At 45.0% G+C, this 71141-nt stretch overlaps 3 protein-coding genes and 1 long non-coding RNA gene across 4 annotated transcripts in view; all 4 read right to left on the reverse strand.

The window, feature by feature from the left end:
- Nucleotides 1–1666, reverse strand: part of LOC136649664 (cytochrome P450 4B1-like) — a 28347-nt gene extending 26681 nt beyond the window's left edge. The window contains exon 1 of the mRNA XM_066626450.1: nt 1480–1666. Coding sequence (XP_066482547.1) covers nt 1480–1627 — 148 coding nt within the window. The 5' untranslated portion in view covers nt 1628–1666. The remainder of the gene's footprint in view (nt 1–1479) is intronic.
- A 3710-nt stretch (nt 1667–5376) lies between these two features.
- LOC136647448 (cytochrome P450 4B1-like) lies at nt 5377–32327 on the reverse strand. The gene is made up of 12 exons (XM_066622981.1): nt 32095–32327; nt 30478–30619; nt 29177–29225; nt 27571–27694; nt 22369–22499; nt 19819–19970; nt 16703–16809; nt 14391–14581; nt 11912–12045; nt 11030–11094; nt 8319–8401; nt 5377–8037 (listed from the first exon to the last, which is right to left on the reverse strand). The coding sequence occupies exons 1-12, from the start codon at nt 32302–32304 to the stop codon at nt 7869–7871; spliced, it is 1557 nt and encodes a 518-aa protein (XP_066479078.1). The 5' UTR covers nt 32305–32327; the 3' UTR covers nt 5377–7868.
- A 4674-nt stretch (nt 32328–37001) lies between these two features.
- Nucleotides 37002–44695, reverse strand: LOC136648789 (cytochrome P450 4B1-like). The gene is made up of 4 exons (XM_066625025.1): nt 44567–44695; nt 41099–41163; nt 38789–38871; nt 37002–38515 (listed from the first exon to the last, which is right to left on the reverse strand). The coding sequence occupies exons 1-4, from the start codon at nt 44682–44684 to the stop codon at nt 38347–38349; spliced, it is 435 nt and encodes a 144-aa protein (XP_066481122.1). The 5' UTR covers nt 44685–44695; the 3' UTR covers nt 37002–38346.
- A 7971-nt stretch (nt 44696–52666) lies between these two features.
- LOC136648790 (uncharacterized) lies at nt 52667–68202 on the reverse strand. The gene is made up of 5 exons (XR_010794349.1): nt 67827–68202; nt 63440–63581; nt 62453–62497; nt 54112–54242; nt 52667–52810 (listed from the first exon to the last, which is right to left on the reverse strand). It is a non-coding gene; the product is annotated as an uncharacterized lncRNA (long non-coding RNA).
- Between the last annotated feature and the right edge of the window lie 2939 nt (nt 68203–71141).

Raw genomic sequence — 71141 nt, forward strand, 5'->3', positions numbered from 1 at the left:
TGTCTAGACGAGAAGTGATGTCTGCAAACTTCGCACCAGGCAGGCATGTTGTCATGCGGTCCTCACATCCGTTGCAAACCCCCCTCTCTATGTTTCTATTAATCCAATCCCCCACTACAAGAAGCTCCTGACCCCCCTCCCGGTGAGGAGTATCCTGTGTGTGTTCGGATACGGGCCTGTCCCCTGGAGAAGGGGTCCACCCTAGGGGATTGTTTCCCTCCTCTCCAGGATGACGTCCTCCAGCCCCAAGACTTCCCACCCGGGCAGCTGAGGAACTGCACGCCTGAGGTTGGGACAAAGCCTGATCGTCCCCGGAATTCTCCCCATTGTCCTTCTCTGCCTGCCTCTGCTTCTCCAGGTCGGCCACCAAGGCTTCAAGGGAGCGGACGCGTTCCTTGAGTCCCCAGAGCTCCTTGCACCGAGGACACACCCATGACTTATGCCCCAGAGGCAAATAGTCATACATGTGGCACTTGATGTATGGAGTATTGTGTCCAGTTCTGGTCGCCGCATCTCAAAAAAGACATAGTGGAAATGGAAAAGGTGCAAAAGAGAGCGACTAAGATGATTACGGGGCTGGGGCACCTTCCTTATGAGGAAAGGCTACGGCGTTTGGGCCTCTTCAGCCTAGAAAAGCGACGCTTGAGGGGGGACATGATTGAGACATACAAAATTATGCAGGGGATGGACAGAGTGGATAGGGAGATGCTCTTTACACTCTCACATAATACCAGAACCAGGGGACATCCACTAAAATTGAGTGTTGGGCGGGTTAGGACAGACAAAAGAAAATATTTCTTTACTCAGCGTGTGGTTGGTCTGTGGAACTCCTTGCCACAGGATGTGGTGCTGGCGTCTAGCCTAGATGCCTTTAAAAGGGGATTGGACGAGTTTCTGGAGGAAAAATCCATTATGGGGTACAAGCGATGATGTGTATGCGCAACCTCCTGATTTTAGGAATGGGTTAAGTCAGAATGCCAGATGTAGGGGAGAGCACCAGGATGAGGTCTCTACCTGGTGTGCTCCCTGGGGCATTTGGTGGGCCGCTGTGAGATACAGGAAGCTGGACTAGATGGGCCTATGGCCTGATCCAGTGGGGCTGTTCTTATGTTCTTATGTTCTTATGATGCAAAGCACTGGATAGCCCCCACCCTGCTGCTGGCTGTCTGACTGCATAGTATTTTTGTTGGTTTGTTTGTTTAGGGGTACTTAAAAGCCCTTCACTGGTTTGCTGCCCTCCTCTCAAGGGAAGAGAAGGACAATGTCTGGGGCCCTGGCCTCCTGGCCCTGCTGCTGAACTCGCACTACTATCATATTGTAACATGTATCTGAAATTTGAATAAACGTACCTGAATTTAAAATCACAGTAAAATCAAACAGTGATACACTTACTGCCACACACTCAGAGATAAATGTGCACACACACACTCATGTCATGTCACATTTTGGTCAGAGGGACATAAAATATACTTTCCTTACCACCTCTGCTGAGTACTGTCTTTGCATGTTCAGGGTAGTTGACACTCAGGCCACCTAAGAAGCCTCCGTACCACAGCTGATGAGAGTGTGGGTATTTTTCTGTCCATGCTGCAATGTTCAAGAACTCTTCCTCTGGTTTCATCTGCATTATATGTGTTTAAAGGTTAGTTCAGATCACCATCTTTGTGTGTTAAATCAGTCAGCACGGTATCATGAGGCAATGTGTCATGTTCTGCAGTCAGGATCGGAGGGGTGGTGGATCGGCCAGCAATATCGGATCCCCCTCCATAGTTGGGCAGGCGATACGAGTGATCTGCAAAGCACAGGAATGTGGACTTTTAATGTCTCTTAATAAGCTTTAAGGGCTTTCATAGATTTGTTTAAAACTTAGGAGAGCTTTGGTAGCTCAGAGAGTATGTTGTTGATTTACAGAGCAAGCACAGAGATAAGCAAAATGGACGAGATAAGAGGCGGAGTGGTTCTGTTGCTGCTGTGGGAGTGAAACTGCCACCCCTGAAGGAGTGCCGCCCAGTATCACAGGATGCCCCTGACCCTATGGGAGCTATGCCAGTGCATGTATTCCTTTGCAAAAGTGCCAGCATGATGAGAAAGGAAGTAGCTCTCTGCATCTACCTTCTTTCTCTCACTCAATCTATATCCTTCCCTTCCTCTTTTTAAACCATGGGGAGATCTTTCAAACTGCAATCTTGAATGTTCCTTTTTCACATGGAAAGAATCTTAGTAATGCAGGAAACATTACAGTTTCCTCTCTTTCTTAGGAAACAGAGACAACAGTACTGACTTCAGAAAACATCAGCAAATCCTCAGATATGAAATATCTTCTTTTAAATAGCAGTTCAACCAAAACAGCTTTGCCCTTGTTCTGTTTCCTTTGGTTTGGAAAAGTCTGTGAAAGGATCTTTGGATTGGAGGCAAGCAGCTGGAGAACTAACTGCTTGTGCAATTGGGGGAAGAGACCTAGAATAAACTTAGAATAAATCCAGCCGATTTGCAGAAGGGTCACAAAGCCACACATTTATCTGAGAAAAAAAAAGACCAGCCAGCACTTACCTTTAATCCTCAGTATCAGGCATACACAAACCCCCGTACAATACCCAGCCCCCATCCGTCAGCTTACCATTTTGACATGGCCATACAGCCAGTGGTTGGGAGGTCCTGGAAAACAGCTAAGGGCTTTGACCGTCTTCTGCCTCCTCCAATATAATTGGATGGCTTTCAAGATCACACAGAAGAGACCCAAAATAACCAGCAAATAGAAAACATGAGAGACATTCTTAGGTAGCCAAAGCCAAGAAAAGTTTATCCGAGTCACTGCTACAGCTTCCATTCTTCCTCCTGTATGTACAGAAGTTGCTGTGCAGGTTTCTACAAAATGCCTACTGCTCACGGTGCCTGATGTAATCAGATTCAGGTGTTATCAGACCAGTATCAGATTTCACCCTCTGTGGCAGTTTCAAAAGTGAAGGACCCTGCAGCTGTAATCTCACATCAGAAAAGAAATGCTTGAGAAATCTTTTCATTGTAACTGGGTCAAGGGGGAAAGAAGACCTACCAATTAAAACTGGTCATTTTCTATGTGGTCAGGCATAATTACTCTCATTAGAAAGCCAGATGAAATTTATTTGAACATGTGGTAATCCTCAAGTCCCTGATCAAGACCCCAAGATGCTGACTCACCATTCTCTACCTGGCCAGCACCTCACTCTCTGCAAGGTCTTGAGGGAGAGGGGATGCTCCGTTCTGATATGCTGGCACCCTACCAGGGTTTAGGGCAGTATTGAAGTAGGGACAATGTGAGCAAAATTCTTCAAACTGTCCTGGTTCCCTTGTCCTGGTAAGCCTTGCTGCCCCACTGGGTCTACACAGACCTGTGCCAGCGATATACTGTAGCCAGGGAAGACAGATGGAGGCCAGGAAGGGGGATAATATAACCCAGAGCTTGCACATACCTTCTGCAGTATACTACTCTGGTAGGAGAGAGTTGGTCATAGAGATTTTTCTTAGAGTTTTGTTTTTGTTTTTAACTGGTTTAACTGCATTTCCCAAACTCAGTCAAAACACACAGTTTGAAAAACATGGTGCAACATGCAGTGGCGTCACTAGGGTTTGCGTCACCCGGTGCGGGATGCCAGTGCGTCACACCCCATGCAGTGGACGGGGCAACACCCTAGGTGGTGGGTGTGGTGATGTACCATCACTCCGCCCCCACTGGTTTTTGGGCTGTACCTTTTGATAGAACAAAGACAGAGCACATTCCGCATGAAATTATGCATTGATTGATATATAACATGCTGGTATTATTCCTCCAAACTGTGATTTTAGTGGTTTAGGTCACTAGTGGTGCCACCCCCCCCCCAGGGTGTCAATGTACTAACACCTTATTGCAGCAGTTCTCAAACTTTTAGCACTGGGACTCACTTTTTAGAATGACAATCTGTCCAAGACCCACCAGAAGTGATGTCATGGTGGAAGCGACATCATCAGGCAAATTAAAATAAATAAGTATAAATAATTAAAGTAAAACAATTAAATAAGCAGAAGGCAGCCCTATTCCACCAAGTGAATTTCCTCTGTAGCCTGCCTGCAATAACACTCCCCCTCCAAAATCAGTAGTTTTCAGCCCTACCCAGTGCCCAGTTCAATTTAAGAACTTCTGTTTAAACCAGATCACTGTCAGGATCCACCTAACTTCGCAGGTCTCAAAGATTCACCTTATCAGCTCTCTGTTTTGATCCTTTTTAGTGGGGGGGGGGGGAGGCTGCCTTCTGGAACACTTGTTTAGCTGCAGGTGCATAGGATCAGGACCATTCTGATAGCCTTGCACTCTCCTTCACCTGATCTTCCACACCAGCCAAGGCACATTTGCTTACTCATGAGTATTCACGACCATGAAGTTTTGTTTCGCTTTCCATAGGGATCAGTACATTCGTCTACTTGGAGGGAAGGACTTCCTTCCCAGGTGTTTTTGGGGCTGCATTCATTGGATCAGGACCATTCTGGTGTCAGGACCATTCTGGTGTCTGTCTCTCAGCCTGCCCTTTCGTATGGACTAAGGTATGTTCACCTAGTCATGCGTAAACGCACTATACGGCTCACTTTCACTTTCCATAGGGATCCATGCATTTTTTGTTCTCCAGTTTTTTGGCCATAACTTTCGATAGAAAGGGGATATTTCACTTGGGTTTTTTGCATTGCACTCCGCTCGAAATTCCACATCCAATGGTATATAATATGATGGGGTTACTCCTAACCACCACGATTTTCGCATGTCACTCCCCCAGTGCGCGTCACACACACCCCCTGCGCATGTCACCCGGTACCGTCTGCACCCCCCCAGCGACGCCACTGGCAACATGGCCAATGATGTGGGGAGTGATTTCTGAGTTGTGCAGCATTTTGTTGTGCAGCTTTCTGGTCTTGGGAACCCCAGATCTTCCAGTGGGTCGTCATGATAAGGATTTAGGGAACCTTTGCACTAGTACATCTCTATGTATATTATCCTGTGCAGTGGCCTTATTTAAAGCATGCAGGCGAATTACTGGATTTCTGTTGAAACAATATTCAAAGTACTTACAAGAACAATAACATTAACAAAAGGAGAATATAAACACTGAAGAAACTGACAAATAAAATAAGTAAGATCTTGAACAATTAAAACAGAGAATTAATAAAACTATAGAATCAAAATTGAGCCAGTACAAATTATAGCAGGATACGTAGTTCCAAGAAAAATCCTCAAAAATCCATTACCTTGTTTTTTCCTTTTTTCACTTTTTATTATTATTATAATAAAGAATAAGAGAGAAAAAATACACAATAAAATAAAAAGAAAAACAACATTTAAAGTAGAAAATACAAATAAGGAAAACCTCTAATAGTAAAGCATAAGCAAAGTCAAATATTCTAATTACTTACAATTTTATGTCTTAATCATCTAAATTTCCCCCTTATATATGTTATATCTCCAACAGCCCTTTTCAAATTATTATTCTGAAATAATATTCTCTATCTCTTACAATCTAATCTTCAAATCGACAGCTCATTAACTCATTGTTCTCTCTTTCTTGCAGAAAGTCAATATTTGGTTTCCAGTTCTTCATAAAATTTTCCGTTGATTTCTCTTTAAGTAAAGTCATCAGTTTGTCCATCTCTGTAAAGTCCATAACTTTCATGTGCCATTTTTCTATCGATGGAGTGTCTGTAGTTTTCCAATATTGTGCATAAACTATTCTAGCTGCACTTACTATATATAAAAATAAAATTCTGAATCTTTTTTCTACATATTCATCTACCATACCAGCAAAAAGACTGAAGCAGCAATCCAAATATAGTAGATCCCGCCACCACACAGGACAAACGCTAAAGAAGAAGAAGAAGAAGATCTGTGCTCATCTGCACAGCTTCTGGGGAAGGACATTTCACACCATCACTCATGTAGACCTTCAACTTCAGGACAGTTCATATCAGAAAAGAAGGTCTTATAATTTTGTATTTACTTCCTATAAGAGCATAGAGATGCGCAGGACTGTAGTGATTTCTTGGAGGCAAAGCAGTAAAGGTAGTGCCAGTTCAGGTGATTCTTTTGTGCAGCACTTTCATCAATTTCTAGGTGCTGTTTCTGATGAAGGTGTGTGAGGGAAAGCTTAAAACAGCCCTCCTCCTGTATTGATAAATGTGATGTCAGTTTTCAAGGGGGATTGGGGCATTTACGCTTGATGTTCTTTTTGCACTTTGGGTTTGAAAATGGAGTTCGACAGCAGCAAAGTGGGGCTTTCACCACTGCCACTATCAGAAATGGCAGTTTTTCAAGCGACTAAGTTGCACTGTCCTGCCTGGCCCAACCCTGCTGGAAGTAGAGATGACTGGGGTGGTAGTGCAGCCCCGGACAAGATATGACTATGCATCTGGCTGGTCCTTCAAAAGGACACAGTTTGGGGAAGGTGGGTGAAGTGCAAAGGAGAGATGAGGAGGCAACAGCATCTGAACAAACCTCTCCCTTGTTGCAGGTACAACTGCACCCATCCCCCTGCACAGTTGCTGTCTCTGATAGTATTTTGGGAGGTCTCTGGAAGACATATGTTTAAAAGCTTCTTTACTTTTAAACATATGTTTAAAAGATCATTACTAATGATCTGTCACCCTGAAAGTAGGGAGAACGCAAGTGTCGTTAATTAAGGAGCTGGCCATGCTCCCAAGACCAACTTTGTCTAACCACTGCACCATCCGATCTTTCAAGCTGAAGATGTCCTCTTAGTACAATGTCATGTTTAGCCCCTTAGAACTGTTGGAGTTGGTGCAACTCCATCTGTTGTCCAGAGGGGGCAGGATGCTGTCTAAAAAGGGGTCAAACTATGGTACAGTGACCCTGACCTTTCTATCTGTTCTCTCTGTGATCCTTGTGGGGTGTGGCCCTAACCCTTTATCCTTCCCTTCTCTGAGCACCTCCTCTTTGTCCTCTGATCACCGACTTGTTAAGACTTGCACACCAGGACTCTGATGCCCACACCATCTTGAGCACAAGGCATGCAGGGCAAGGCCTTGCTATCTCTAAGTATTAGCAGAACCTCGGATCCTAATCAGATGCTGTAAATATGTACATTCAGTGAAACTGTAAGTAAACAACTTCTTTTGCAACTTTATCAAGCCATTGCCTCTTTGTCTTTTTATTGATTAGCAGTCAGCCGGGTGAGGGAGATTCCCTGAGTTGATACCCAAAAGGGGGGGGGGGTCTGCTGCTTAAGAAACTCTGCTTCCCCCCAAAGAGGAAACTATTTTTAATTTCCTCCAACAAGAACAATGCTGAAAATTTGCTGCAATATGCCTGGGCTGGCCAATGGAGATATCCATTACATAGCTTCTTAATTAGCATATAAACATTTAGTAGCAAGAATGTTGGCATAAGCATTCTAAAACATTTTGTGTACTAAAAACAGCTGTAAAAATAGCAGATAACAGACTGAAAATGCTGACTGTACATTTGGAAGTGCAATATCCTCAATATCTTTAACCACTTTAATGAAAATGGTTCTGTTCCATCATTAACAGATTGTGAAACATTCCATAAAAAGGACAAACTGGAAATATTTATAATGCCTGACAACTTGTACTTCCAAGAAATGGGAAAAATGAAGTATTACCACTATGCAATATCAAGCATTTTTCTTATTATACCTCCATTCATGTCCATGTACAAAGAATCAGATGAAAAGTCTCTGCCCTGAGGAACTTACAGGGGTGGATAGCAACACAAGAGTGACAACAAACAAGGTAGAAGTAAATGAGGGAAGCAGGGAATAATCTGCTGTTGTTTCTGTTACACGTACTTAAGTTTAACTGCAGTAGGAAAGGCGTGCTAAGCCATTGTGCTATCAGGGAAGAGCCTTCAGATTCAGATATATCCCATTAATGGAGCGGATGACCATCTGTGGACTGGGAATGGGGGGCTTGGAAGGGTCAGGAAATAGCTCAAACCGCAAAAGTGTCAAGGCCAGAGCAACTTTCAACTCATTCATGGCAAACTGTTGCCCAATGCAGTTCCTGCATAGAAAAGAAGAAAGGACAATATTACATTTTGAATAGGGGGGAAAAAAGCCCTTCATGGATTTAAGCAGAGAAATCATTAATCTTGGAATGTGGGTCAGGGTTGAGGGGTCATATCTGAAAGTGTTTGGATATATAATTTTCTTTCAGATCCATCTATAAGTTTATATACCTTGAATCAGTTTTGTCTTTCCAAGGAAATAATGGCAGAGACTCCTTCATTGAAGAAATGTAATTTTTAAAAGAAGCATGAAGTATAACATTTTAAACACCTTTACCTTGGTCCAGCTGCAAAAGGAAGGAAAGCGTATGGGTGGCGACTGCTTGAATTTTCTGGCGAGAACCTGAGAGGATTAAAAACCTGAAGCAGAAAATAAAAGGGCTGAACCAGTATGGTCAATAATCTTGGACTGTATTTCTTGAGGAAAACTAGTTTTCCTCTGACATAGTGATGCCTGCTTACCTGTCTCAGAACCCTCCCAAGAAAAGAACCTGTAGCAACCATCAATACAGTGTAACGGAGAAGGAGACAGGGAAAGCATGAACTTAAGGGAAAGCATGAACTTAGGGGAAAGCTTAAAAAATTAACTGCTCTGCTAGAATGTCAAGGTAGTCCTATCAGTTGGCAATGTTTCTTGGCAAACTAACAAAGCGTCTAGCTAGCTAACCACAGACACCTGCAAGGAATGAACTTTAGAAGACAACACACATTTTAATTAGAAAAGCACCTTGAACAAGTCAAAGTGAGACAAGGCTACTCCCTCTTTGAGAGTAAGGAGAGGGTGAAAAGATGAAACGGAGAAAAGATGAAAGTGGGAAAGTACCAGCAAAACTTCTGCTTTTAGAGAGACTCTTTGTTTAAATTGCAACTGAAATAGAAAAAGGGCACATATAGACAAAGCTAGGACAAGATAGTCTTGCCCCAAATTGTAATTCACATATGGGGGCATAGTAGCCATTAGAAGTAGTTCTTAAGGAACCAAAAGGTTGCTTGATTTTAGAAAAGTCTTAAGAGACGCTTAACAAAAGAAGTTTAGAAGTTTAGAAGCCTTTGCTTTGCAGAAGTTGGCAGAGGGCCCCACAGTGATTACTAACACATTGAAAAGGAGAAGATAAGATAGCCTGCTCGTACCAAGCCATCCTAATGAGGGATGAGTAAGTTCTGCCAAGAAAATATCTTATGAAGTCGGCCTTCACATCTGTCTTTGTGTTATACTGCTCTCTTTTAATGAGGCTGGTAAGAGGACATATCAAAAATACTCTTAATTGGAATGATGGATGTGAATAAGGTTCAACACTGGGTCAACACTGGGTAAATGGAATTGTAGCAGCCCCTACTGGTTTTTGAAAACTTTGTAATTCAATATGTTTAAATGCCTAATTTTACCTTTTATGGAAACCTGTAACCTGAAACACACCTATCAGGTGTCTCTAAGGTTATCCACAGCCTATTAAGAGTTTGCCCCATCTGTGATGCGGATTTTCAGCGAATAGGAAGTCTAGATTTCAGACAAAGAGCCAAGAATTGTATAAAAAGTTTCCCACTCCTCTGAAGAGTGCCTTCTGGATTTGAACTGAGTCTCCCAGAGGCCACAGGCATGCCTTGCTGAAACAAGAAACGGCCTTCATCGCCTTCCACCTTTCAGTGTCTTGCTTATTTGGTCTCAGCGGCACTGGACAGACCCACCCCTGTCTACCAACTGGAGCTGCCCTTCTGGGCAGGGTACGACAATAGTATGCAAGCAAGTCATAACGTACTAGAAAACAAGGTGGAAGATGGCCAATGTAACCAGGAGAAAAGCTATTTTAAAGCCACAAAAATGGTGATCAGTTAAACCTTACAGAGCCAACAAAAAGAAGGAATGCAACCCCCAGCAACTCAAAGGACAGGAAAGAGTTAAATTGACTGTGACCAACGTTCTAAGATCAGCTATTGTCCTGACCTTCCCTCCACACTTTTTCTGCTCTATTCCCCTCATCCATTTTAAATCCTGGAAATGCAATAGAGGGAATGACAGTGACAGCCATGGAGGAGGGTGCAGATACGGAGTGTGGCTGTAGCTCTTTGTACCTGTTGGCACGCAACTGGGTATGTCATGGGTCTGGAGGCAGGATGGCATTTGATACCCTGGATCAGGCATTGTCAGATCATGAGGAAGTCCTCCTACCACTGCTCCCCTAGGATTATGAGACTTGCTTCCATTCCTGAAGTGTGAAGCCAGCCTGCTTTCCAGTGAAGTCCTCCAATGCATGACTATGAGTGTGGAGGAGGGGAGGGCAGGGGGCATAGGAGGGGGTAAATGGCTACCTCAACTGTTTAGGGAGTTGGGCTAGCCATAATCATTATTGACGGCCTGCATTAATGTAACCTCAAGCAATGCAACATCTACCCAAATAAAGCAACTATAATTTGGAATAAATGAGGTTTTCTTTATTGGATCAATTTAACATTTGGTTCTGTGATCAAGTCCCAATGACTACACCAGGGGAAAGGTTTTTAGTATGCGGTGGCAGTGAGTGGTTTATAAAGGAGTTCATAGTGGGATGGAAAAGGGGGGAAATTCTTGTAAGAAACTCTAATCCATTCTCATTTAAAGGAATTTCCTGATGTGTAACTAGAGTGGGAGGAATTTTCAGATCCTCTCATTGTGTTTAATGAAACTTGTGAGGGAAGTAACTGCTGGCAGGGTAGATTCTGCTTGAATCTGCTTGACCTGTCTCTTTATAACTCATACCCATCCTTGGGTGTTAAGAGTTGCTTCACCAATCTTTGGTTGGAGACTTTCTCCTAATATTTTTCTTTATTTTTTTATTTTTGTAAACCTCTTCTATACAGCTTCCGTGTGATCCACCAGCCTCTTTTCCTTTGATAACCTCTCAGAACTGCTCCCATATTCTTCCCCATCCTGTTCTCATTCCATCACTAAACACATTCAGTTATTGCAGCCCCGCTGAAAAGAGCCTTGTGTCCTTTGCACTCTGTTATTACCTCAGGATTGTCCCAAATCTCAGGATTTCTGTGAAGACCGTAAATATTCAGTGAAGCAATAAATCCTGTGGTGAAAAAGAGAAAAGGTAATCAGTGGACAGCATGTTTTCCTCATGTTTTTTCCCTACTGTGTGGAGCATTTAACAACCCACTCAGTATATGGCCCACTGTAATCTTAAAACGGCCAATGGTCAGTCTGATCACTAGGCAGTGAGTGAGATACTGCTTACGAATCTCAACTTAGGTGGCATGTGTACATGTTTGTCAGGCATGACAAAAGGACTATGGAACCAGGTTGGCTTATTTTACAGCTCAATCCCAAAGGCTTCAATGTCTGGAGAAACACTTGTTCTGCTGGTGGCAACTACTGTAAACCAGTCTGGCTGCAAAGCCACCATTGTCAGTGCCACCTCCTTTGAGAGAACCCAGAAGTGACAATGTGACATCACTTCCAGGTTTTCTTGGAAGAGGAGGAAGCACTGGTGGTGATGGCTTCACAGTCTGGTTGCCACTTCCATTTCTGGTTTCCATTTGAAGGCACAAAGGCTTGCGCTGTCCCAGCAACCCTGGATACCATGCTGGCGCTAGCCAGCACAGGTAAGGCTGCACTGGGCAGAGTGGGGTGGGGGAGGCTACACCTTGGGGCATTCTTGGGCAGGGGAAGATGGAACAATGGAGGATCAGGCCCAGGACAGGGCAGGATCAGCAGATATATATATCTATTACTTGCATTTAAATTTTTCATAGAATTGCCATACATGACATATAGTATTTCATGATCATTTTGCTCCACTTCTGACATTTTTTAATATACACCTGTGTGAGTGAGGGAGTGATACAACATTAGTTACATAAAGGTCTAGAGAAGGAAGAGTTAAAGACCTTTAGGTAAACTTCGACCATCTGCAAACTTCAAAGGTGTATTCAGTTCTCGAGCTACTTGAGGTACCGGAGGGTAAAGGCGAAGACTTTCTTTAATACACATAGTGCAGTAAGTCATCTTCCCCAGGTCATCCCTGGAAGACATCAGAAAACACATTGGACCTGAATCTCATAAACTATTATAAAAAATAAATCCTACTCAGGGTGGTTTAATGGTTCTGGTGTTGTACTTTGACCTGGAACATCCAGGTTCAAATCCCTTCTCAGCTACCAAGCTTCCTGGATGTCCTTGACAAGTCACTATTTCTCAGTCTCACCTACCTCACAGAATTGTTGTGTTGTGATTGTTGTGGACCACAGGAAGGAAGGAACCATATACACTACCCTGAGCTCCTTGGAGAAAGGGTGTATAAAAATACAATAAATCAATAAATCCAAATGGAATAGTAGAGGAAGACTTTTATTAAGGCCATTTAATAAACTCCAGAAGAAGAGGGCAAGCCTCATCAATAAGCAAGATTCTTCAAACTCTTTAGTGAATACAGGGATGTCCCTCGTATTCACGAATCCTGAATCCGTAGTTTCACTTAACTGTGGATCGGATATGTGGGGCCTCCTGTGTGCCTTCCCCACACCTGCTCTGGAGGCGAGAGGGCTTCCTCAGAATGACCAAAAAGGGGAAAAAAAGTTACTGGAAGTGACATTTCTAATGCCTTATAAGGCTTCCCCAGGCCTCCAATTGCCTTATAAGGCATTAAAAATGTCTCTTCTAATTTCTCTCCAGAAGTAGCTTTTTTTTTTTTTTTTTTTTTTTGGCCTTTTTGGCCATTCTGAAGTCCACAGAAGTCCATGGGCTCTCTTCAGAAAGCCCTCCATAGATGACCAGAGTACAGCTCCTGTCACTTTTGAAGCATTCAGGTGGGGCTATGTCTGGCTCAACATGGATCTGGGGAACCCATGTTGAGCCAGATCTGTGGATATAAAATCTGCTGATAAACTGGCTCCAACTGTATACCAAAAAGTATACCAGAGTCATATGTGATAAGGGCTCTACTGGACACTAACTTAGGTCTCAACAAATTCATAGACCTTGTCTGTGTATCAGCCTTTGGCTCTCTCTCTCTCTCTCTCTCTCTCTCTCTCCCCCCCCTTCCCTGTTCGGAAACTTTTGATCCAAACTACTGAATTTCTTTAAAAAGCAATTTTCCCAGTCTATATATTCATTTTTAAGTCTCCATATTTGACCCCACAACATTCCCCCTGAAAGGTAGGTTATGATGACCCAAGTGGGGGAGGGGCTTCTGCACCCACAAACTGGGCAAATTCTGCACATGTAAATGATGAAAATGCACTGCATTGTGTGTGTGTGTGTTTTGTTCTGCTTCAAAGACCCACAGTTTTCAAAGTGTTCGCATTTTTGTTAGGCAAATGTATGGTCAGAATAGGTATGAATTAAGAGTGGATGAAATAGAATAACTGGTTCAAGTGGGACAGTGTCAGGAGTGTCCTTTCCTGTGGTGTAATTTTTTTTATTGTTCAATTGTTTGCTGGCATTATTCTATGAAGTTATCACACAAACACAAACACATGTTCAGTAAAATAAAAGTTCACAGTCTGCATTTATTTTCTGGCCATTATTTTCTAACAATTACTATTATTTCATGTCATAACTATAACTGAAAATAGTTTTATTCATATAGATCAGGGGTGCTCACACTTTTTTGGCTACTTTGAAACCCAGCAAGGCCCGGAGATCTACCAGAGTTTTTTTTACAGTGTTTGCGCCATCATAACATATAACATTTATGTGTACAATGTATGTTGGTGTACCTTGAGCCCCACTGAGTATAACAGGACTTACTCCTGAGTAGACATGCCTAGGATTAGGCTGTGAGGCTGCAATCCTAGCCACACTTACCTGGGAGTAAGCCCCATTGAGTACAATGGGCCTTACTCCCGGCGTTTCCTCCCAGAGGAACCTGAAGGGGGGGGTCGGCACTCCGCGATCTACTCATTTTGCCTCACGATCTACCGGTAGATCACGATCCACCTATTGAACACCCCTGATATAGATGGTGGGTGTGAAAAATTTATGGGCCTCAAGTGTCCAAAGACCTAGGCACGCCACTGACTTGAAGGGAGAGCTTTTCAAACCTTTTGCCTGATGTGATCCCCTGCCAGATTCCCATGCAGCGGCTATTCCTGAGGAGGGAAGCTTTCTGACACCCGTTTTCTGCCTCACATGGCTGCAATCTCATGCAGTTGGACTGAATTTCATAGAGTTTATGCAGCCTGCACCTTTTGGTCGAAGACTTAGGAAGTCTTCCTAAGCAAATCTGCAGTTTTGCCTTTGTCAGTAAGTAGGAGAGCCATGATGTTTTCTACCTTGTTCTTAGAAATTGTGGAAAAAATCTTGGAAAACATCAAGAATACAACCTGGAAGGGATATGCATAAAGGTGAAGAATAAGAATTTCTGACCATTGAATATTCTCTTTTTCTTCAAGAAGCTCCTTTATCTCCTCTCTGCATCTCTGTTGGTGTTCAGGGTTCTGGGCCATACAATACAGGAGCCAAGAAATTCCACTAGCAGTGGTATCATGACCCTCAAACATGAAAGTGTCCACCTCGGCACGCAGATCTTCATCTGATAATGAAGTTCCATGTTCATCCTAAGAACACAAAGAACACAGGGCTTTTGTAAGACCAATGTACTGCATGAATCACTTTAACAGGATCTGATTCATCCTTCCTTTAAAGCAGGTCTGTACAATCACCCAATCAACCACCAATGATCCATGGGTCCATGATCCTCACCCAGGGTCCATGATCCCCACCCAGCAAATAAGGTTTTTTCCTTGCCACTAACACTTTTGCAGAGAGCCATCTGTGTGATTTAGAGTCTGGTACATCTGACCCCTCTGGGAATGGACTGGAGCATACAGTCGTCTTCTGTGATGGTGTTGCACTTTGCAGGTAAAATGGCTCACGTCTGCCATGACTGTACTCTGCATTAAAAGTATCTGTTGATGTCCCCAAGGCATCTGATGGTCATATTGTTTGGAATTTGATTCAGTTTATACAGTTTGAGGATAGGATAGAAGCCCTTGGAATATGATACCAACTACCTGCCTGCGTGACCCTTGCCCACCTTGTTGAGCCCAGAGAGGACTGGCTGAATGGGTAGGGAGAGTGATGAATGCATCATTAAGAGAGGGGCATTGCCTGGTATGTAAAAAATGGTAATAGTGTGCCTCCTTCTGCTGCTCCTTTGATAGTCAGGAAGAGAACGAAACGTGTGGGAGAAGGGAAGAAGGAACTTATGTAAAGGAACACACCTCTTACAAATTCCACAGAGGACAACATAAAGAGTCTTGACTCTCTTTTCTATGTCTTAGTGCTAGACACACATACTACATCTTCAGACCCACAGGTGAGAGTGGCTAACAGAACCTCCACCATTGCCAGTGAATCAGTGGTGGGGGAGGATTGGAGGAGGGTTGAAGTGAATTGGGGGTGGGAAGGGAGGATACGGGAAGCAGCCACACATAGTGCATCCTAGCCCTCCTTCCCAACCTGGAACCTTCCTTCTTGGACTACAGAAAGGTAAACAAACATGTTCTTTACTTATCTCTCCTGGCTGTCTGGTCTCTGTAATGGAAGATTACTGGGCAGATGATGTGGTACTGACAGAGATTCCCATGTTTTGAAAGCTGGTTAACAGCTCTGGGAAGGGCATGCTTAGTGTCCACAGCTGTAATCAGTTAAGGACAATGGACACTTTGATGGACACCTGAGATTCATTTGGGTTGATGGGACTGCATGGACCGAAGAAGTGGCTCATACCTGAGCCTAATTAGGATAACAAACTCTACAGGAATAAAAAGCAACCCCAGAAGGAGCATAGAACACAGAGGAGGGGAATGCTGCTATCCTGCTGGAGAAACGCAGAAAATGGAGGAGGATATCAAGGCTCTGTCTGACAGATCTGTGCTGGACCCTTCCAAAGACAGATGTGGGGACACTGCTGGATTGTCGCTGGACTGGGAAGATTCTGTTGGACTGTGCTTTGAAGCTGCTTTGGACTTGCACTATGCTAAGTGAAGTTTTGGGGGAAGGGAAAGCCTTTGAACAAGAGGAATTGCTAGGGAGTGTTTGTATAGCAATCAATTTTATTAATTGTTCTCAAACTGATAAGGGTGTTCTGTAGTTCCTTTGCACACTGTAGCTGCTGTTTCTGGAGAAGGGGAGGTGTTAATTAACCAGAAAGTGGGTATTGGAAGAGAGATGGAATATTTTGGATGGGAAAGTCTCCTGCCAGCCTATAGCATGCTTCACACATTCTGTCAGTGGCACTTCATGATCTGGGCTGGCAGGGGATAGGATTTGGCTGTGAGAGACATGAAGATACAGCACTGTTGGGGCAGCTGTGCAGGTTCCCAATTCAAGATGCCTTTTCCAGCCATACACAGAAAGGGGCCTGTGAGACATGAGCCCCCCACTCCACACCACCAATGCTTACTTTTATTGGGGGGGGGGGCTGATCCAAGACTCTTCTATCTGAGAGTTGATAGATCACTGATCACTGACTCAGTGAGATCAGTGATGAGTAATAGCCTGGTCTTCTGTGTGATGTTTGAATGAGCTCCTTGAGGAAGTGCATGCCATACAAGTGGTGTGGTGATGGCTCTACAGACTGCATGAGAAAAGGGTTGTGCTTGGAAAAAAAAAACCCTAATGTCTTCCAGCCCAACTGGAGCTGAAACTACCAATAAGTTTGCTACAGCATTCACCTTTGCACAAAGAAGAATATCCAGAAAGTCCAAACGTCTCTTCTTTAGGATCTTTTCAAGTTCCTGCTCATTCTTGAGGGACTCCCTTCTCTCTCTTATTACCTTAACTGCATTAGGTGTAAACAATGAGTAAAGCTGTAAGCAAACATGTATTTATTTATTCTAAATATTTATAACTCCCCTTTCCCAGCAAATGCCCAAAAGCAGCTTACATTTTCATAAAAACATAAAATAGTAAAAACATGCGATCATTAAAAACAGTCAGGGTCAGCAATTTAGTCTCACAAACAATAAAACTGGGAGAAAAAACAGCATCCAGGGAAAGGCAAAAATCCAGTTACAGGCACAGGAGGCCAACCACCAAAACCCCAACACTTGAGAAAATGAAAATGTTTTGAGCCCTTGCTGAAAAGCTGCAAGGTAAGGCATAGTCCTTAGATTCCACTGGGAGTTCCATCATTGTGGCACCACGACAGAGAAGGCTTGCCTTTGTGCCACAATCCCCCTAACCTGAGTCAGAGGACAGCCCCCTCAGAGGACCTAAGAGAGCTGGTCAGAATGTATGGGAGAATGTGGTCTCTTTGGATAACCTCCAGAGGCTTGAAGCTGCTCCGCATTGCTCGGGAACTGGGGCTAGAATCTGGCATATCTGCTGGGTCCCAGTCCCTCCTCCCGCTCACCCGTCCCCAGGCCCTCCCCCTGCCCCGGAATGCCTACCTCCCACCTCCTCCCCATCTCCTCCCCACCCTCCCCAGACCCTTATGTTGGCTGAGCTTGGCCGACACAAGCCTCTCTGTTGAGGTCGGTGTGGAGGCTGGATTCAGAGTGTGTCCTTGCACACGTGCCGTCCCTTACAGCACATGTGCAACCCTCCTGGGCCGGCACAAGGGATTTGCGCTGGCCCAAGGGCACCTTAGATTGTGCCCTAAAGCATAGGCCACCATGGTCAGGTCTAATTGACTCAAGTGTGGCCACAGTTGGCGCACCAGTCAAAGCTGAACAAAGTCCTCACTGGCTGCAGTTGCCACCTGGCTCTCCAGGAAGAGTGGTGAAACCTCTGTTTTCTCTGGATTCAATTTCAGCTTTATGGTCCTGATCCAGACAGTGCTCCAGGATGTCAACAGTTTCCCTAGAATATTTCCAAGTTTCTCTCTTTCTCTCACAAGTGAGATTGCAGCTGAAGACTTGAGGATAAACTATCCTCAGAAGCATCTGCCATTCCTGGGATACCAGGATACTGGGGCACATCTATATTTCAGAGGCAATTCCAGTGACGTCTAACATTTTCTTTGTTTGAATGGTTATTGGATTAGCAAATAGGGGCAATACAGAAGGCATCATTTTAATGAAGCATTTCATGCAGGTATCCAGGCATCCTGATTTAGCATTCTCAGGAGGAAATTAATGACATAACACATGCAATCAACTGCTAAGCACTGTTCTTAGAGATCACCTACAGTTTGAAAATGTTATTTAAGCATGTGACTGTTGTTCAATATTATTGCCCACAGACTGCAGGAAGGTTTGTTGTCTGTTGCTTTCTTTTATACATATATTCCTGGATCTTCCCTGAGTTGAGTATTTAAAAATTGAAGTCAGCAAGTAGCATCTAACTGCATTTGGATAGACAACACCTATGGCCTAATTCTAACTGTGTTCTCAGCTGCCAGAACTAGTATTCCAGTAGCAGAATGCGCTTTGTGGCATCATAAACACCAATCAGGAAGCATGTGGAACTGTGCATTTTTGGGACAGTGAAACAGACAACAGGGAAGATCCTGTGTGTGGCAACAGCAAAGACGAGCCTCACTGACCTTGGTAAGTTGGACTGAATGGGGCAGATCATAGGGAGGACCCTGGGGCATGTCAGAGGAGGGAGGAGGTGGTGCTTGACATGAGCATCTTGTACTGGATGCTATCCCTTCTAGAATCAATTGACATGTTCCCTTCCTCATCTCACACTTGTGTCATCTGAAAGGTCCAAGGAGACCCATTGGCGATCATGTGGCTTTTGTAGAGGTAAAGGAAAATGTTTTCCCTTACTTCTCCAAAGACTTCCAATTACCCTCCTCCCACCATAGCATGCAGTGTAGCCTGTTTTGGTGTGGCTGCCTGCTATTTAGGGAACTGGATAGGACTGGGCTGAAATAATGCATGCATCTTTATGACTGTGTGTACATTACGGCTAGATGAAAGGTAATACATGATCATGACTATTTCATCAAATCAAATGAATGAAGCTTATTTTCATTTCTACCCTCTCAGTAGCCTTTCATAAACAAAGACTCTTTTAATTCTGTCTTCTACCCTCCCCTCTGAACATTTTGACCTCTCTAGTCATCTTACAATTCAGAGATCAGGTAAGCTCTAAAAATACATTCCTGAAATAGGGCAAAAATTCTGAGCTCTAACTATATGAGAAAGGGATCATCATATAGAATGCTACTGTTGGAAGGAACTTTAGAAATAATCTGGTGCAGCCCCCTGCTCAGTGCAGGCAACTACATAGGGGAGCCCCATATCCACAGATCCTGTATCCGCACTTTCATTTATCTGCGGATCAGGTTCACGTTCCCCCCATGCATGCCTCCCATATGTACCCCCTACAGAGGTGAGGGGAGCTCTGCTTAATACTTTATAAGGCATTAAACACATTTCTGGGTTGTTGTTTTTTAAACGGAAGTCACTTTTTTTGGTCTATGAGTCGTTCTGAGCCTGGCAGAGGCTGCAGGCGGACACACGCTGCCTCTGCTAGGCTCAGAAGATGCTCCAGAGGCAAGGGGAGTGCAGTTCCTTTCGCATTCGGAGGGTGGGGGGCATTCCCTTGTATCTGCAAATTCAGCCATCCGCAGGAGGGTGGGTTCTGGAACGGAACCCCTGAGGATATGGGGCATGCCTATATCTGGCAAATGGCTATCCAGCCTCTGTTTGAAAAAGTTTAATATGGGCAATCATAGCTCCCCTTCGTCTTGCTTCCCCAGGTTAAATAAATCAAACTCTTTTAACCGTTCCTCAGAGGATTTCCAGATCCTTCATCATCTTAGTTGCCCCTGTCTTTAGAATGTAGCACCCAAAATTGGATGTAGTACAATAGGTCTTGCATCTATAAAACATACCTGTGTGATTATGGGCTAGTCTGCAAGCCTTGTGAAACTGACGTCCTGGAGAGCTGCACCAGTACATGAGATCATTATGGTATATGGGATTCTTTAATCTCTGGTAAAATTTGAAGGTGAGACCCAGGACAGTATTGATGTAGGAATTATTCCTATGGAAAGAGAGAAGTTGGAAATCTGTAGCAGATTTGGAAAATTGGAAATCATGAAGCTGATATTATCACACTGGAGAAGACATAGTGGCAAATGTGCATTATGTAGTAAGATAATGTAAGAGATGTGCAAGGGCACACATCATAATAAGAAAACATAAGATGAAATTTTTTTATTTTCACCTCACCCCCAGATAATACACAGGAAAGCTCCATGCCTTAAGTAACTAATAGACCAATCTTTTTTGTGCGATAGACACACTGGTGGACCCCAAGGGTTGGGTCATGGGCAGATCAAGTGGAATGAGATGGCTCATGGCACTGTTTGTCACCAAATCCTATATCCCCATCCCAGGCTGGATGTGCTCCCTGTGACTCTTAAGTTCTACACCAGCAAAAGAACTAGTATTTAAGGAGACCCAAAGGGAACCAGGCAGTGGTTGAAGAGATTCTTTAAAAATCTGATGTAGAGCTGAGGTAGTTGATGGGATAAGGTAGATGATATTCAGTAGCCAAATCCTAACTAACATTCGACGCTGTGATGCAGCAGTGTCAAAATGACCTTAGCTATATGCAGTATGAAAGAAAGGCTGCTGGAGGTATCCCTGAGATAAGGGAACATTTGGATAAGGGAAAACTGGATTTCTTTAACTCAAAACTGACCTATGAGACTGATTATTCTAAGAGCCAATGAGATGCTGTTATGATACAGCATGGAACCAATAAGGTGTTAATATGAGTCAGTTCTTATTTCCATGTACAGCAGAACCTCCAGAGTTGACCACCTCTCTATAATGACCACCTCCTTAAGTTGACCTAATTTTCTAGAGCCTTGGGTTTTTCTAGACCTAATTTTCTAGAGCCTTTTTTCCCCGTATGTTGACCACCACCCTATGTTGACCAATTCCTCCAGTCCCTTGGGTGGTCAACTTAAAGAGGTTCTACTGTATTATAATACAGCTACTCTTGCAAACTGGTAGAGGCACTTTTCAAGTGGTGCTCCTCATATATTTAGCAGGGAGAGAATAACTGTCCCTCTACACCCAAGCACAGTGTCTCTAACCAATAAGGGGCACACCTTCTATTTATTTACTTAATTAACTTTGATTTTGTTGTGGGGGGCTATAAAACCTTCTTTGATCCTAGGTAGCAAATAGATGCCTTTGCTATGCCACTGGCTGAGGGGAGGAGGCAGGCTTCCCCTCAATTTGCACTTTTAAAAATGCCCAGGTGTGATGTCACTTCCAGTTGTGACACTACTTCCTGGGCATCATTTTGAGCTCTGCACCGGGCTACATGTTCATTAGCTACACCACTGGACCCAGCAGTCATTATATGACTGGTTTGCACCTGAAAAATCACTGGAGCAAGTTCTGGCAGCCCCAAGTTGGGAAATGAGGCCCAGGAAAGGGGATAGGATACGGCGGTAGACCTTGCTGCCTTTCCTGTCGCATTCCTGGGCCCAATCCATCCTCATCCCTGCCCTCCCACCATGTTGTTATACTTCTCCTCACATCTGTTCTGCCCTCTGCAGCCCTGCCACCAGATGAAGCTTACCTACTCAATCAGGCACTCCATAAGGATCTGGCACCAGGAGCGTCTACTGTGTTGCAATATGCTTTCTTGCAAAAGTGCGTACACTCATCTCACCTGTGCCAGGCCAGTTAGGATTGTGCCCTTAGTGACATTCATGGCCCAATCCTATCTGGGCCTTGTGCTGCAGAACCCACGTTACAGTAGCCAAGGTGCTTTGCAGCAGCGTGAAAGCTAGTGGCTTCTGTGACTGCTGCCAGAAAGGGGCAGAGGAGCAGTGTGCATGTGAGCAGCTTCCAGGGGCTCTGCTGCTCTTGTTAAGTTACTGGTCAGGACATGACATGGATGGGAATAGTAGGGGCAGTGGAAATTTGGAGGTGGGAATGGGGAAGGCTGGAGGGGGTGGATCCTGGGAGCACCTGCATGCCAAAAATTCCTATCCCCTCTTTTAAAAACCACTCTGCTCCTTTTCTTTCCTCTGACCTATGCCAGCTTTATAGCTGCAGTAGGTCCAAGGAGACCCATGGACTACAAGGATGCCTACACAGAGCCAAGTAGAAAATTGTCTATTTACCTCTGGCAGGCCTATCCCTACCATTGGACACCCTACATGCTCCATCAGCATGGCTGCATCATCGTTAATCAACTTCCTAATCCATCTGTTGTTATTATTGAGATAGAATTGTAAAAAAATGCTGCTGCTGAAAAAAAATGCTTCCATATAGTCAAACTTTTTTCTGAAGTGGAAATAAGCAAATGCTAATCTTGGGGTTGTTGGAACTGTGCAATTGGTTTTTCACGCCAGTGCTATCACTTGGCACAGACAAGTCTCTTTGAGGCTCCCTCTTGTCTGAAGTATACTGACCTGTCTGTCTGACAATTGCTGTGATAGCTGAACGCACATTTCATTATACTATCGAGGGTCATCAAGCTGACATGTTCAAACAGCTCCAGAGACGATGTGGTGCCTTTGGGGACCAGCTTTTCCCATTTATCCTAATATTGTAATCAAAAGACACAAATGAGGTCTCCAGAAAGAACTGTTGATTCAGATAGTACTGGATCTCGTTCTGTAGGTATCCATGTACCTACTTTAAACTGATGCATAGTTCTTTATTCTGCTGAGTGCATAGTTCTTTATTCAGGCTGAACATTTGAGGTAGTTTATGGTATGAAGCTGTAGCAAGGACTGGTTAGAACACGAAAAGCTATTGGTGGAAGAACAAGCAGGCTTTAGGGAGGGACGTTCCACTATTGATCAATGTCTAATCAACATATAATTGAGAAATGTATTTCGAATAGGGTGACTTCTCTTTATGCTGTCTTTATAGGATTAAAGATTTAAAGGTAGCATTTGACTCCATCTTGCAAATTAAGCTATGGGAGTAGCTGAAGGCAGCTAACATTGATTGGCATCTGATATTTTTCATTTAGCCTCTGCATAGAGGAATCTCACTTAAAGTAAGATGCAGTTTATTGGGTCACCTCACAAATGCTGCGCCACAAAAGGGGGTGAAACATTGATATATTTTGGCCCCACTTTTATTTAATTTTTATATTAATTCTATGATAGGCCACCTTAATAACAGTGATTTTCACACACACCCCAAAGATTGCCAGGAGGCATATTGTGACCCTATTACATGCAGATGATGCAGTCAAGAACTCCACTGGCCTTAGATGAGCCCTGAGATAGCTGCATTTGTTCTGTAAGGAGAACCATCTGGAGACTAATTATCACAAAACTAAGATCATGGCCTTTTCCAGGAAGCCAAAGACGTGCTATAAATACTTGGGTATAATCTTCCATTTGAGAGGTTCTAGGAAAGCACATGGGGAACATGTGGCCCTACATGCCCAGAAAAGTTCTCTTTCTATTTTACGATTTATGCATACTAAAGGAGGCCAGTATTTCCCCACAGCCCTTAAATTGTTCCAGGTAAAGGCATCGGTTCAGCTATTGTATGGAGTCCAATTGGAGCCTTTCCCTAACATAACTGGAACGTGTTCAGTCTAAGTTTTTTAGGGCAGCTCTTGGAGTACCAAGTGTCTCTAATGCAATTTTGTGTCTAGAGACTAATCAGATTAAGATTGCGCCCAGAGTCTGGTTAGCAACACTTTTATACTGATTATGATGATCCTTTTGCCCATCTGGACTTGCCCCTCTAATTTTTCAAGAAAAGTTTAAATCCAGATGGATTCTGGTGATTGAGCTAAAATTGGCCTCTATGGAATTTTCCTTGTTGACCCTGCTTAACATGGCTTTTGGCCAGGCAAAAGCAACAATTAACCAGCGTGTTATGCATTCGGAGCAGCAGGAAGAACTTAGCAATGTTAGAAAATTTTGTATTAGGGAGGAACTAAGAGCCCAGTCCTGAGCTCTGTGTGCCAGCTTACTGCTGGTGTGCGCTGTCACAAATGTGCTAAAAGGCATGTTTGCGGGGCTTAGCACAGGCCCAGCATCAGAGCTCATGCTGGGTCAGTGCCTGTGGAGGCTGGCAGTCTGCCACTTGGCAATCGCCCAGACCACCTGGCGGCAGAGAGGTTAATGGGGGTGTGGGGGAAGGCAGCGAGGAGATGTTCCAGGGTGGGCAGAGGATGGGGAGGAGGTGTGGCAGGGGGAAGGAGTGGGTGGGACTATGGAGCTTGGTTCCACTGGATCCAGAGCCCTGCGTCGAACCTGTCAGCTCAACATGGAACTCTGTGACTCTGCGCCTACTCAATAGTGGGCACAGAATCAAGTAGCCCCATTGTGGGGCTACTTTGCTTACATAGGGGAAGGGGACAAAAGTCCCCTTCCCCTGAGGAAGTGGTGGCTGCTGCCCAGGGTGCATTGGATGCCACAGTCACCATTTTGGCACAGCAGCAGCCCGAAGCTCCAGGCAGCTCAGGATTGAGTTGTTGAATATATTGCTGCTCTGGTGCCCTATCTACCCATCTGGAGATTCCAAAGCATAGGTTGGCATTTACATTGGCCCTTTGTAGTGGATTGCCTTCAGGAGTGTTAGAAGGCCATACTGAATGGTATCATTTGTAGAGCGATTATGTTCATGTGGGGCAGATCAAATAGAAACTATTGAACATGTTCTGCTGGTTTGCGAGTTCTAGTGAGATATTCGAACCGCTCATATCTCCGTATTACTGCTTGGGTTACTGGGTTATTCAAGTTGATAGATATTTTTCTTTTATCAAATTCTGATGATACATGCTGGGTTGCTAAATTCTTAGCGGCTGCAATAAATATTAGAAGAAAGATGGTAGATTGTGAATTTTTCGGCTAGATACAGGAGAGTTTCCGGGGGTGAATATATATATATATACACATATACTTAGATTTATGGATGGTAATGATAGTTGTTTTATTTCCTTTATTTTTATTTTCACTACTATGGATTATGGATTTACAAAATTATTTAATATTATAATTTAGAGTAAATGCTTAGGGCGCAATCCAGAGGTGCCCATCGGCCGGCGCAAGTCCCTTGCACAGGCCTAGGAGGGTTGCAAACATGCCGTAAGGTTGACATAAGCCTCTGCGCTGGCTTCCTTCCTGAGGCTTCCCGGCTGGGCCAACACAAGCCTCTGGGATGGGTGGGGAAGAGGTGGGAGGAAGGTGTTCCTGGGCGGAGGGAGGGCAGGCAGTGGGCGGCCTTGGGAGCAGGAGGCAGGGCTGGGATCCAGTGCTTATGCTGGATCCCAACCCCTGTTGGGATATTATTCAACATGTTTAGACTTTTATGATGTATAAGATATGCACGATGCTTATGGTTTTTATTGATTACTTTTATGCTGGTCTGAGACAGTAATAAAGATTGTCTGTCTGTCTGTCAGTCTGTCAGGTGGGCTTAAAAATGCCATTAAAGCCTTTATTACCTACTGTAATGACGATCTTTTGGATATAATGAAGACAAATCCAAAATCATGATATTCCCCAAGGCAGTAAGATGGTCAAACAAAAACTGGAAAATTGGCGCATATAAACTACAACAGGTAAACAAGTTCAGATACCCTGGGATCGTACGCCAACCAAACCTAACATGGTTTAAGCACGTTAAATATATTAAAGATAAAATCAAGTTAGACTTACTAGCCCTGAAAAAATTCGATTACATTCAAGGAGCCTGATATGTGCCAGCTCTCCTGACAGTGTACAAAACTTTGGTGCTGCCTTGTTTGTTATATGGCTCTGAGATTTGGTTTTTGGGTCCATCAGAGCAACTTGAAAAACTCCAGGCACCTTTCTTCTGCAAAATCTTAACTTTGCTACCCTGCAGTGGTACGGCCTGAACTAGGACTTCCAAAAATTGATCTGGAAGACTACAATTAACTTTAAATGCTTACTATTAAATTTAGAAGACCTTCCAACCTTCACTATGCTGGCAGCACAAGAGCGTTAACGGACGAAGTGGAACGATACAGTAGAAATGTAAATGAGCCAACTGTACTCACGGAAAATGGAAAACCTTAATGAAAGATGACAAAAGCTACTTATTGAAACACTATTCAAGGAAGACTGGGCTCTCCTTCAAAAGGGCACTAAACCTCAGCGTTACCCTTTTCCATCTGGGAATCAAACATTCCACCACATTTGATCTGCCTTTCTATTTTAACATATTCACAGTTCCAAAACTGAGACGATCCTACCTGATTGCACATTGCAATGCGCTTCCAGCTGCCCAGATGAGGGGTTGCTTTCTCAAGATACCCCCGGACAAATGCTACTGTCACTTTCCCTTGTCAAAACTTGAAACACCATCTCAAGTTTCATTGCCCAAAACATGAAATGGCAAGAGAAAGGTTTCTAAAGAAATGGCCATCAAAGTATTCAACCCTCCCTGATGTGGCAAGGCTAAAACTATTTTTGAGTACTCTCTAAAAACTGTATTATTGATGTGGCAAACTTCTGTTACAATGTGTTTTTAAATTCTTAATGAATGGTGCATGGCCTATGGGCTATTAAATAAAAAAAAGTTATGGAGCACTGTCAGTGTCAATTGATCACATTGATATTCAAGATTTACATACCCAGAGTAAATACTCCATGAACAAAGTAATTAAGACAGGATCAATTTCCACTGAAATTTAGAAAGGCATTTTTAATTTGTGAATGTAGCATTAGAAGGGAGGGATAAAGCAAAGTAATCAGTGAAAGCACTTCCTTCCTATGATAAGATATTGCATCACATAGGTTAACTTTGATCAATAAAATACAGTAGAACCTCTTTAAGTTGACCACCTAAGGTACTGGAGAAATTGGTCAACATAGGGAGGTGATCAACATACGGGCGGACGGCTATAGAAAATTAGCCTTGAGTCCCAAGAAAAATCCAAGGCTCTAGAAAATTAGGTCAGCTTTGGAGGTTCTACTGTAGTTGATTACAAACATCTTATTTTGAACAGAGGCCTTACTACTTTCAGAACATAGAACCTCAGAAGCTGTTCCCTTTGTGTGGAGGTGTGGCGGTTGGAGAACATGGTCTGTCATTGCGGAGAACAGTGGCACACCTATTTATTCTTCCACCTGTGCAGTGACTCATGGCATCACTTCCCCAAGTGTGAAGACATGGAAGTAATTGGGGGGTGACGTGATGACATGACCGCATTACCCCCAATTACTTCCTACTTGCAAGCCACAGTTTGGAGCAGACACTTTTTCTCCGCTATCCCTTTTGCAGTGGCTTCTTTCAGCAATGTTCAGAAATAATTGCAGCTGCCACTGTACTTGTGCATGCGCACCAGCTGAAGTGGATGGAGTATGTGTGCAGTCACATTTCACAGCACCCCCTTTCATCCTGGTGCCTGGGACTGACTGCCCACTCACCCCTGCCTACTACACCACTGGTGGAGGTAGAACACACACCCCACACATCCATTTCCTGTGGTGGACTGAAAATAAGAGAGAATATGAGAAGGAAAGGAGGAAGGAAGTACTGTATTGTTATGGACCACACCTCCTGCAAGCACCACAGAAGGACAGATGCATGGTCTCAGGTGACTGAACAGCATATTGCCCTCTACAGTCTTACAGGTGACGTTGCATGCAACAGATAACAACTGTGATTCTTACCAGCATCACTGTGACTGACTCAGCCATGAGAGCCAAATAAGGCTTCAGAATCTCATAATGGAATCCTGGAGTCAGCAGCTTCCGGTGCTGTTGCCACTTGGGCCCATTCAGGACCAATAAACCCCTTCCTACCAGGAGGAATGGGAAGATGAAAACACAAGTGTTTGTATTTGACACAAGGCAATAGTCATGCTTATTCATGCCACCAGTACTGAGGGATCAGGGGTTGGTCCGGCTGGCTGAGCCCCCTGATGCTCATGGACCCTTGGTCAGTGCTGAATTCAGCCAGTCCCACCTGTAACCATGGGAGTCTCTCTCACCTCATTCCAGGGGACTAGGTCAGCCCCAAAAAGGTTGTGATGGAGCATGGATGCTCATAGGAATGGAACAGAGTGAGTAAACCCAAGGAGTTTTTCACTCTTATTTTTAATAGTCCAAACATAAGAGGGGGAGGTCATCACCCCAACAAAAAACAAGGCTGTACTCTTGATAGGTTTCCTCACCTTCACCTTTGACTCTCTCTTTGCCTGCCCTCATAGCTGCTGTCTATATGGGGGTCTGTGCCCCACCCCCAGAGAAAGAGTTGATGAGAATTTCACAGAGCCCAGCTCACTTCCCACTGTACACCCAGGGCAGAGTCCCCTGTTGCCAGGTGCACCCAATAGAAGGCAGAGGACAGATATAAGCCCTGCCTAGATCTAAAACTACCCCAGAGCCTTGTCACATCTTCCTGCAGAGGGCTCTCTACAGGGGGAAAGGTTCCTGCATCACCTCCTCGCTGCCTCTGGACCAGGGGGCCAAAGAGTCTGGCCACTCTGTCCCTGGAGGCTGTCTCCTTCCAAGCTCCTGCTGGCCTTCCTTCTCCTGCCTGTCCCTGACTCTGCCCCTTCAGCCCTCTCTCCAGCTCTCACCTGGCCTCATCCTCCATCTCTCCTCTTCCTCTTTCTCTTCTGAGTTTGATTCTCTCCATCTCAGTCAACTCTCAACCTCATTGTTCCTTCTCCTACATGCCTATTATTGGCTGGTACCAACTGCCCAGCCCTTCTTCAGCAAGAATGCCAGTGGCTGGGGCCTCGCCAATCTCTTTGCCCTGCCTTCTCACTCTTGCAGCCGGAGTTCAGTGCTGACGTTGGGTACCATGGTAATGAGCTCCTGAACGTGCCTCGTTCTTGCTCACACATCTGGAGCATGCACTGAGGCTCACAAACCCCGAGTGCCATGACTTACTAAAAGACTGTCAAAATCTAGTTTTCAGCCTGTGTATTTCCCTACAATTCTACATGTGCAACTTTTATGTTTAGTGATGTCATAAATATTTGTGTTTCTCTATCACACCATACCTCATCTTCCAAATACTACAAGTTACAGAATTTCCAGATGTAGCACAATGCATTTAAAACTCAAGATTCCCAAATAAGGCAGGCAGAAATGTGCTAGCCAAACAAGAACAGCAGGCAGGTAATGCCACTGGCAGGCACCAGTTTGGTAGAAACCAGCAACCACTTCTTGGGTCTTTGCATTCCAGGATACCATCATGTAATATAGTTACAGTTTAACAAAGATGACAGAATATATAGTGAGTTATATATTTAATGAAAGACAATACATACCAATCCATGGAATTAAGAAGTTGTATATTATAGAAGGTTTAGAATCTGAATAGTAAAATGAATAAAAAAAATACTAGTATGAGATGATACAAAGTGTTTGCAAAAGCATATTTCAGTAATTAATTTTCTAAATTGTCCTCTGTTGCCTCCATGTAGGGAAGTGTTATGGGGGGAGGGGGGACTAATATCTGGCATGTCACCTCTAGCTTTGGAAGTCTTGGACCAGCCCTGAGTTGAATCACGTGAGTTGTAGCAAATGGCTGTTTTAGACTTAAATTGCAGCTTTGTAGAGACCGTTTTCAGCAGGAAAAAAGCCTCTGAGATAATGGTGCTCCCTGTCTTTGTTCTGCAGTCACAGTTCAAGTTGTGGCCCCATGAAGCTCAATTCAAGAGTAAACTTAAGCCTGTGAACTGAGGCTTGACGGTTAAATGATCAAAAGAGAATGAAGAACTTTACAGCCCAATCCTGAGCTGCCCAGGGCCCAGAGGAGCAGTGGTGCCAAAATAGCTGCTGCTGCATCCCAGGGACTTCAGGCAGCCGCCAGCGTCTTCTCAGGGGAAGGGGGCATTTATCTCTTTCCCCCAGAGAAAGACCCAAGCCTCCTTATGGGGCTACTCAAGTCTGTGCTGGCTGTTTTGCCGGTGCAGAGTTGAGAGGCCCAGCTTGGGACCAGGAAGCCCGACACAGGGTTCTGAATCTGGCAGAGCAACACTCCACCGGTCCCACGCAGTCCTGCCTCGCTCCCTTGCCCCACCTTTCCCCTGCCCACCCTCCACCCACGAGCGCCTCCCCCCCATCCTAACCTTTCCACTGCCTGGAGCCTGTCCCTTACTCTGGGTGGCATGTGATGGGCCTCCAGTGCTGACCCAGTGCTGAGTGTTGTGAGGATGCCTTACAGCATGTTTCTAACACTCAGCACTGGCGATGGGCTGGCTCAGTGAGCTTAGGACTGGGCTCTCCCACATCTCTCGTCACAAATATACATGCAATTTCTCAGAGTATTTTGGGATATTAGCTATGATCAACAAATGGGTCCATTACAAATGCTGGTCCAGGCACATGTCACCTGTGAAACAAATAGTGCAGTATTTTTCAAATTATAACATGTATCTGAAATGAATTTAAAATGTCAATAAAATCAAATAGTGTCATACATACTGTATAGAGATAAAAGTGCATATAATTTTAATGATCTCTCTCTCTCTCTCTCTCTCTCTCTCTCTCTCTCATACACACATAAACACACACACTCATGTCATATTTTGATCAGAGGTATGTAAAATACACTTTTCTTACCGCCTCTGCTGAGTACTGTCTTTGCATATTCAGGGTGGTTGATACTCAGGCAAGCCAAGAAGCCTCCATACCATAGCTGATGACAGTGTGGGTATTTTTCTGTCCATGCTGCAAGGCTCAAAAACTCTTCCTCTGGTTTCAGCTGCATTATATTTGTTCAAAGGTCAGTTCAGATCACCAACTTTGAATTTGTGCATTAATCAGTCAGTACTGTGAGCTGAAACAGTGCATTGCGTTCTGCTGGTGGGAACTCAGGGGTGGGTGCGTGGGATAGCAACATGGGGTCTCCTTCCATGGTTGGACAAGTGGCAAGGTCGGCTTCAAGAGTGCCCACTTTCTCCATGCTGGACTTGGCAGAGGCAGAGTTCTCCTCTGCCCCATACATGAGTTCAGAGTTCAGATGGGGTGGGGGCTAAATGCAACCTTGGTTCTCCTCCAACTGGCCAAAATTGTGTCTTATTTGGTCCAGGACCGCCCAAGAGCTCAGCATGGCCCTCCAGCCACTTTGATGGTGCCCAAGGTTTTTAGAAGAATTGCGTTTTGTCATTAAGTTCCCCTGAATTTTTTTCCAACTTTCAACACTCCCTCCTCCAGGAAAGCACTAAAATGCCCTCACCTTCATTGTGGGGTGTTTCAGTCTATCCTCAATCACCATAACCATTTCTGTAGCATATCACTAAATTTGAAATGACTTTGCAATGAAACCTGTAACCAGATGTTTAGTCCAAAGGGGTTTTAAGAATGCTAACTGTGCTTTTGACAAGTGGCAAAAATCTTGCTTCAGTCTTGAGTACTATTTCTTTATGGAAAGAATCTTAGTAATGCTGAAAGGGAACAAAGATTATGGTGCTGACTCCAGAAAACATTAGCAAATCATCAGATATGAAATATCTTTTTTCAGATATCTTTGTTTTCAACCAGAACAGTCTTGTTCTTAACTTTGGACAGCCAGAAACCTCTCCTAAAACCTGACTATATTCTGAGCTATAGTTGGTCACATTTTGTGAAAGGAGAGAAAAAAATTGTCCAGTGCAAATTTAATAGCCTAAATGAAACAGATGAAAGCAAACATAAAATAAATGGAAGAGCAAGCTAAGAACCATTTATTTTCAATCACCATAGATGAACATCACAATCCTTGCCTTGTCTACTCAGAAGTAAGTTCCACTGTGTTCAATGGAACTTACTCCCAGGAAAGTGTGTGTAGGATTGCAGTTTTATTCTGTGTTTGAACAATCACTTGTTACTCCATTATTTACAAAGCAGTCTCTCTTTCTTGTTTTTCTCCCTCCCTCTCCTCCCTGCATCTCTCTTGGCATATTTGTTTTGATTTTCCTTTCCCTTTTTCCTAATCTCTTTCTTTTGGTTTGAAAAAATCTGTGAGATAATCTTTGTGGTTCGGAGGCAATCAGCTGGAGGACCAACTGCTTGTGCTATTAAGGGGAGGGAAGATCTAGAATAAGCTATAAACACAGCTTATTAGTAGAAGGGTAAAAAAAACACACCTCACATTTATTTGAGAAACAAAGGAAGGCCAGGCAGCACTTACCAATCACATTCAATATCAGGCTTACACAGACACACATATACAATACACAGTCCACAGCTTCAGCTTACCATTTTGACATGGCCATACAGCCAGTGGCTGGGTGGTCCCGGAAAACAGCTAAGAGCTTTGACCATATTCTGCTTCCTCCAGTATAATTGGATGGTTTTCAAGATCACACAAAAGAGACCCAAAATAACCAGCAAGTAAAAAACATGAGAGAACTCCTCAGACAGCCAAAACCAAGAAAAGTTTGTCCGAGTCTCTGCTTCAGCTCCCATTCTTTCTCCTGTTTGTACAGAAAATGCTGTGTGGCTTTCCACAAGGCAGTTGTTCAAAGTGCCTGATGTAATCAGAATACAAGGATCAGATTCCAAACCTCTGTGCCAGTTTTAAAGGTGGAGCCCTGCTTCCTGCTGCATGTGGTCGCTCTGCAGCTGTAATCTCACATCAGAAAAGAAATGCTTGACATATCTTTTCATTGTAAGTGGGTCAAGGGGCAAAGAAGAACTACCAATTAAAACAGGTAATGTGCTATGTGATCAGGCATAATTACTTAGAAAGCCACTTGAAATTTTCTTTGAACTTGTGGTAATCTGGAAGTTCCTGACGAGGACCCCAGGAAGCTGCCTCGCCATTCTCTAGCTTGCCAGCACCTCACTCTCTGCAAGGCCTTGAGGGAGAAGGAATGCTCCCTTCAGTAGGCTGATACCTGCCAGAGTTTAGGGCAGGATTAAAGAAGAGGCCATGCAAGTAAAGCTCTTCACACAATCCTAAGTTTGTTTAAAAAGGACAGTTTGGTAGCAATCCCTCTCTCAAATGTTTTCAGCAATGGGATTCAGCTCCAACGTCTCATATTGGCAGCCCAATCCTACTCTGGCTACTTAGACCTTGTAGGGCTATCATGAAAGTTTAGAAAATCCCACACTGTTTCCTTCAGTGTTTGGGAGTCTGCAGAAAACAGTGGGGAAGCGTTGGGTCAGCCCTAAACAAAGGCATGAAATGGTGGTATTTCAGAATATGGTAGGTCATAATTGGCCCCAGTACCCTGGTGTTCAGCCTGACCAATCCCTACTGGAAGTGGAGATGACTGGGGCAGTAGTGCTGACACGGGTAAGATGTGACTGTGCATCTGGTTGGTCCTTCAAAAGGACACAGTTTGGGGAAGGTGGGTGCAGAGCAAAGAAGAGATAAGGAGGCAACAGCATCTGAAGAAACCTCTCCCTTGCTACAGCTACCACTGTGGAGCCAGCCACCCACTCCCATGTCCAGCTGTTGTCTGTAGTGGTGCTGGTAGTGCTGCCAATGTGGCGCCCACAAAAAGGTGGTTCTGGAAAGTCCTGGCCAAGGAAAACCAGGCGTTTATTCACACTTTAGTAGGACTTCCTAAGTAGAGATGCAATTCACATTAATCCTCAGGGTTTCAGCATCTCTTGGTATTGAACTGTTGCAGCTACTCCCTTGGCTGTGGATCACTCCAGCACATGGTCTCACTTGCCTGCTGTTTGAAGATTGGAACCCAACCCATGATTTGAGTTGATCCTTTGCCATCCTCCACCCCGAGACTCCCTTATCTTTGCAGTGTTATTAAGACGTGGATTTTCTTGGCTTATTGAGATGTATAGGCAGGAAAGACAAAGTTACTATCTTTGTTGCACAACATCCTGAGCAACAAGAGCAAAGGAAGCCTCTTCACCAAATTGCCAATTTCTATAACCTATTTGCTGAATAGTTTTGTTGTTTTTCATTTTGGTTTTTGCAGTGGTTTATGACAGGTGGATATGGAATGAAACAAGCATGGTCAGCACTTTGATTTTCAGCATCTCTCCCCTTCTGCCCTTTGTTCAGTAATAATAACTAGGACTGCATCATTTAGGGCACAATCCTAACCAACTTTCCAGCACCGAGGTAAGGGCAATGCAGCTCTGAGGTAAGGAACAAACATTTCCTTGCCTTGAAGAGGCCTCTGTGACTGCCCCGCAACAGCAAGATGCAACATATGCCCCACTGGCACAGCTATGTCAGAACTGGAAAGTCTGGTGTGTTCCCTGAAGCATTTGGTGGGCCACTGTAAGATATAGGAAGATGGACTAGATGGGCCTTTGGTCTGATCCAGCGGGGCTCTTCTTATGTTTTTATCTTGTTTTTTAAATGTTAAATGATCACCGTGCTCATCTGCACAGCTTCAGGGGAAGGACACCATCACTAATGTAGACCTTCAACTTTAGGACAATTCATACCAGAAGAGATGGTCTTATAATTTTACATTTACTTCCTATAAGAGCATAGAGATGCGCAGGACTGTAGTGATTTCTTATATACCACCAACTTATGTAACTTGCTGAATGTTTTTGTTGTTTTTCATCTTGGTTTTTGCAGTGGTTTATGACAGGTGGATCTGGAATGAAACAAGCATGGTCAGCACTTTGATTTTCAGCATCTCTCCCCTTCTCCTGCCCTTTGTTCAGTAATAATAACTAGGACTGCATCATTTAGGGCACAATCCTAACCAACTTTCCAGCACCGAGGTAAGGGCAATGCAGCTCTGAGGTAAGGAACAAACATTTCCTTGCCTTGAGGAGGCCTCTGTGACTGCCCCGCAACAGCAAGATGCAACATATGCCCCACTGGCACAGCTATGTCAGAACTGGAAAGTTGGGTAGAATTTGGGCCTAGTCACACAATTGGTCACAATAATTTAATACACCCTTGGAACAACCAAAGTATCGCTCCTAACCAGGGCCAGCTCAAGAACTCCTTGCATCTGAGGAAGCCAGCAAAATGACAGTAAATGTCATGCAAAATGTTGCCATGCCCCTACCTGGTGATCTGCCAGCCTCTGCTCCTCCCACTCCTAGGTTTGGAAAAGGAAAGGGAAATACAGCCAAAGAAGAACGATAGAAGCGAGGAGAGGGGTGGGTGACCATGTCATGCTTCTGCTCTGTCCCCCTCTTCTTTTTTCAGTTCTGGGACAGAGAAGAGGACAACCATTGGAAGTGAGTGGATGGACAGAGGTTAGCATTCTCCAACAGTCTGCTATCTGAGGCAACCACCTCAGCTAGCCACATGGATGGCCAGCACTACTGCTACCCCTGCATAGTTGGGTAATATCTTCTTTTATAAAACTGTTAATTGTGATTGAGATTTAGTCTGTGAGAGCCAGCAGTTCTCCCAGCCACCACAGCCGCTTCTGTAAGGCCATTTGCAACAGCAATAAAGCATACCCCACCACGGGAACACCAGCTTGAAAGGCAGAAAGGGAGGATAGGATTGGGCCATTAGTTTTGGGTCTGCCTTTACAGCCATTCTCAAATTATATGGAACCAAGGCCAACTCATTCGTGAGGCAAAGTGGTGGCTTGCGTCAGACGGCTGCATATGGCACCGGGCATCTATCATCCACCACTGTGGCCACCTCATTTAGTCTCTGCCTGCCCCCACATACAGCTTTTGCTCTGGCTCTAACCCGTGTTTCAAAGTACAGCAGCAGAGTAGGGTGGGAAAAGGAAGCTGGGAGAAGCACCGGCCCACTTTCACTGCTCCCAGCATGTATGTTCCAGGCCTGGTTGGCTGACCTATGCCAAGCAAAAGGATAGATGAAGAAGGTAATCTGGATGAGTTAGAAGGCCTGCCCCCAGGACCATTGGATGGGGTGGAAAGGAGAAGGTGCAGTAAACCAGTATCCGTTCCCTGATTAGGAAGAGAAACGCCATGGCTCCCATTGGTGTCCTCGGCAACAGGAGAGCAAGTGGGCAAAGCAGGACATTGCTGTCACCTTCACTTCTCTTCTGCTTCTAAATGACACAGCAAATACAAATAATTCTCAGTATTATGGGGAGTTATGTCACTGGAAATCCCAGCAGATACAGAATCATTGATCCCATGGGTGCAAGAGGGAATCAACTTGCCACAAACAGCTTCAGAATGGCTGTGGATAGCTTCTGAATGGTCTGGATAAAATCAAAATGGCTGCCGTGAGATTCAAAATTGCCACCACAGATGCTGGGATTGCTTCAAAGTGGCTTGGCTAACATCAGCATGGCTGTGAATAGGCAAGAACAGATTGTAAATGGCACAAGGTCAGTCACACTCTTTGTTCCCATGGTAAGGGAATCAGCGGGAAAGAGTGTGCAGATACCAAAATTTGACTGTATTTGTCAAAAATTTGCATCAAGGTAGCAGAGAAAGTATTTCAAAGGCTATCATTCCAACTCCCTAGTTATCAGGACTAAATACTAATCTTGACTCATTCATAGGGTGTAGGTTAGATGACGATTTCACCACCACCTTCTGCCTGGTTATAGGTACATTTAGGTTGGCAGCACCCCAATTAATCATGATTAATCTAGTCTCAAGTGAACTTAAATTAATTCTACCCAGTTAGTACTTTGGGAAGTCACCACAAAACATACATTTAAAAGCTTCACAGTTACTACTAATGATCCTTCCCTTACTTTGAAAGTAGGGGGAACACAAGAGTCATTAGTTAAGGAGCTGACCATGCTCTCAAATCCAACTTTGACTAACCACTGAACCACCCTGTCTTTCATTCTGAAGATGTCATGATAGTAAAATGCTGTGTCTAGTCAATGAACTAGAACAATGTTGAAGATTTACTGGAAAATGCCTGGGCCAGCCTATGGAGATATCCATATGCTCTACAGAACTTCTTAATTAGACTTTTACCAGTCAGTTGAATGTCGGATTAAAACATTTTGTACTAAAAATTGCTGTAAGAATAGCAGATAATAGCAACAGACTGAAAAATGCTGAATGTACCTTTGGAAGCACTACAATATCTTTAACAATTGGAATGACAATGGTTCTATTCCATCATGATCAGGTTGTGAAGCGGTCCATAAAAAGGGCAAACACACACTGGACACTGCTAATATGTATGATATCTGCCAGTTTTTATTGCCAAGAACTGGAAAAAAAGGAAGCATCACCACTGCGGCAATATCAAGCATTTTTATTATTATACCTCCATTCATGCCCATGTGCATAGAATGAGAAGACCTGTCTCTACCCTGAGAGGCTGACAGGGTATATGATACCACAAGAGAGACAACAAGCGAGGGGGGGGGGCTGGGAAAAGTACCTTACATACTTGCCTATTTGTCAAGAAATTTCTACCTGTAAATCATCTTCTCCCTTTATCTGGGGGTCACTCAGACATCAGGGCTGTTCAGGCTGCCAGGAGAAGCCCAGAGGCAAGCAGGAGGACAATGCAGAGATAATTAAGGGCTACCGGTCTCCAGGGCAACCAGGGCATTAGTCTCAAAAAGCTGCACCCAAAGTTAACTCTTTCACTCCTTCCTCCTGAGAAAAAAGTAAGCCAGGGCTCAACTATTCCATTTCAATCAAGGAAGTCTCATACTCTTTGGCAGGATCACATTCGATCTTTCTGCACCCTTGTTCCATTTTGCAATGTTTGGCAGTGGTCTGGTTTTTTAAACACCAGGATGTAATTCTCATTTCCATCTGAAATAAAGTCTGCGGCTGCAATTCAGTGCACCATTACTTAATAATAATGCCCATGGAAAGCAATGGACTTACTTCTGAGTAAACCAGGTTGCAATTGTGTGTAGCTGCACTTGCTCACACTCAGTCCTTGTTGCTTATCTCTCCACTGTGAACTGAACTGCACACTCCCAGTTATGTGTTATAAGTTGCATGCTACATGTTGAGCCTTTGGCTGAACACAGCAGGCACCTTAAGGAAGGACTGGACATTGCACATACACTGATAGTGTTTACCAAAAGGTTGTGAAGACCAGAATTTAAAGTTTATGAATAAAAATGTATCATATCATTGTCTACTGAATTTTTTAAATAAATTAAGGCCCAAATCCTAACCCATTTTCCAGCACTGGCATAGCTGTGCCAATGGGACGCGTGCTGCATCCTGCAGTTGGGGGACACTCAAGGAGGCCACCTCAAAGCAAGGGAATGTTTGTTTCCTTACTTCGGAGCTGCATTGCCCTTATGTCGGTGCTGGAACATGGGTTAGGATTGTGCCCTAAGAGACTGTACAGTTCTTAGGTAACAATTACTGGTAGGTTTTTTTTCAGGATCTGGCTTTGGGTAAAATCAGACAAAATTCTAGTCAGACACTCCCCTAAGTTTAATCCCTGACATATCCAAGGGTCACAGAAAATTCCATGATTTTGCCTCAAAACCTGCCCTCAACTTATCTGTGAGATCAACCGATACACAAGTTTCTGTGGTAAATGATACAAAGAAGAGAAAAATATGCTGTTGTTTCTGTTGCACATTCATAAGGTTAACTGCAGTAGGGAAGGTGGGTTAAGCCATTGTGCTATCAGGGAAGAGCCTTCAACTTCACATGTATCCCATTAATGGAGCGGATGACCATCTGTGAACAGGGAATGGGGGGCTTGGAAGGGTCAGGAAATAGCTCAAACCGTAAAAGTGTCAAGGCCAGAGCAACTTTCAGCTCATTCATGGCAAAGTGTTGCCCAATGCAGCTCCTGCATAGAAAAGAAGAAACGACAATATTACACTGTGAATAGAGAGAAAAAGGCCCTTCATGGATTTAAGCTGAAAACCCATTAATCTTGGAAAGTGGGTCAGGGATGGGGTCACATCTGAAAGTGTTTGGATATATAATTATGATTCAGATCCCTTTAGAAGTTTATAGGTCTTGAATGCAGTCTTGCCTTTCAGAGAAAATAATGGTAGAGACTCCTTCATAATGTAATCTTCAAAAGAAGCGTAAATTATAACATTTTTAGCATCTTTACCTTGGTCCAACTGCAAAAGGAAGGAAAGCATATGGGTGACGACCACATGAATTCTCTGGCGAGAACCTCAGAGGATTGAAAACCTGGAGCAGAAAACAAAAGTCAGGTCGGCCCGATCCAGCATGGCCAGTGATCTTGGCAGTCAGGGCTGTAAGGAGGAGTATTTCTTCAGGAAAACTGGTATGCTTAGCATAGTAAGCAAAGAAGTCATAATATGTACACAATTTTAATATAAGGTGGAAGATGACCAATGTATTCAGGAGAAAAATTATTTAAAAGCCACAAAAATGGTGATCAGTTAAACCCCATAGGGCCAACAAAAAGAATGCAACCCCCAGCAACTCAAAGGACAGGAAAGAGTTAAATTGACTGTGACCAAAATTCTAAAATCAGCTGTTGTCCTGTCCGTTGCTTCACACATCATTTTCTGCTCCATTCCCCTCTTCCATTTTAAATCCTGGGAATGCAAGAGAGAGAATGACAGTGACAGCCATGGAGGAGGGTGCAGATACCGAGTGTGGCTCTAGCTCTTTGTACCTGTTGGCACGCAACTGGGTGTGTCATGGGTATGGAGGCAGGATGGCATTTGATACCCTGGATCAGGCATTGTCAGATCATGAGGAAGTCCTCCTGCCACTGCTCCCCTAGGATTATGAGATTTGCTTCCAGTCCTGAAGTGTGAAGCCAGCCTGCTTTCCAGGGAATGCATGACTTTGAGTGTGGGGGTGGGGGCCACATAGGAAGGGGTAAATGGCTACCTCAACTGTTTAGGGTACGGAGGCAGTAAGGCATCTGATACGCTGGAGAAGTCCTCCTACCACTGCTCTCTGGGATTATGAGACTTATGCAAAACTTTGAGGGAGTGCACGTGTTTTACAGACTGGAGATGGAATAAGACAAACATGTCCAGAGAATCACTGCTGTTATTATCAGTTACAGTTTTGTCCAAAACTCCAGCATCCCAAACATACTGCTGTTTCTCTCAAAATCCAGTTATTTAAAGTTCACATAGCTCTAGAGATGCTTCTTATTAATCATGCAGCAGAGTCACGCTTCAGCATAGTGGTTCTCAAACCTTTTAGCACCAGGACCCACTTTTTAAAATGACGCTCTATCAGGACCCACCTAGCTTTATGAGACTTAAATACAGTTAATCTAGAAATAATATTTCTATGTATTTACAAGTAATATTTATGTATTTATCTGCCAAAAAAAATCAATTTCTCATAATTAGGCAGCCCTAATGAATAGCCTCAAGGTTAGAGGGATTTAGGGCCCAATCCTACCCAGCTACCAAAGGACCCCTTTTTTGTGAGCAATTTAACATTTGGTTGTGTTTTCCACGCATATACCTTACCAGAGGAAAGGTGGTGGCAGTGAGTGGTTAATAAAGGAGTCTGTAATGGGGTAGAAAGGGGGGAGATTCATATGAGGACACAATCCTAACTTGCACTGGAACAGGTATTCTAGAGGGCCTGTGCCTCCTCCCCACACCCCTCCCCGACCACGGTGCCAGCCAAACTCAGTGATGCAAGCTCACCCTGCCCAGGGCCCATGTCAGCACAGGGATACTGGCACAGGTCCGTACGCCAGCCTAACTCCCCTTATGTTGGTGCAAAAGTACTTTATGTCGACACAAAAGGGACTTGTGCCGGCCAAAAGGATCCAGCGCCAGCAGGAAGAGGATGCGCTGCTGCCAGTAGTAAATGCAACCGCCAGGCAGCCATGTGGCCTCTGGGGGGTGGGGGGAGGGCTTAACATGGGCAAAGGAAGGAGAGGGTGGGGGGAGGAACCGGGGTGGGCGTGGGATGGAACTCTTCTCTGCCATGTGCTGCCAATGGGCCGGAAGTCCCGACATAGAATCTCTCAAGTCTGAACTGGCTAAATAGCCAGCACAGACTTGAGAAGCCCCATTGCAGGGCTTAGGACGAATGTTCCCTTCCCCTGAGGAGACCTCCAGCTGCTTCCCAGTGCCCACTTGATACAGCCATAGCTGCTTTGGTGCCACTGCTCCAGCGGATGCCGGGAAGCTCAAGACTGGACTCTAACTCATTCCTATCCTTAAGTGTTACAGTTGCCTAGCCACTGTTTGGTTGGAGAGTTTCTCCTCATGTTTTGCTTTCATTTTGCTATGTAAAACACTTCTATACAGCTTCAATGTGATCCACCAGCCTCTTTTCCTCAGATAACCTTTCAGAACTGTTCCCATATTTTTCCCCATCCTGTTCTCATTCCAGCACTAAACACATTCAGTTATTGCAGCCTCAATGAAAAGACCTTGTGGCCATCACACTCTTCTTTTGTTATTACCTCAGGATTGTCCCAAATTTCGGGATTTCTGTGAAGACCGTAAATATTCAATGCAGCAATAAAACCTGTGATGAAAGAGAGAAAAGGTGATCCGTTGTGAACAGTAGTCCCCCTGATGTGTTTCCCTACCGTGCGGAGCATTTAATGACCCTAGCAGTAAATGAGGAATTGCTGACAAATCACAACTAAGTTGGGCAGGTGGCGTATGCACACGCTTCACAGGCATGATAAAGAACTTTGGCATCAACAAGCAGTTATCTTATTTTACAGCACAATACTATTGGGCCTGACCACCAGTGTTCCACTTGTGGCAAACTCTGACTGACAGAGTAGTGTGCTGCAGGAGCGCTGGCTGGAATGCCAGAGACTTCCCACTGATGTCTGCAGATCCAGAGGGCCCACTGAGGCAGGTAAGCTGGTGGGAGGCAGAATGGGGCAGGGGAGGGTGGAACAGTGGCAGAGAGGGGCAAAACCGAGCAAGGAGAGGGGAGGGACAGAGGGCAGGGGGGCTGTGGGAGGGGGTGGATCCGGTGGTGATGGCTCATGCTGGATCCTAGTCCCTCCATCAAGAGTCTTCCCGCTCCCATTTTTCTCCTTGAACTTGCGCCAGCAATATTCTTTGTTATATTATTGCTGGCGCAGATCTGAGGAGACACATTGCGAAGCAGGAGATTTATGGAGGTATAAGGGAAAGGGGAGGTATCCCCTTTCCTCTCCCAAGCGTCTTCATCTGTCCCGCATTGGATACAGTATGCTCCTTTTTGAAGTGGCTGCACCAGTGGAGGATTTATAGGATTGGCCTGTTATTGAAACATTAACCAATGCATGAATAACCCCTACTCCAAGTCCTAGAGTCTACTCTATGACATGTCTGCATAACTGATTTCAGTCACAGGGTCTCTCTCTCTCTCTCTCTCTCTTTCTCACCCTTTATCTGGTAGGTGGCTGTTAGTCAAACAGAAAACCAAAAACGATTGTAAGGCAATCTTCTTTTGTTCAATTATATAGGTCATAGAGTAAAGATTTAGCTTTTCAGTTCACCAGGACTCTTCTTAATATTCCATGTAAAGGCAGGAAAGGAGAGGGTGTTTCTAGGTAAAAGAAGCAGCTCTGTCTGTAGTAGTCTTACTACCAAATAGAAGAAAACCATGGAAGGGCTGTAGCTGAGTGGAAGAGCACCTGCTATGCATTTCATCTCTGGGTAGGATAGAAAAAGATTCCCATCTGAAAACCAGGAGAGCTATAAGGCAGCTTGTTATTGCAGAGAATATATCTTCATTGTAGCTGCCCTGATGAATGTATAGGATTACAATTTGAAATTATCTCCACCTGGATGGCACTTCTGCACAGATAGGAATGAACATGGGATTCAGGGTTGTAGAGTTAGGGCAGCTGTTTGAACTTGGTTCACAAAACAAAGGGGGGGGGGAGAAAACTTCCTTCCTCTTCATTCGTTGAATTCATCTAAACTCTAACACAAAGGTCCTCAAACTGGGATGTTGCGAGGCCCCAGCCCAAGGACCTCTGCCTGTATCCCTTTAATGGTTAGGAGGGGAGAATGCAAGGACACAATCCCCAGGATCATGCCACTTTGGGGAGGGGCAGGGACTTACCTTTACTTACATAACAAAGAAGCAGGCTGCTGGGGTGCAGGGAGCCCCACGGAAACCTCCATAGGGGTTGCATTCCCCTTGCTACATTCCCCCCTCCCCTTGTTTTACTCCTGAGGCGTTTGCGAACCCCTACTCTAAGCCAAAGCCAAAGTCAAATAACATGTAATTGCCATAATGATTTAAAATGTCATATTTTCTGATTTTTCTCTAGTAATTGGTGTGCTATAAATACATGTGAACCCAATTTCAGCCTTTTGACCTGGCCTGGAAAATCCCAACTGAACATCCTGCTCTCCAGTTCAGCCATCTGGGTTTCCTGTAATAAGTAAAGGTTTGGGGCAACAGTCCTAAGGGAATTTCTTGGGACTCAGGACCCGATCCAGAAGAATGTGTGCTCAGTTGCATGCAGTAACATGGAGGGGGTAGGGCAGCCAATGCATTTCAAGCATCTGCTCTTAATCTAAAAAAATACTAAAAACTAAAAAAAAAAAAAACTAAAAAAACTAAAAAAAAAACAGCTGAAGAACAAACATCATTTTGATGCAAGAGCACCAAGAATATTTCTCAGTTCAGGCTCACTGATAAGACTGTAAATGGGTTGGCATCCTTCAGTCTTGGCAGACTATGGTATCACGCTCTGAATGGTGGTTCTGGAACAGAGTGTCCTCTACCCATCTAAGACTGTAAATAAGTGCATTGCAAAACAGCAAATAAAACGGTTTGGCAAAGTATTTCTTATAGAGACTTGCATGAGTCCAGAATTTAAAGATAAATAGTACAAGGTTTTCAAATCTGGAGAACATTGTGTAAGTATGTTTGTGACCTTCCTGCTCTTTGCCTCTCTGTTTTACAGCTTCTATTTAGCAGTCCAATCTTATTGAGCCTTTACAGCCGCAGAAAGGCATATACAGCAGCATACAAGACCTCACAAGGTTGCAAACAGCATGACGCCAGCAACCTTTCAGGGGACATCACTGCAAATGGCAGTGGAGGCCCTGGCATGCTGCCGCAGAGGGTGACCTGCACTGAGGCAGCTTATCTGAGGTAGATAAGCTGTTGTAGGAGGTGGACAAGGGGCAGGGGAGTGGAATGGGGTGGGGAAGGGGGAAATCAGGGAAGTTTCTGAGCAGGGAGGGGGAGGGCAGGAGACTGAAAGGGTGAGGGTGGGAGCAATTTGCAGCAGTGACCTGGATCAGATCCAAACCCTGTTCCTTCTCCCCTTTCCCTTCCTCTCCTCAAACCTGTTCTGGCAAAACGGCTGGTGCAGATCTGAGGAGAAGATCTCACGTTTGAGCAGTAGAGGCTTGCTCCAGGGGATGAACATTCCCCCTTACCCCAACAACCTCTCCACCCCACAGGATGCAGCATGCACTCTGTTGGCCGGGCTGAATCAACAGGGGCTTTTTAGTTAGGATTATGCTGTAAGTATATCAACATTATTATCCTTTTTTGTATTTTAAAAAAAAAAAAGGTTAGTGGCTACATTATGCTAATTTTGATTTATTTACAAAGAGAAAGTCCTATTTATTCTTTTTGTGTATTTTTACTCCACTGATGAAGAGGCAGATGCTCAAAATATGTTGGGACTGTGAGTAGATTCCTCTTAACTATTTTGTCTCCTGCAGCTGTTGGATTCTGTTGGTGCTTCCCTGAAGATTAAAAAATGCAGCTCCCTTGTAGAGTCATTCAGCCATTCATATATAAAGACCTGAGGGAAAGTTCTGGTCAGCTTTTGTGGCCCAAGAAGATACTTGAAAAAGACCATCCAATTAAACAGAAAGTCAAAGCATAAAAACAAAGTCCCAAGAGGAAGGGAAGAATTGCATAAAAGTCTGGAGAAGGAAGAGATCAAGACCTTTAGGTAAACTTCGTCCATCAGCAAATGTCACAGGTGCACTCAGTTCTCGACCTGCTAGGGGTGCTGGAGGGTAAAGCCGAAGACTCTCTTTAATACACATAGTGCAGTAAGTCATCTTCCCCAGGTCATTCCTGGAAGACACCCCAAAACATATTGGAACTCAATCTCATAAACTGTTATAAACAATAATGCCAACACAAAAATCCATGAGCTAAGCCAGGGTCCCCAAACCCTGCCCCACAGGCCAGATGCAACCTGCAGCGACCCTCCATCCGACCCGCAGCAAGCCTTTGAGTGCCAGAGAGCCTTTGGCCTTCCAGGAGCTCCCCAGGCCCTGCAGTCCTCTGCAGGCAAGTGGAGCTGTGCTCCACTCACCCTCAGAGGATGGTCTGATGGTTGGGGAGAAAACAGAAAGTGACATTGGAAGGCCTTAAAAGACCATTGGAGGGCTGGACAAGCCCTCTGGAAGCTTCAGAAGTCTTTTTAAGGCCTTAAAATGTTACATCAGTTTTTTTGAAAAACTGAAAAACTCCCAGAAGTTTAGAAGGGGTTCTGAGGACCAGGCAGGCTCTCCAGTCCTCAGAACACTCTCCGGAGGTAAGGGGAGTACCGCTTGCCTCCTTATAGAGCTGCTGCAGGAGCCAGCTGGAGGAGGAGAGCCTGCAGGTGAAGAGGCTTCAGGAGTCAGCTGGAGTAGCAGAGACTGCTTTGGACTAACCCCTGCTAATTGGGTAAGAGGCACTTTTTCAAGTGAGTGCTCCTTTTTTTAGCAGGGGGAGAGTAACTGGCCCACCTCACCCCAGCAGTGTCTGTTCTAGTGGCTGTCTGCTGGTATTCATTTGCATCTTTTTAGATTGTGAGCCCTTTTGGGACAGGGAGCCAGTTAGTTATTTGATTTTTCTCTGTAAACCGCTTTGTGAACTTTTAGTTGAAAAGCGGTATATAAATACTGTTAATGTTAATGACTGGTTTGCAAGATCTTTTCCTTGCCCCCCCTTTCCCTCTGGGTCTTTATTTTTGTGCTTTTGGTCTGATTTGCAAGATCTTTTCATCAACTCCCCTTTCCCTCTCTCTCTTTTTTTTTTTTTAAAGTGCTTTTGGGCTGGTTTGCAAGATCTCCAGCGCCCTTCTCTCTGTTATTATGAGAGTGCTTTGAACTGAAGGAAGTTATACTTTTGGGGGGACAAGGCTAATTTTTTCTGGAGAACCTGCATTAAGTGCTTTGGGCTGGTTTGCCAAGAGATCTTTGCTTCCACTCTTCCTCTGTTGTGTGTGCCTCTGTTCTTTTGCTGAATTGTATTCTGCAAAATTTATTTTCATTTAAGTAAACTGGGGATGGGGAATGGCAGTCCATTTAAGTGTTTTTGTTTTTTTCCTCTGGTGTGTGTTGGGACTTGGAGAAATCCTGGAACTTTAAGCCCATTCATTTATTCACTCATCTACATTCTGTCTCTAATGTGTTTAATTATTTAAATTTATTCTTCCAGCCCTCAATACTGTGCCAGACTTATGATGCAACCCTACAGCCAAAAAGTTTGAGAACCCCTGGTCTAAGCCATTCCTGATCTAAACCCCAAGCAGTTCATTTCCAGCAACTCAAATAGGAAGATCTGAGATCCAAAAGTCATACGTAAGTTATGTGAGTGACAGCTGAGTTGAAGGAATGAGCAAGATTTAGTTCTTTCAGCTATGCAGGAAAATTGTCTTTACAGAAGATTGCCCTCAAATCCTTTCAACCACAGAGAAGTTTGAAGTATGTGTGGATGCTGTCCTCATGCTCCATCCAAGAGAGCTGCATCCTGGTACAGGTTTAAGCTCACCAGGACTGAGAGTTAAGCTGTAGAGCAGCAATCAACTGGCAGTTTGCTCCTCTTCTGCTTGAGAGGAGACAGAAATGGGCTAGGAGGACAGTTGCTTTCTGCACCAATTCCTTGGAATAGGATATTTTAAACTGGAAGGGAAATGCCTTTTTCAAGGCCAAACTAAATGTTATATTAAACACAACTTGAGCATGTCTGCTTGTTTTTGCTAAGGTATCTTTGTATGAGTATCAGGCGGGGGTCAGGATCAGGACCATGGCATCCATGCAGGACTAGTTTTGCCTGCTGTGATCCCCTTCCAGATTCTCAGACAGCTGATATTCCCCCAAGGAGGTGTGATCTTTTGACACAAAAAATGTTTAGCTGCAAGCACCCTTTTTCTGCCTCACAATGGCTGCAATCTTGTACACAGTTAGACTGACTTCCATAGAATTTATTCAGCCTACACTTTGTGGTCAAAGACTTCCTAACCTCATCTGCAGTTTTGACTTCTGTCATGCACACAGTTGAACAATGCTATTCTCTACCATGTTTTTAGAAACCTTGGGAAAAATCAAGACTACAATCTCGAAGATATATGCGTAAAGATGAAGAGAAAGAGGAAGAAGAATGACCATTGAACATTCTTTTGCTCCTCAAGAAGCTCCTTTATCTCCTCTCTGCATCTCTGTTGATGTTCAGGATTCTGGGCCATACAATACAGGAGCCAAGAAATCCCACTAGCATTGGTATCGTGACCTGCAAACATGAAAGTGTCCACCTCAGCACGCAGATCTTCATCTGATAAAGGAGTTCCATGTTCATCCTAACAAGACAGAGAAAACAGGGCTGAATGGCTTTTGTGAGACCAATGTACTGCTTGTTTAGGTTCAACAGGATAATTTTAATCCATCATTCCTTTAAAGCAGGGAAGATGGTAAATGCTTCATTAAGGGAGGGCTATTGCCTGGGATATAAAAAATGTCAGGAACAGGCAGTGCATCCTTCTTGGTCCTGCTCGACTTCTCAGTGGCTTTACCTATCTGTCACCATGGTGACCTTCTGGGGCAGTTGACTGTGCTGGGGCTTGTGGGCACTGCTTTTTTCTTAGTCAATAGGCCCAGGTGATGGTGCATGGGGGTGCCTGTTTGGAGCCCTGGCCAATGCGGTGCATGGTTCCACAGAGTTCTAGAACAGAACTAGAGTTCTATTCTAGAATAGATAGAGTTTTAGAATAGCACCCAGTAGTTAGCACTCACGCACCTTTTCCTGCTTCCCACTTTCCCCTCACTGGACCAACAGCTGAACAGGGGAAGAGCTTTGGTAAATTGTATCTGCTGCCACCATTGTTACCAAAAAGGGCTGTTATGTTTTAAGGGGAATTATTATATTAGCCTTTTGGAAACTTCAGGATTGCAGGCTAGATAACAAGACAGCGTAATGCAAAGAAATTCCTTTTTATCTTGAAAAGAGACTGGGAGAAAGATAACTTTCAATCAACGATTATATTTTTATTACAAAAACACACAGGTATACATAATGCACATGGAAAATGGTAAGTATATGTTTCTTGGTTCCCAGTACTTGGATCCTATGTACCTAGCTTTATGGTGGTTGCATGTGCCGTGTATTTGGTGCATCCGAAGAAATTAGAAAAGGATAGGTTGTAGGGAAGGATTTTAGGGGTCCCTGGTCTGCATAACCCAGCTGCTAACTAAGATGGGGAGAGAAGGGGAGAAATAGGTAGGATAGAAGGGAGAGAGTTCCAGACGCAAGATATAGTTACCTGTCCTGAGAATCAGTTGGGGGGGGAGGGGGGAAGAGTCCTATGGAGGACCTGTGCCTTGGAGGGCAGCCAGAGAGAGAGAGAACATGTGGCGAAGTTCTCTTTTAAGGGTTTTTGCTGACCTGAATGACCCGGATGTGGCCTAGAGCTGTCCTAGATGCGCGTGCTCAGTACACACAGTGGAACACGTGGAGCATGCAAGAAAGACATGATGAAGTCAGCTTATCAGCCAGGTCTGACCTCCTGGGGGAGGGGGAGTAGCTTGCTTCCTGTTGCCACTGGACTTTGGAGTCAGGATGTTGCTTAATGGCTTGCTAGCTAGGAGAACTTACACAATAGACAACAATAAGCAACAATTTACAGTGATTGAGATAACAATTTTCCAGATTCCTTGGATGGGGATGTGATTACCATGAGCTTGACTTGACTTGATTGTCCTGTGTGTTGAGGTTTAATGGGTTTGCATAACAGTGACTGGATTAGGAGACACTTTGCTTAGAAACAATGATTTAGGCTTTGTTGCCGGGAGTCTTCCTCCCATGCTGTGTGAATGGAAAGGTAGAGGCTGTGTAAACTTGTGACTTTACCAGGTTTTTGGAAATTGGGCTTGTTTGCTTGGCCTGTATGATATCTTAGTCCATAATAACATAACCAGATATAAAAATTACAACTTAAAAGGAAAAAGGGGATTTTCACGTAACACCATCCCAGATTACAAAGACTAGTCAGAGAAGGGCAATCTGGGAAAAACAAATCTCCGAGGACAGCACTGAACCTCAAGGGTTATCATTAAAAACTAAACCCCCAGTTAATGCCTGGCCTGCAGGGCAAAGAAAGAGCCTAAGAGCCATTTAACATCAGAGTCCAGCAACCATGGCTCCATCAGCTGGAAAGTTGGATAGGACTGGGCCCTTATTTTTTGTCATCCCTGTTCTTAGAGGATCCTTTACCGTAATGTGCTTCTTCGAAGGGTTAGAGACAACCTGGAAGCCATAGGCTGCTGCAAAATGCTGCAACACACTTCCTATAGTGGGGGCCCAATCCTACCCAGGGCATATACTGGCAGATCTGGGAAAGCAATCTGTTGGTCCCCTGCCACCAGTAAAAAGTCCACGCACAGGTGACAGCAGCCCACAGGATCTCCACCATTGCCAGTGAATCAGTGGTGGGGGTGATCAGAGAGTGATTGAAATGGGTTGGGGGGAGAATATGGGCAGCCACACATGGTGTATCCTGTCCCCCCTTCCCAACTGGAACGCCCTTCTCAGCCTATGGAGAGGTAAATAAATCTTATGTGGGCTGGGTAAATGAGTCCTTATCTGGGCTGCCTAGTTTCTCACCTGGGCTTACTTATCTGGGCTGCCTAGATACTTAACTTGCAGCATGCACTCCTTCAGCAGCACTACCCACTCTGAGCTGGAAGGGGGTTGGATTGTGGGGGGGAAGACATGAACACAAAACACTGTTGTGGAAGCTGTGCAGGTTCCCAATTAGCTTTAAGGCCCAATTCAAGATGCCGGTACTTGCCTTTTCAAGCATTTCCAGCATTTCCCCACACACTTCCCACGACAACTTCTTATTACTTTTGCAAATGGGGGGGGGTGGACGACTGGTCTGACACTCTTCTATTAGAGAGATGAGATCAGCGAAGGGTAATATTTGGATGAGCTCCTTGAGGAAGTGGAGGGATCAGGTTGTGTGGTGATGGCTCTACAAACTGCATGAGAAAACTCTCAACATTTTCCAGTCCAATCTGAACTGAAACTACCAATGAGTTTCTACAACATTCACCTTTGCACAAAGAAGAATATCCAGGAAGTCCAAATGCCTCTTCTTTCGGATCTTTTCAAGTTCTTGCTCATTCTTCAGGGACTCCTTTCTCTCTCTTATTACCTTATCTGCATTGGGTGTAAGCAATAAGTAAATATGTAAGCAAATATGATTAAGGAATATTGCATTGTGCTCAGGCAGGAGGTCTTGTCTGGAGGGCAAACCGTTTCCCTTTCTGAGTTCAGAAGCTAAGCAAGATTTGCTGCCTTGGATGGGAGACGGAGAGAGACAGAGAGGCTGCTGACAGATCTCTGCAGAGGAGTGAAGGAATGTGAAGAAGTCAGCTGGCAAGAAATGAATAATCTTGAGAATCAGTCTGAGGCTTGATTTGCAGCCCTCTGCAAATGTGTGGAAGTGCAAGTCTGACTAGCCAGGATGAGCCTGCACTACAAATGGAAAACATCTGGAGAAATGGAGGGTTCTATACGCCTCTCTCGTGTAATAATACTTGTAAAAACACTGTTGGAAAGTGGGGCTTGAGATTAGCCTGTATGTTTGAACTGTTAGCTCTTTGCTCTGGCACAGCCAGGCCTGGTTTGCAAACAACTGGTTCAGGGCAAGCTGTAAACTACTGTGATAGCATGACTACCTTAACACCTGTGCAGCCACGCCTGAATTAACCGGGCAAAACCAGATTGGGTGCTGAATCCCATTTAAGCCTCTCCATGCAGTTCCACCTGGAGTGGAACTTTCCAGCACTGACATAAGGGCAATGCAGCTCCGAGGTAAGAGAACGAACATTTACTTTGAGGAAGCCTCCATGAGTGCCACCCAACTGCAGGATAGGGTGTCGTGTCAACACTGGCCCCTTGCTCTGACTGGTCAGGGAAGCATGGGCTTCATACCAGGACCTTAGATTGTAGTGAGTTTGCTGCACAACTGCAACCACTTGAAGGCAACAGGGTCCTCAGGTATAAAAGCAGGACCTGGAGAAAGGAGAGTGTGGGAGTAGAAGGTTGGAGAAACTGAGAAAGCAAAAGGACAGAGTTTGGAGGACTGACCGACCAAACAAACAAATGGAGACTGCTGGAACAGAGACTGCCATGCCCAGGAGCTGCTGAGAGGTTCTGCTGTAGCTGATGAAGCTGCTGACTGGAGCAGGGAGGAAGGAGGATCTCTGCAATTCAAAAAGGCAAGCCACCCTGGTGGTGGGGTCCAGCGGTACTTTCTGCAGAACTAGGGCCATTGTTGGGGAAAGAAGGGAGGCTAAGCCCTCTAGAGAACAGATTTGACAAGACGCTTCCTTGTGACTGTGTGTAAACATTATAGATAAAAGGTAACACATAATCATAACTAGTGCATCCAATCAAATTGCCAATGAATGAAGCTTATTTTCATTTCCATCCTTACAGTAGCCACTTAACAAAGAGTCTTTCCCAAAACCTATTTCTCTTAATTCTACCCTCCACTTTCCCCTCAGAACCAATAGCATAGATATGCCATTTGGCACTTGGGGCAAAAAAATTTTAGATCTCCCCCCCCCCCCGCCCCAGAAACTCAATGCATTTCTAAGGCCTCAGAAGGCCTTCTGAGGGTTGGGGAGCCCGTGTGCAGCCTCCCGGACTCCCAGAAAGTTTGCCGGAAGACTTACAAACTCACTTCTAGTTTCAGCAAAAACCAGATGTGCGTTTGCAAGGCTTCTAGCAAGCCTTGTGTAGGGGATATGATGAAAAGTCCCCCAAAAGGAGATAGGGCGTGGTACAAGCAGTTGCTCCTTGCTCAAGATCAGCCAGGAAACCTAGGCTTACCCCCTGGGCTTTAATTATCAATGGGTGTGCTGCACAGCTGCAGCCACTAGAGGCAGCCAGGTCATTACAGGATATAAGCAGCACCTGGCGAAGGAAGAATTTATGGGTAGTAGAAGGCGGAGAGCTTGGAGGAAAGAAGACTAAACTGAGTGATTGGCAAGATGATGGACAATGAACTGGTAGACTGACTCACGGACTAGCTAACTGACTAACCAAACAGAGACTGCTGAGTGGTGGAGAGCTGAGGTGGCGCTGCTGTACTTAGAAGAGCTGTTGCTTGGAGAATTGGGAAGAAGGACCCTGTAGCTGTATGGACAAGCCACCTACTAGTCAATTTCCTGCTGGTGCTAGAGTTTAAGTAGTAGGTTTATGTGCCACTAGAGCTAGCTGTGCTTGAGCCAGGAGGACTAATTAGCTTAAAGTGGGCATACAATCTCCAGGTCAAGTTTAGAACAGGAATTTGGCAAAACACCTTGTAAGACTTTCCAGGGCTTGTGGAGGCTGCAGACAGAGCCCAGGGCAATCACTCCCTGCCGCCCCACTGCTCTGAACTTTTTGACTGTTCTAGTCAACTTGCAATCCAGAGATCAGGTAAGCTCCAGAAATACATTCCTAAAACCAGGCAAAATTTTCAACAACGTTGGAAAAGGATCCTCTTAGAATCACAGAATACTAGTTTTGGAAGAGACCTTAGAGGTAATCTAGTGCAGCCTCCTGCTCAGCACAGGTGACTCCAGAGTATCTGACACAGCCTCTGCTTGACAAAGTCCTCTCCTTAGTCTTGCTTTCCCCAGGTTAAATATACCAAGATCTTTTAACCATTCCTCAGAGGACTTCCCAGTTGCATCTTAGTTGCTCCTGCCCTTCTTAAAAGGTAGCGCCCAAACTGGATGCGGTACTACAAGCCTTACATCCATAAAACGTACCCGTGTGATTATGGGCTAGTCTGCAGGCTTTGCGAAACTGACGTCCTTGGGGGCTGCACCAGTAAATGAGATCACTGTAGTATAGAGGAGTCTTAAATCTCTGATAAATTAGGTAGGAGAGGTCCAGGACAGTATTACTGTAGGTATTATCCCTGTGGGAAGAGAAAAGTTGGAAATACGCAAGATTCACGAACAGATATTATCACAGAGGAGAAGACATGGTCAGGGTTCATATTTCCTCCTGAAAATGTCTCACTGAGGCCAGTAGTAATTACTTCCAAGTAAACATGTTCAAGATCAGACTGAATTTTTCCAAAAATAGTAGCAAAAGTGCACTACATAGTAAGATAAGTAGGAGATGTGCAAGGGCACCCATCATAACAACAAAACATAAATAGTTTTTTTACCACCACCCCCAATAATATATGGGAAACCTCCATTTCTTAAATAACTAATGGTCATATTATCCATATGATATACTGGTAGACCTTAAGTTAGGATGGGACAGATTCTGGTGGGGTTCAGACTGTCAGGCTGGGATGGGATAGATGATGGCCGATCTCAGCAGCACTGATTGCTGCTAAATCCTATACTCCCATCCCAGGCATAACTTGCTTCCCAAGACTCTTTAGTTGTACACCAGCAAAAGAGCTAGCATAGATCTGAGGAGTCCCATAGGGAACCATGTAGTGGCTGAAGAAGTGAGCCAGTATTATAAAGAAAAATCTGCTGGAATGTTGAGGAAAATGGTGAGATAAGGCAGTTGATATTTTAGTGACATTCAGAAGCCAATCCTATCTATGCCTTCCACTGCCAGAACCCACGTTCCAGCAGCCAAGGTCCTATATGGCATTGTGAAAGTCAGGGGCACCCAGAGGCTTCTGCAGCAACTGCCACAAATAGGCAGAGGTGCAATGTATGTGCCAGCAGCTCTCAGAGGACCTACTGTTCAGTAGCCCTACTGCTCTTTGAGGCCCTAAGTTGGAGGTGGAGACATGTGATAGGCAGGAAAGGTGGGGGCAGGGAAGTTTGAGGGTGGATACAAGGAGGGCTGGGAGAAGAGTGCAAATAGATGCTGGCAGCACCAGCATGCATCAAGAACCTATCCCCTCTTTTTGAAGCCACACTGTCCTTCTCCCCTTGGAGAGGTTTTATTTACACCTGGCAGGCTTTCCGATCACCCCACACGCACCACTGGACGCAGACTCCATCAGCAGGGCTGCATCGTCGTCAATGCTGTCAGACAGGACAGGGGCCTCAGTGTCCTAATCCACATATAATTTCTGAGGTACTATTGTACTGAGATGGAAAATTGCTTCCATATTATCAATCTCTACACTGAAGTGGAATCGTGCAATTACAAATCTCGGGGTTGCTGGGATTGTGTGGTCTGTGGTGCCACTTGGCACAGACAAGTCTCTTTGTGGCTCCCCCTTGTCTGAAGTATACTGACCTGTCTGTCTGACAGTTGCTGTGATAACTGAAAACGCATTTCATTATTATATCGAGGGTCATCAAGCGGACATGTTCAAACAGCTCCAGGGAGGCTGTGGTGCCTTTGGGGACCAGCTTTTCCCATTTATCCTAATATTGTAATCAAAAGACAGAAATGAGACCTCCAGTAAGAACTGTTGCTTCATCATCAGAGAAAGTGGACCGTGTTCTGTAGGTATCCATCTACCTACTTTAAACTGATACATAATTATTTATTCTGCTGATTGGAAATTTGGCTAAACCTCAGACATATCAGCAGAATTAAAGCAAGATGTGAAAACCTAGCTCAGTTTTGGGGGACACATTCTTATGTTTGACACCCTTGTTAACCCTCTTTAAGGGTTAAACCCATTCATGGATCACTGCCTTGTCATGGCGAAGGGGCTTGAGTAACTCAGTGAGGCTAGGGACACCCAAGATGGACAGGTCATAGCGAAGAATTCTGACTAAACATGATCCACTGGAGAAGGAAATGGCAACCCGCTCCAGTGTCCTTGCCAAGAAAACCCTATGAACTTTAGTCAAAAGGCTAGAAGATATGACGCCAGAAGGTGAGCCCCCCAGGTCAGAAGGTGTCCAATAAGCTACTGGGGAAGAGCAGAGGACAAGTCCAAGTAGGCCCAGAAAGAATGAAGGAACTGGTCAAATCTGAAAGGTCACTCAGCTGCTGACATGTCTGGAAGTGAAAGGAAGGTTCAATGCTGTAAAAAACAATATTGCATAGGAACCTGGAATGTGAGATCTATGAATCAAGGAAAGCTGGATGTGGTCAAGCATGAGATGGCAAGACTGAACATCAACATCTTGGGAATAAGTGAACTAAAATGGGCAAATTTAATTCAGATGAACATTATATATACTACTGTGGACAAGAATCCCGTAGAAGAAATGGAGTAGCTGTCATTGTGAACAAAAGAATGGGAAAAGCATTATTGGGGTACGATCTCCAAAACGACAGAATGATTTCAGTTCAAATTCAAGGCAAACCTTTTAACTTCACAGTAATTCAAGTCTATGCTCCAACCCCACTGATGCTGAACAGGATGTAGTTAACCAATTTTATGAAGACTTACAACACCTTCTGGAAGTAACACCAAAATAAGATGTCCTCCTCATTATAGGGCAGGGGTCGGCAACCCGCGGCTCTGGAGCCGCCTGCTGCTCTTTCAGCTGTCTGCTGCGGCTCCTCCCGGTGAAAGTGGCAAAGGGGGTAACAGGAGGCACCTGTGTTGGGAGGGCAGGCTGCTTCCCTCCGCCCCCTGAGCTTACTGTCCTCCTCTCCCTTCACCCCCACCTGCCCCACATTGGTTTCCCTTTTCAATTTTGCCCACTCCTTATCCACCTTATCTGTCTCCTGAGAAAACTGTATGCAGGTCAAGAGGCAACAGTTAGAACCAGATATGGAACAACTGATTGGTTTAAAATAGGGAAAAGAGTACGACGAGCAAATGTCACGCCTATTTTTAAAAAGGGAAAGAGGGGGGACCCGGGAAACTATAGGCCGGTCAGCCTAACATCTATACCGGGTAAGATGGTGGAATGCCTCATCAAAGATAGGATCTCAAAACACATAGACGAACAGGCCTTGCTGAGGGAGAGTCAGCATGGCTTCTGTAAGGGTAAGTCTTGCCTCACAAACCTTATAGAATTCTTTGAAAAGGTCAACAGGCATGTGGATGCGGGAGAACCCGTGGACATTATATATCTGGACTTTCAGAAGGCGTTTGACACGGTCCCTCACCAAAGGCTACTGAAAAAACTCCACAGTCAGGGAATTAGAGGACAGGTCCTCTCGTGGATTGAGAACTGGTTGGAGGCCAGGAAGCAGAGAGTGGGTGTCAATGGGCAATTTTCACAATGGAGAGAGGTGAAAAGCGGTGTGCCCCAAGGATCTGTCCTGGGACCGGTGCTTTTCAACCTCTTCATAAATGACCTGGAGACAGGGTTGAGCAGTGAAGTGGCTAAGTTTGCAGATGACACCAAACTTTTCCGAGTGGTAAAGACCAGAAGTGATTGTGAGGAGCTCCAGAAGGATCTCTCCAGACTGGCAGAATGGGCAGCAAAATGGCAGATGCGCTTCAATGTCAGTAAGTGTAAAGTCATGCACATTGGGGCAAAAAATCAAAACTTTAGATATAGGCTGATGGGTTCTGAGCTGTCTGTGACAGATCAGGAGAGAGATCTTGGGGTGGTGGTGGACAGGTCGATGAAAGTGTCGACCCAATGTGCGGTGGCAGTGAAGAAGGCCAATTCTATGCTTGAGATCATTAGGAAGGGTATTGAGAACAAAACGGTTAGTATTATAATGCCGTTGTACAAATCTATGGTAAGGCCACACCTGGAGTATTGTGTCCAGTTCTGGTCGCCGCATCTCAAAAAAGACATAGTGGAAATGGAAAAGGTGCAAAAGAGAGCGACTAAGATGATTACGGGGCTGGGGCACCTTCCTTATGAGGAAAGGCTACGGCGTTTGGGCCTCTTCAGCCTAGAAAAGCGACGCTTGAGGGGGGACATGATTGAGACATACAAAATTATGCAGGGGATGGACAGAGTGGATAGGGAGATGCTCTTTACACTCTCACATAATACCAGAACCAGGGGACATCCACTAAAATTGAGTGTTGGGCGGGTTAGGACAGACAAAAGAAAATATTTCTTTACTCAGCATGTGGTCGGTCTGTGGAACTCCTTGCCACAGGATGTGGTGCTGGCGTCTAGCCTAGACGCCTTTAAAAGGGGATTGGACGAGTTTCTGGAGGAAAAATCCATTATGGGGTACAAGCGATGATGTGTATGCGCAACCTCCTGATTTTAGGAATGGGTTAAGTCAGAATGCCAGATGTAGGGGAGAGCACCAGGATGAGGTCTCTTGTTACCTGGTGTGCTCCCTGGGGCATTTGGTGGGCCGCTGTGAGATACAGGAAGCTGGACTAGATGGGCCTATGGCCTGATCCAGTGGGGCTGTTCTTATGTTCTTATGTTCTTATGTTTTATTGTCACCCAGTTTATTTAACTGATATGCAGAGTCCAGCATGCGAAAAGCTGATCTGGACGAATCACAAGCCAGAGTTAAGATCTCTGGGAGAAATATCAATAACCTAGATATGCAGAAAATACCACTCGAATGCAGAAAGTGAGTAGGATCTAACGAACCTCTTGATGAGGGTGAAAGAGGAAAGTGGCTTGTTACTTAAGATTGAAAAAAACTAAGATCATGGCATCTGGTCCCATCACCTCACGGCAAATAGAAGAGGAAGAAATGGAAGCTGTGACACAGTTTCTCTTCTTGGGGTCCAAAATCCCTGCAGACAGAGACTGCAGCTTTGCTTGCTTCTTGGGAGGAAAGCTATGGTAAGCCTAGACAACTTAATGAGAAGCGGAGATAGCACCATGTCAACAAAGGTCCGTATAGTCAAAGCTGTGGTTTTCCCAGTAGTAATATATGGCTGTGAGAGCTGGACCATAAGGAGGGCGAAGCACTGAAGAATAGACGCTTTTGAATTATGGTGTTGGAGAAGACTTTTGAGAGTCCTCTGGATTGCAAGGAGATCAAATCAGTCAATCCTACAGGAAATCAATCCTGACTGTTCATTGGAAAGACAAAGCTGAAGCTGAAATACTTTGGTCATCTCATAGGAAGGGAAAAAAGACCCTGATGCTGGGAAAAAGTGAAAGCCAAAGGGGACAGTAGAGGATGAGATGTTAGATAGTGTTACGGAGGCAACAAACATGGATTTGGACAAACTCTAGAAGTTAGTGATAGACAGGGGGGCCTGGTGTGCTGTGGTCCATGGGGTCACAAAGAGTCAGGCATGACTTAACGAATGAACAACAACAACAACAACAAGGGTTAAAAGCCTGCTGCAGCAGCCTACTCAGGTATGTTTGCATCACTTAGTAGAAGCTTCAGAAGAACTGTCCCTTCACCCACTCCTGTGTTTCAATGCTTGCAGATGCTGGGTGTGAAGTAGAAAGGCAGGCAGAAAGTGACAGGAATATGAGTGGTCCTTCTCACCTCACTCCATATGTTTTGAGAACAATTAGAAACCTCTCAGAAGAAGGTGCAATGCCAGGCAGATGCTATTGCTGACTCAAGTAGATGATATTGATCCCAACAGGTAGCAACTGCAATTCTTACCAGCATCACTGTGACTGACTCAACCATGAGAGCCAGATAAGGCTGCAGAACCTCATAATGGAATCCTGGAGTCAGCAGCTTCCGATGCTGTTGCCACTTGGGCCCATTCAGGACCAATAAACCCCTTCCTACCAGGAGGAATGGGAACATGAAAACACAATTGCTCATATTTGACACATAGCAATAGACATGCTTACTCATGCCACCAATACTGAGGGGTCAGGGGTTGGCCAGGCTGGATGAGCCCCCTAATGCACATGGACCCTTGGCCAGTGCCCAGTCTGGTCAGTCCCACCTGTGACCCCATGGTCACATGGAGGGGTCTCTCCCTCCTCCTCCAAGGGGGTCAGGTCTGTCCCAAAGAGGTTGTGATGGGGCATGGATGCTCATAGGGATGGAATAGAGTGAGCATCACCCAAGGAGTTTTTTACTCTCATTTTTTATAGTCCAAACATAAAAAGGGGATGTCACCACCCCAACGGAAAACAGGGCTGTACTCCTGGTAGGTTTCCTCACCTTCACCTATGGCTCTCTCTTTGCTGCCCTTGCAGCTGCTGCCGATATGGAGGCCTGTGTCCACCCTCCCCCCGGAGAAGGTGTTGATGTGGGTATCGCTGAGCCCAGCTCACTTCCTACTGTACACCACGGCAGAGTCCCCTGTTGTCAGATGCACCCATTTGAAAGGCAAAGAACAGTGATGAACCCTGCCTCTGTCTCCAAAACTACCCCAGCACCTCGTCATACCTTCCTGCAGAGGGCTCTGTCCAGGCGAAAAGTTTCTGCATAGCCTCCTCTCTGCCTCTGCACCAGTACTGAGTGTCTGACTAGTTGTTCCCTAGAGGCTGTTTCCCTCCAGGTTCCAGCTAGCCTTCTTTCTCCTGCCTGTCCCTGACTCAGCCCCTCTCTCCAGCTCTTTCCTGGTCTCATCCTCCATCTCCTGCTCTGCTCCATCTTCCTCTCACTCCACTGAGGTCTTCCTCAGCCCTCATAATGCCTTTTTAAAGGCATAAAAACCAACTTCCAGTTTTGCTGAAAAACCAGAAGCCACTTTTTTGCTTCTAACGGTCATTTTGACTCAACAGAGGATGCAAGCGGCTGCCTGCGATCTCTGCAAGGCTCAGTAGAGCCTCCGGGAGTACAGGGGAGGGTTCTGGAACCTGCAGGTAATGCAGGACGACCTGTAGAAGGCAGTCAGAAGCGTTCTGAAGTGCGGGGAATCTGCACGCAACCACCCCATGCTTCAAAAGGGTAGGAAGTGGCTGGCAGTGACATAATCGCCAGTCACTTCCAGTGAGGGAAGGCCCTGGAAGTTACAAGTTGTATGTAGCCATTATGCTGAACCAAAATATTTTAGATGCAAATACATCTCACAAAGAAGACTCATGAGAGAGAGCATTTGGGATATCAGAATTTATATGAATCAAATGTTATGTTATGTTAGAGAGAAATATGTATGTTAGCATGTTCACAAGCACAGTTACCAAGAAGAGTTTAGATCCATTTTACCCAGAAGCCTTAGAGGAAGGACTACAAGCTAGGAGTCCTCAAGGGAAAGTCTGTTAGGAAGGAATCAAGGATACTTCCTAATTGCTCTTTTATAAGAACAAAAATTAAAGGAGAAGTATAATAAGTAGAGGAAATGGGTAAATAAGTTAGGAAATAATTTAGGGAATAAAAAAATTAGTTTGGAAATAGGGAATGTCAGATGAACTCTGTGTCACCCTTCAGAGTCGGAGCTAGCCTAACACAGAGAGGTCCCAGATAGATAAACAGAGGTAGTTAATTGCTTAAGCAATAAACCAATTTGACACAATCAAGATAACAGCCATTAGTTGTCAAGCTAACTAGTAAAATTTATAGATTGAAGCTGAAGCTTCAAAGAATCTCCCCCTCTTCATCTGCAATTCTAAGACAGCATTGAGCAGAGAAGGAAAAACAAACAGAAGAGCATATTGGATTATTTTAAAAGCCAAAAGACATTGTTAAACCAGAATAAAGTTTAAAATAATGTATTTACAGAGAAGCAGTGTAACATCTAAGAGTTAGGCTGCAGACTGAAAGGCCTACAATTAGACAACAGAGCAGCCTTTTATGATCTCTGAAACAGTAGCAAATTAGCCAGAGCAATAACAGTAGATAGAGAGTGACAGATTCTGCTACCAGCAGAAGTGTTTTGTTTGGGTAAAAGTTGAAATGGTAATTAGTAGGAGAGATTAGAGGTCAACAGAAGCCACATGAAGTCCACAAGTGAAAATGCAGCTTCTGAACAGTGATTCAGACGCTCAAGCACCAAATAGGGACTTTAAAAGCTGTTCTAATTAATAAGAGAAAACAAAGTTAAAAGGATTTAAGTCTGCCTTAGAGTGAGGCTTGCAAAATAAAGGCAGTACAGCTAATTTGGAATGTAGAAAACAGACACAAGCTAGCTCCCTGCCAGCTTGAAACTTGTCAAAATTTATTGCATCTCACAGATAAGAATTAAAAGTCAGCATGTATGATAGAATTCTTCACAGCCTAATAATTAAAGAATACTAGTAACAAATATAAAGGTATTTAGAATTGATTTTATTTTAGCTTTTAGAATTGTTAAAATTAAAACATAGAATGAGCTAGAAAGCTAAATGAGAAAATAGCTAAAATTCAGATATGCTTTAAATCACAAGCCAGCCTGGAGTTAATTAAGAGTTTGACAGGAGACTCCAAAAAAGTTAATAAGTTTATAGATAAGACACAAAACAGATAGAAAGCTAAGGAGGAGACCAGACAGAGAATAACTTTCCTAGGCGCCAGAATAAATAGTGAATTTAAGAATATTTCTAATAATAAGGGATAATAATTAATCTTGGTAGGCACAGACTCATTAACAGGGAGTTTGTTCAAACTCAAAGTTGACAGAACAGATATGAACTACATATCAAAGTTGGCAGAATCCGATAAGAGAGAGACCTCCAGCTAGAGATTTCTCTTGAAAATGCAGTTTATATCAGAGAAGAGAGATTTTATAGAAATCAGAAATGTCTTAATAACTTCTTGTGGAAAATAAAAACAAAATATTTTAAATTAGATTAGAAGAGAGGATAAATTGGTGACTAGAATAAGTATAAACACGAATTAATTATTACCAGATTAGTGTAATTGGGAAAATTAAGATAGAGGCACACTGCCCCCTTTTGAAATAGTATTGACATTACAGAAAGGGGAGGAGTTCTCCAAATTGGCGAATACAGTAACCTGAGTTGTTTAATGTATGCTCCAGATATGGCAATAGCCAATGAAAAATCCCCATTTCTGACATCACAGGCTCTAACAAATATGATTGGAGTTTCTCAAGACAAAGAACCCACAGGTATATATGGTCACACCCAGCAGGGAATGTTGCTTTTTCTCTGGGACACTGAGAGACCACAGCTCTCTGTGTTCCCCATTTTGAACCACCGAGAGAAGCCCATTGCTGGCAATGAATAAAGACTTGGAAATCACCACAGTTTCAGTCTGCTGAGTTTGTTTTGAACCCTAAAGACACCGTGCAACACCAGGAGCCATATGCTGCCTGAGCAGTGCTAAAGTTTAGGAACCACTGTCTTATAGAGTCTTTGCTTTCAAGAATACTGTACTGTAATATAGACCAATGGTTCCCAAACTGGTGGGCCGCAACCAACCAGGGGAACCTGAAGTAGGGTATTCCCCCTTAAGGGGAGTGGCCCTGCTCCAAAGGGAGCAACAGTGCTGCAGAGATCGCAGTGCTGCTGCCGCCAAGGGGTTTATCTCTAACCTTGGGGGCAGAGCGAGCCTTGTGCAGGGTCCTGGAGGCTTGCAGTACCTACTCCCCACCACCACCACTGCACAAAAACAGGAAGTAGCTGCTGATCAGAGATAAGGATTGTTTACAGAAACCTTGGAGGACATCAGAGGGGGCTGAAAGCCTCCAGGACCTTGCAGGTGGCCAGCTCTGCCCCCAAGGAAAGAAAAAGCCCACTGGTAGCAGCTGTGATCACTGTGATGCTGTTGCTGCCCCCTCCCCACCTTCCTCCCTGCCCACACGAATACTTACCTGATTCTCAACTCCCCTATAGGGGTTTAGGAACCACTGATATACATAGTAATAGTTTAACAATGACAGAATATAAAGTGACTTATATATTTAATGAAAGACAGTACATACCAATCCATGGAATTAAGACGTTGTATATTATAGAAGGTTTAGAATCTGAATGGAAAAATGAATTAAAAAAAAAAAAAAGATACTGCATGAGATGATACAAAGTGTTTGCAAAGCATGTTTCTGAAATGAATTTTCTTAATTATCCTCAACTGCCTCCATGTGGGAAATATTATGTGGGGGACACATAAAACCACAGAGAGAATGGTGCTCCCTGCCCTTTGCACTGCCGTCCTTAAAGGAGACAAGAACCCCTAGAGCATCAGTGTGCCGGGAGTTGCTACTGAAACCACACTGCCTCTCCAGGTTGCTCTCTCCTCTCCTCCTAAAAAGGTGGAGGGGGGCAGCCTGGCAACAGTGTACTGGGAGCAGCGCTGCTTTGAGGGCTGCTCCCCTCCCCTTCAAGGGAGAGAAGTGCTCCAAGAAGCAAGGGGACTGTGCAGACAATTACTGTGGCGGCCACTCTTGGCGCGATTCCTGGCCATGTCTGAGGACCTCCCACTCTCTTCCCTTTCAAGGAAAGGGGAGGGGAGAGGTGCCCTTCAGAGTGGAGTAGGATCGGTGCGTGCCTCCTCAGGCCACGACCAAGACTTCTGTGCCACTTGCTTGTCCTGGGCACCCTTCCAGCGGCCCCAAAATGCTTTGATGGAGCGCTTTGTGCCACCTACAAGCAGCATGGAAGGCTCCGTCGGGGCCAGGGCTGCCTTCTTCTTTCCCCCTTTCTTTAAAGAGGCGGCTTTAAAGAAGAGGCGGCTGTGCAGAAGTCATTGCAGTGATGATGTCACTGCAATTACTTCCAGGTCAGGGACAGTGGGGGCGGCAAAGGCAGAGGTGGCCCTGGGCACAAAAAAGTCTTGGTCCACCTCTCTCTCTCTCTCTCTCTCTCTCTCTCTCTCTCTCTCTCACACACACACACACACACACACACACACACACACACACATACACATGTCAAAATTTGATCAGAGGGACATGAAATAAACTTCTTACCACTTCCGCTGAGTACTGTCTTTGCATATTCAGGGTGGTTGATACTCAGGCAACCTGAGAAGCCTCCATACCATAACGGATGACAGTGTGGATATTTTTCTGTCCACGCTGCAACATTCAATAACTCTTCCTCTGGTTTCATCTGCATTATATGTGTTTAAAGGTAAGTTCAGATCACCCTCTTTGTGCGTTAATCAGTCAGCACGGTATCATGAGGCAATGTGTCATGATCTGCCATCAGGGGATGGGGGGGTCGACCAGCAATATAGGAACCCCCTCCATGGTTGGGCAGGCGGCATGGTCAGCTCAGAGGCCACCTATTTCCTCTATGCTAGCCTGCAGGGTTCCCCTCTGCCCCATAGGTGGTCTTAGACTTCAGATGGGGAAGGGCTTTTTCCACACCCTCTGTCTCCTCCTCCTGGTCAATGTTGGCTCTCATCAGTTCCAGCCACCTTGATAGTGCCAGAGATTTTTAGGAAAATTGCATTGTGTCAGTAAGGCCACTTGAATCTTTTACCCAATTTCAACCCCCCCCCCCCCAAGAAAACATAAAAATGCTCTCTACTACACGGTAGGCCAGTGGTTTTCAAACTCTCACAGTAAGTCTTGGTGGGGACGGGGGTGGAGGCTGCGACACAATCCCCAGGATCGAGTCACTAACGGGGCTGCAGGAACTGGGATGCACTGCACAAGCGTCTGCAGGGCTCCCCAGGTTGTCAACAGTGGAAGTGGAGCAATTGCGCTCCACTTCCGCAAAACTGGAAGTGCAGTGCGATCTCTCCACTTTCACTTTTAGAAGCCTGGGGAGCCCTGCAAACGCTTGCGCAGGGCTCACCACACCCCAGGATGGCTGCTGCAGGGACTGGTGAGTGCATCCCAGCCCCTGCAGCCCTGTTAGTGAGGTGATCCTGGGGATCGTGTTGCTGCCTCCTCCCTGCCTCCTCGTTGCCCCCCCTTAATGGGGCAGAGGCCAGGAACTTCAGACTGGGGCGTTGCGACGCCCCAGTTTGAAAACCAGTGCTGTAGACTATTTCAGTTTATCCTTAGTTACCATTTTCATTTCTGTAACGTATCATGAAATTTGAAATTACTTTGCAATGAAACCTACAATAATGTGTTCCCTCCAAAGGGGTCTTAAGAATGATAACCGTGCTTTTGGCAAGTGGCAAAAATTTTGCTTCAGTCTCCATGTATTCAGTGGCATAGCTGAGGCATCTGCTGCTCGAGGTCACAGAAAATTTGGTGCCCCCCCCCACAATGAAATCATAATTAAATATTATATAATTTATTTGTAATTAATTCAAATATATTATTAAGAAACGGTAATACATTATCAATCTCTTGCTATGAAATTCAGCATTCTCTGACCTAATAATTTAGACTAGTGGTTCTCAAACCTCTGTGAGGCCTAGGGGTTGCTGCCTGATTTATAAATGCCAAGCGGTGTGGTTATAAAGGTGATTCGGCAGCAATGCTTCCCCCCCCCCCGAGTAGCAGCTTGTTGCACACAGTCTAATCTGCCCTGTCAGTTTCGTGAACCACCAAAAATTGGGTCATGACCCACTGGCGAGTCCTGGACCCACAGTTTGAGAACCACTGATTTAGGGCGTAATCCTTTCTAATTTTCCAGCTCCAAAGCAGCCACAATGCAGCCCTGAGGTAAAGGAAAAAAATGTTCCCTTAACCTGAGGAGGCCTCCATTAGGGGCTCCCCACTGCAGGATGCAGACCCCCTTGGCACAGCTGTATCAGCACTAGAAAGTTGAATAGGATTGGGCCCTTAGACCAGTGGTTCTCAAACTGGGGCATTGTGATGCTCCAGCCTGAGGGCCCTGGCCTCTGCCCCCTTAAGGGGTGGGGAGGGGGCAAGGCAGAGACACGAAACAGGAAGTGGCTGCAGTCGCGTTCTGCAGGGGTCTGCGCTGCGTGGAGAGCCTTGCTGAGGCTGGCGCCAAGCTCCTCCGACCCCCGGGAGGCTGCTGCAGGCAGGAGTCAGTGGAAGCATACCCTTGCAGCCCTCCCCAGCAGTGCTGCCTTCCCCCCGCCCCCACCTCTTAAACAAGAACTTACAGACTGTCAAACTCTCCCAGAGAGTCTGAGAACCACCGCCTTACATAACTGAGAGAAGAAGTGAAATAATATAAACATGAAAATAAAATTGAAATATGAAAGTTCACAGAGGAAGATGAATGAACAGAATAGAACTAGTAAATAAGACAACTTTTCATAAGCATTTCCAAACAAAACTGTGGGCAGTGGGTTGTAAGCAACAATCTCAACAATGACAAATATTAAACTATGGGGTAAAAAACATGTATAAAATCAAAATAGTGGCACTTGCTAGTTTTTAGCTACACTGGAAAGGAGTTTGAGCACCACCAATTCAAATATGAGTTACCAAGGCAAAGCTGATGAGAAAACATCACATGTCACTTGGGGTTACATTAGCAGACACAGGGCCTAATTTGATCCAATTTGCCAGCACTGGGGCAGCTGCAATGCAGCCCCAAGATAAGGGAACAAATGTTCCCATATCTTAAGGAGGCCTCTGTGACTGCTGCCCCACCACAAGATGCAGTGCATGCCCATTGGCACAGTCGCACCGGCACTGGAAATTGGATAGGATTGGGCCCACACTGGCTATATGACAAGGGAGAATACAAGCTGCTTCTCTTTTTAAACACAGATTAAGGCTGCAATCCTAACCAATTTTCCAGCACTGATGTAAGGGCAATGCAACTCTGAAGTAAGGGGACAAACATTGCCTTACCTTGAGGAGGCCTCCATGACTGCCCCCCAACTGCAGGATGCAGCACATGCCCCACTGGCACAGTTATGCCTGTGCTGGAAAGCTGGTTAGGATTGCACCCTAAGTGTCAGTTCAAAGAATATTAACAATGTTATTAACCAGGATTCCATCCAATGTCATGATTCTGTGTTGTGAAAAACCAACCCCAGTTTTGCTTTGCAGCAATAAAACTAGTTCATTGACTATTTTTGTATGGTTCAAATGAATTACCTTGACAGTTATTAACTGAATCAACTGTCCTATTATTTTAATGCTGCCTTCATTCCAGTTATTGGACAATGGGAATGTATTGCCCTGGGGCACAGAGGGATTTCATAAAGGAAAGGTGAAAGAAAATGGAAATCCAACACTTTTTAAGGAAAGGAAACCAGTGGATAAACTGGTTTTATCCCTGTCCCTTTTCATGTTATGTTTTATTCAAACTATTGGGCATGTAACTGAATACCTCAACCGTACCAGAAGAAATAATGGAAGGTCTCTGCAGTAAAACAGAACGGCAGTAAACTGATGAGTTTATCCCATTAAAAGAGCAGCTGTAAACAGGACAATTCCCTGCAACAGATTTCAGGTTTAATTACTCTGCACAGATTGCCACTGCATAGTGCAAGAGGAAACAAGCAGAAGAAGGGTTAATGATTTAAAGCAGGGGTGTCCAAAGTTTTTGGCAGGAGGGCCACATAATCTCTCTGACACTGTGTCGGGGGCCGGGGAAAAAAAGAAGTAATTTACATTTAAAATTTGAATAAATTTACATAAATGAATATATTAAAGATGAACTTATATGAATTAATGAAGGTCTTGCAATAGCTCAAGACCTATTAAAGGTCTTGCACAAAGCAAGGCTGGTCTTTCCTTTGCTGCCACTACTACGTCACAGACATGAAACAGCAAGCAGTGGAGGAAGCCCTCATCCCACAACTCACACAAGCAGTCAAACAGTTGCCCTCAAGCTGACAGCAGTTGCGTCGGGCCAGTGCGGGCTTCAACAAATCTCCAAAGGGCCAGAGGCTCATTGGAGACTGGCGGCTCCCTGAGGGTCACATCGAGAGGCCTCGAGGGCCGCATGTGGCCCCAGGGCCAGGGATTGGGTACCCCTGATTTAAAGGAAGAGTGATCAGAGATAATGTTCCTTTTTCACATAGAATGAATCCTGGTAATGCAGGAAACATTACAGTTTCCTCTCTTTCTTAGGAAACAGAGACAACAGTACTGATTCCAGAAAACGATATATCCTCAGATACGAAATATCTTCTTTTAAATAGCATTTAGCCAAAACAGTCTTGCCCTGAACTTTGGGCAGCCAGACACCTTTTGTTCTCTTGGTTTGAGAGAACAACCTACAAGTCTGAACAACAAGTCTGTGAGAGGATCTTTGTGGATTGGAGGCAAGCAGCTGCAGGACCAACTGCTTGTGCTGGGGGGGGGGGAGACCTTGAACAAACTTAGAATAAACTCAGCCTATTTGCAGAAGGGTCACAAAAACACACATTTGAGGAAGCACTCACCTATAATCCTCAGTATCAGACACACATCCCCACCCCCATACAATATAATGCACAGCCCCCAGCTGTCAGCTTACCATTTTGACATGGCCATACAGCCAGTGGCTGGGAGGTCCTGGAAAACAGCTAAGGACTTTGACTATCTTCTGCCTCCTCCGATATAACCAGATGGCTTTTAAGATCACATAGAAAAGACCCAAAATAGCCAGCAAATAGAAAACGCGGGAGACGTTCCCAGGTACCCAAAGCCAAGAAAAATTTTTCAAAGTTACTGCTACAGCTTCCATTTTAATCCTGTGTGTACAGAAGTTGCTGTGCAGGTTTCTTCAAGATGCCTACAGCTCAATGTGTCTGATGTAATCAGAATGTAATCCAATGCTGATGGAAAAAACATCAGATGTCATTGGGGATTAGCAGGCACACTGGCCATAAACTCGGAATGCGGGCACAAAGCACCTCCTGCAAAAGAGAAGCGCTTTACTGAATATTCAAGCCTCAGCTAGCTCTGTGCACAGGAATTCCTGCAGCATCCAGCAGCCCTACCTAGTTACAAGGAAGTGGAAAGCGCCTCCCTTAGCAAAGGGATCCTGGGATTGCATCAGTGCCCTAGCCCCTCCCACATAAACAATTACTGAGGAAGTACAGCTCCCTCAAAGTTTGAGAAATGCTGTTGTGCAGCATTTTGTTCTGCAGCTTCCTGGTCTAGGCAACTCAGATCCTCCAGGTAGTCACCATCATAAGGATTTTTGAGAACCCCTGAACTAGTATCTGCATCGGTTGGCAACCTTCAGTCTCGAAAGACTATGGTATTGCGCTCTGAAAGGTGGTTCTGGAACAGCGTCTAGTGTGGCTGAAAAGGCCGATTCGGGAGTGACAATCCCTTCCACACTGGGAGCAAGTGCAGTCTGTCCCTGGCCTATCTCTCTGGCTATGGGCCTTCCTTCTTTGCCTCTTAGCCTCAGACTGTTGGCCAAGTGTCTCTTCAAACTGGGAAAGGCCATGCTGCACAGCCTGCCTCCAAGCGGGCCGCTCAGAGGCCAGGGTTTCCCACTTGTTGAGGTCCACTCCTAAGGCCTTCAGATCCCTCTTGCAGATGTCCTTGTATCGCAGCTGTGGTCTACCCGTAGGGCGCTTTCCTTGCACAAGTTCTCCATAGAGGAGATCCTTTGGGATCCGGCCATCATCCATTCTCACGACATGACCGAGCCAACGCAGGTGTCTCTGTTTCAGTAGTGCATACATGCTAGGGATTCCAGCACGTTCCAGGACTGTGTTGTTTGGAACTTTGTCCTGCCAGGTGATGCCGAGAATACGTCGGAGGCAGCGCATGTGGAAAGCATTCAGTTTCCTCTCCTGTTGTGAGTGAAGAGTCCATGACTCGCTGCAGTACAGAAGTGTACTCAGGACGCAAGCTCTGTAGACCTGGATCTTGGTATGTTCTGTCAGCTTCTTGTTGGACCAGACTCTCTTTGTGAGTCTGGAAAACGTGGTAGCTGCTTTACCGATGCGTTTGTTTAGCTCGGTATCGAGAGAAAGAGTGTCGGAGATCGTTGAGCCAAGGTACACAAAGTCATGGACAACCTCCAGTTCATGCGCAGAGATTGTAATGCAGGGAGGTGAGTCCACATCCTGAACCATGACCTGTGTTTTCTTCAGGCTGATTGTCAGTCCAAAATCTTGGCAGGCCTTGCTAAAACGATCCATGAGCTGCTGGAGATCTTTGGCAGAGTGGGTAGTGATAGCTGCATCGTCGGCAAAGAGGAAGTCACACAGACATTTCAGCTGGACTTTGGACTTTGCTCTCAGTCTGGAGAGGTTGAAGAGCTTTCCATCTGATCTGGTCCGGAGACAGATGCCTTCTGTTGTAGTTCCAAAGGCCTGCTTCAGCAGGACAGCGAAGAAGATCCCAAACAAGGTTGGTGCAAGAACACAGCCCTGCTTCACACCGCTTCGGATGTCAAAGGGGTCTGATGTGGAGCCATCAAAGACAACAGTGCCCTTCATGTCCTTGTGGAAGGATCTGATGATGCTGAGGAGCCTGGGTGGACATCCAATCTTGGGGAGAATCTTGAAGAGGCCATCCCTGCTGACCAGGTCGAAAGCCTTCGTGAGATCTATGAAGGCTATAAAGAGTGGCTGTCGTTGTTCCCTGCATTTCTCCTGCAGTTGTCTAAGGGAGAATACCATATCAGTGGTGGACCTGTTGGCTCGGAATCCACACTGTGATTCTGGATAAACGCTCTCTGCAAGTACCTGGAGCCTCTTTAGTGCAACTCGGGCAAACAACTTTCCTACAACGCTAAGGAGAGAGATGCCACGGTAGTTGTTGCAGTCACCCCTGTCGCCTTTGTTCTTGTACAGCGTGATGATGTTTGCATCCCTCATGTCTTGAGGTACTCCACCTTCTCTCCAGCAGAGACAAAGGATTTCATGCAGCTCAGTGATGATGATCTCTTTGCAGCACTTTAGGACTTCAGCAGGGATGCTGTCTTTTCCAGGTGCCTTGCCAAAGGCAAGGGAGTCCAGGGCCACGTGAAGTTCTTCTAGGGTTGGTTCACTGTCAAGCTCCTCCAGCACAGGCAGGCACTCAATGTTGTTCAGCGCTTCTTCGGTGACTACATTTTCTCTGGAATATAGCTCAGAGTAGTGCTGCACCCAGTGTTCCATCTGCTGCGCCCGATCCTGGATGACCTCGCCTGTTGCAGACTTCAGAGGGGAAATTTTCTTCTGTGTTGGACCTAGGGCCTGCTTGATACCATCATACATCCCCTTGATGTTGCCCGTGTCAGCTGCTATCTGTATCTCGGAACAGAGCTGGAGCCAGTAGTCGTTAGCACATCTCCTGGCAGTCTGCTGGACTTTGCTGCGAGCACCTCGGAGGACCTGCAGGTTGCGCTCACTGGGACAGGCCTTGTATGCTGCTTGAGCTCTCCTCTTTTCCTCAATGACTGGTGTCAACTCCTCAGAGTGGGCTTCAAACCAGTCTGCTGTCTTGTTGGTCTTCTTGCCAAATATGGACAAGGCGGTGTTGTAAACGGCATTCTTGAAATGTTCCCATCTGTTGGATGCGTTTGCATCAACCGGGCCTGGAAGAGATTCCTCAAGCGCTCGTGCAAATTCCTCCACTTTTCTCTGATCCTGGGTCTTGCTCGTATCAATGCGAGGTCTTCCTTCCCTTTTCGTGTGATACAGTCGCTTTGTTTGCAGTTTCACTCTGCTGCACACCAGCGAGTGGTCGGTGTCATAGGCAGCACCCTGATAGCTGCGTGTGATCTTGATGCTGGGAAGGCTGGAGCGTCTGGTGAGAATCAGGTCGAGCTGGTGCCAGTGCTTTGATCTTGGGTGTCTCCAAGAGACTCTATGTTGGGGCTTCGTGTTGAAGAACGTGTTGC

Source organism: Tiliqua scincoides, chromosome 4, assembly GCF_035046505.1.
Source record: "Tiliqua scincoides isolate rTilSci1 chromosome 4, rTilSci1.hap2, whole genome shotgun sequence".
In the NCBI taxonomy this organism is placed as follows: domain Eukaryota; kingdom Metazoa; phylum Chordata; class Lepidosauria; order Squamata; family Scincidae; genus Tiliqua; species Tiliqua scincoides.

Excerpts from the sequence above, each read along its gene's own strand:
- LOC136648789 (XM_066625025.1), bottom strand. The coding sequence starts at position 44,684 with ATGACTTACTGCACTATGTGTATTAAAGAGAGTCTTCGGCTTTACCCT. Across the intron at positions 41,164-44,566 it reads TGGACGAAGTTTACCTAAAG|GTTTTATTGCTGCATTGAAT; the intron begins GTCTTGATCTCT and ends CTTTCATCACAG. Across the intron at positions 38,516-38,788 it reads CCTTTTGCAGTTGGACCAAG|GAGCTGCATTGGGCAACACT; the intron begins GTAAAGATGCTA and ends TTTTCTATGCAG.
- LOC136647448 (XM_066622981.1), bottom strand. The coding sequence starts at position 32,304 with ATGGGAGCTGAAGCAGAGACTCGGACAAACTTTTCTTGGTTTTGGCTG. Across the intron at positions 30,620-32,094 it reads TGTATGGCCATGTCAAAATG|CTGAAACCAGAGGAAGAGTT; the intron begins GTAAGCTGAAGC and ends AATATAATGCAG. Across the intron at positions 22,500-27,570 it reads AGTCAGTCACAGTGATGCTG|GATAAATGGGAAAAGCTGGT; the intron begins GTAAGAATCACA and ends TTACAATATTAG.